The sequence below is a fragment of the Stegostoma tigrinum genome, chromosome 10 (genome assembly GCF_030684315.1).
Source record: "Stegostoma tigrinum isolate sSteTig4 chromosome 10, sSteTig4.hap1, whole genome shotgun sequence".
Classification (NCBI taxonomy): Eukaryota; Metazoa; Chordata; class Chondrichthyes; order Orectolobiformes; family Stegostomatidae; genus Stegostoma; species Stegostoma tigrinum.
Window position 1 is genome coordinate 51,130,978 of NC_081363.1, and position 72,089 is coordinate 51,203,066.

The 72,089-nt window shown below is 40.8% G+C and overlaps 1 protein-coding gene across 1 annotated transcript; it reads right to left on the reverse strand.

Moving 5' to 3' along the window:
- Positions 1–23,478: 23,478 nt before the first annotated feature.
- Positions 23,479–50,350, reverse strand: LOC125455702 (potassium channel subfamily K member 16-like). The gene is made up of 5 exons (XM_048538038.1): positions 50,143–50,350; positions 46,256–46,376; positions 43,557–43,723; positions 40,227–40,395; positions 23,479–24,917 (listed from the first exon to the last, which is right to left on the reverse strand). Exons 1-5 carry the CDS (start codon positions 50,347–50,349, stop codon positions 24,523–24,525), a joined length of 1,059 nt encoding a protein of 352 aa, XP_048393995.1. The 5' UTR covers position 50,350; the 3' UTR covers positions 23,479–24,522.
- Between the last annotated feature and the right edge of the window lie 21,739 nt (positions 50,351–72,089).

The window sequence follows — 72,089 nt, forward strand, 5'->3', positions numbered from 1 at the left end:
AATTATGGAAATAAATGTAGAAAGTAGGGCATAGGGTGCTAATCAAGTGGCTACTTTGTCTTGAATGGTGTCAAGTTTCCTGGGTGATGTTGGAGCTACATTCATCCTGGCAAGTGGGGAGTATTCCATCACACTCCTGACTTGTGTATGCAGATAGTGGGTGGGCTTTGGGAAGCCAGGAGGTGAGTTACTTAGTTGCCTGTCTTGCAACCATACTATTTATATGTCAGGTCCAGTTCAGTTTCTCCAATAACCTGAAGGATGTTGATAAAGGGAAATTCAGTGATAGTAATGTCATTAAATGTCAAGGGGAGAGAGTTCAATTCTGAGATCAGAAGCCTGTAAATCAGAAGAAGATTACACAGATATTAATTGCTGAGAACATGATTACTGGCATATTATTGATTGCCATTAACTATTACAGTATGACCCTTGCCATTTTTGTAACATTTGCTTAATCAAGTTTGTAGAAGGATTTGATTATTTCTTTATAAATGAACAGTACTTTTAATCTCAAATAGTTTATCAGTGGTTTCCTTTAAAGGATTGTTAACATGCTGAGATATAGGCTGTGCACATTGTTAAGAGAATTCCAACAGTGATTCCAACACATGGACTGGGACAGAGCCAAGGGCCACTGTTTCAACATTCCTCTGCACTGTAAAGTTAATCCAAAGATAGCATAGACCACACAGCAGAGAATTCTTATGTAGTTATTTATAAATCACTCTGTCACTCCTAATTGAAACAATCAGACATTCCATCTGTAAGACATGGATTAATTTGTCAAATGGACATATATTTGATGGCAGCAGTTGTGCATGCCTGGTGCTGCTATTTTACTTGGGCTGTTGGTCTTAATAACACAGTAATCGGTTTGTCAGACATAAACAATTTTATAGATTCCTTTTTTTGAATGGTTTCATGTTTCTTCTGCAGTTTTCTTTTTCTTTAGCCATTACAGAACATTACAGTATGACTTCAGATGCAGGTTACTGTGGGCCTTACTATTTCTACTCCCAACCTCTGACGTTTTCTGACTATTTTTATGTGAGGTTGGTTGGCTGTTAGGTTCACGTTTCTAGCAAGTCAGACTCACTACAACTTCTTAAAACCTGACAGCTGCACACCATATTTTATAAAATAGTTAGAAGAACTGCAAGTCATTGTGGTTGAATGGAATCTTACTGCCTTTAAACATAATCAAGGAATATGATCATTTCTAAATGCTGCACCATATTTGCTTTGGCATGAGCCTCTGGCAAGCAACTTTCTAATTGTTCACGTCCAAAGGTATTAACAGTTTAAGTGGACATACTTTGGCAAATGGAGTATAGAAACATTGAACCAGGGAAGGGTAGGCCATTCAACCCTTCGAGCCTGCTCTGCCATTCAATGTGATCATGGCTGGTCATCAAGCTCAATATCTTAATTCTGTCCACCGTCCAGATCCTTTGATCCTTCAGTCACAACAACGATACTTACATCTTTCTTGAAAACACATAATGTTTTGAGCTCAACCACTTTCTATAGGAGTGAATTCCACAGGTTCACCACTTTTTGAGTGAAGGAAATTTTTTAGTCACTCAAGGGATGTGGGCATCATTTACTTTCCATCCCTAGTTGCCCTTGAGAAGGTGAGGGTGAGTTGCTTCTTGAACCAATGCAGTACATATGCTGCAGGTAGGCCAGCAATGGCTTTATGGGGAGAATTAAAGGAGTTTGACCCAGTCACAGTGAAGGAATGACAATATATTTCCGAGTCAGGATGGTGAGTGTCTTGGCGGGGGGGGTAGGGTACTTGAAGATGCTGTTGTTCCCACGTATCTGTTGCGCTTGTCCTTCTAGGTGGAAGTGGTTGTGGGTTTGGAAGGTGCTGTCTGAGGACCTTTGGTGAATGTCTGCTGTGCATCTTGTAGATAGTACACACTGCTGCTACTAAGCGTCAGTGGTGGAAGGAGTGAATACTTGTGGTACCAATCAAATGTGCTTTGTCCTGGATGGCGTCAAGCTTCTTGAGTGTTGTTGGAACTGCACCTATCCTTTCCTGGCTTGTGCCTTTGTCTATTGTTGACAAGCTCTGGGAGTCTAGATGAGTCACTTGCCACAGTATTCCTAGTTCTAACCTGCTCTTGTAGCCACTGTGATTATGTGGCGAGTCCAGTTGAGTTTCTGGCCAATGGTAACCCGTAGGATGTAAATAGTGGGGGATTCAGTGATGTTAACACAATTGAATGACAACAGGTTATGTTAGATGGTGTCTTATTGGTGATGGTCATTGCCTGGCATTTGTGTGGCATGCATTTTACTTGCCACTTCTCAACCCAAGCCTGGATAAGTTCAGATCTTGTTGCATTTGAACATGGGTTGCTTCGGTTGTGAATGTTGCTGAATGTCATGCAATCATTGGTGAATGTCCCCACTTCTGACCTTATGATGGAAGGAATGTAATTGTTGAAGCAGCTGAAGATGTTTTGGCCAAGGGCCCTGCCCTCAGGAGCTCCTGCAGAGATGTGTTGCAGCTGAGATGACTAATTTCCAACAACCATGACTATCTTCCTTTGTGCTGGGTGTGACTCCAACCAGTGGAGAATTTGCTCCTGATACCATTGGTTCCAGTTTTGCCAGAGCTCCTTGAATGCAGCCTCACCTCTGGAATTCAGTTTTTTTGTCCATGTTTGAAGGAAAGCTGCAGTCAGGACCTGGCAGAGCTGAAACTGGGCGTCATTGAACAGGTTATTGCTGAGCAGGTGCTACTCGATAGCACCATTGATGACACCTTCCATCACTTTACTGGTGAACAACAATAGACTGATGGGCAGTAATTGGCTTGGTTGGATTTGTCCTGTTTTTTGTGTATAGGACATACCTGGACAATTTTCCAAATTATGGGTAGAAACCAGTATTGTAACTATACTGGAAGAGCTTGGCTAGGACAACAGCAAGTTCTGAAGCGAAAGTCTTCAGTACTATTGCCAGAACATTGTCAGAGATTGTAGCCTTTGCAGTATCCAGTGCTTCCAACTGTTTCTTGAAATCACATGGAGTGAATTAAATTGGCTGAAGACTGGTATCTGTGATGCTGCAGACCACTGCAGGAGGCCAAGATGCATCATCCACTGGGCACTTCTAGCTGAAGATTACTGCAAAAGCTTTAGCCTGATCTTTTGCAGTGGTGTTTTGGCCTCTTCAGTTATTGATGATGATGATATTTGTGGAGCCTCCTCCTCCAGTGAGTTTTTAATTGCGCAGCACCATTCATGATGGGATGTGGCAGGACTGCAGAGCTTAGATCTGAATCGTTGGTTGTGGGATTGCTTAGCTCTGTCTGTTACTTGCTGCTTATGCTGTTTGACATGTAAATAGTCCTGTTTGGTGGCTTCACCAGGTTGACACCTCATTTTTAGGTATGCATGATGCTGCCCCTGGCATGCCCTCCTGCACTCTCCATTGTACTAGGGTTAATCCCCTGGCTTGATCGTAATGGTTGAGTATGGGATTTGCTGGGCCTACAGGTTCCAGATTGTGCTGGAGTACAAATTCTGGTCCTGTAGATGGCCCAATGCACCTCTTGATTTGTTAGGTCTGTTCGAAGTCTTTCCCAAAGTATGTTGACAGTACCACACAACATAAAGGGGGATATCCTCCATGTGAAAGTGGGACCTCGTCTCCACAGAACTGTGCAGTGGTCACTCTTACCAATAGTCTCTTCGACAGATGCGTCTGCAACTGGCAGATAGCCATCTTCCATCCGCCTCCACCCCTCTCTCTATTTATTTCAGAATCCCCTTTACCTCCTCTTCCATCCGCTCACCCCCCTTTTCTGTTTATTTCAGAATCCCTTTCCCTCCCCCATTTCTGAAGAAGGGTCTATAACCGAAATGTCAGCTTTCCTGCTCCTCTGACGCTGCTTGGCTTGCTGTGTTCATCCAGCTCTTCACCTTGTTATCTCAGATTCTCCAGCATCGCCAGTTCCTGCTATCTCTCTCCCTATCAAGGGTAAGGTCAAGTTTTTTTTCCTCTCTTGACGGTACCCTCACTACTTGCCACAGACCCAGTCTCTCAGTTATTGATGTATTGATTTATTGTTGTCACATGTACCAAGATACAGTGAAAAGTGTTATTTTGCGTACTACACAGGCAAATTGTACCATACAAAATGCAGCAGGAGAGCAGAACAGTGTGCTGAATACAGTATTACAAACGCAGAGAAGTTGCAAAGAGAGAGAGGCCTGTTCAAAAGTCTGATAGCAGAGGGAAGGGCTGTTCTTGAATCTATTCATACATATATTCAAACTTTTATACCTTCTGCCCAATGGAAGAGGGTGGAAGAGGGTATAAGCAGGCTGGGAGGGATCTTTGTTACGTCGATATGCTTTCCCGAGGCAGTGGGAAGTATAGATGGCGTCAATGAATGGAAGGCTGATTTGTGAAATGGACTAGGCTGTGTTCATGACTCTCTGTAGTTTGCTGCTGTCTTGGAAAGAACGGTTGCCATACTACACTGTGATGCATCCAGATAGGATACTTCCTACGGTCTATCTACAAAAATTGGTTAGAGTCCTCATGGACATGTTGAATTTCCTTAGTGTCGTGAGGAAGTTATGTCCATTTGGAACTGACCAGCTTGATCAATCTGCTGCTGAACCAGTCTTGGTGGTGGGCAGTGAAATCCCCCACACAGTATGTATTTTGTGCCCTTGCCACTCTTACGGCTCCCTCCAAATGTTGTTCAACAAGAAGGAGTAGCTCATTCCTCAGCAAAGTACAGACAGTATGTGGTACTCAGCAGAGGTTGATTCATGTGGTCTGGAGTCAATGTTGAGGACTCCCAAGACAACTCCCACCCAACTGTACAACACTGTGTTGCCACCTCTGCTGGGTCTGTGCTGCCAATGGGACAGGATATATCCAGGGCTGGCGATGGTGCTGTCTGGGACATTGTCTGTAAGGTATGATTCCATGAGTATGACTGTGTCAGGCTATTGCTTGACTAATCTGTGAGACAGCTCTCCCAATTTTTCCAATAGCCCCCATATAGTAGTAAGGAGGAATTTTGTAGGAGTGACAGGGTTGTTTTGTCATTGTCTTTTCTGGTGCCGGCTGGTTCATCCAGCTTCATTTCTTCATTGAGACTTCATAGCGATTGATACAACTGAGTGACTTTGTAGGCCATTTTGTAAAGTTCAGAATCAACCACATTGCTGTGGGTCTGGAAACACATGTAGCCCAGACCAGGTGACGATGGAAGATTTCTCTCCCTGAAAAGCATTAGTGAGCCAGATGGGTTTATTTGACAATTGACAATCGTTTCATGGTCATCAGTAGATTCTTAATTCCAGATTTTTAAAATTGAATTCAAATTCCACCATCTACCAACGCAGGTTTCAAACCAAGAACCTCAGAACATTAGCTGTGTCTGGGTTAATAATCTAGTAATAAGGTCACTATTACCCGCCTATTGCTCCTCATCCCAGCCCTAAAAGGTTTACTCCTTATCCTTAAATGATGACCCCAGTTCTGAATTCCCTCACCATCGGAGCATACTTCCTGCATCTAGCCTGCCTAGCCCTGGTAGAATTTTATAGGATTCTACAAGAGCCCCCTTCATTCTTTGAAAGTCCAGTAAATACAATCTTAACTGACTCAATCTCACATCTCATGTCAGTTCTGCCATCCCAGGGGTCAATTTGGTAAACCTTTGCTGCACGTTGTCCCTGGCAAGAACATCCTTCCTCAGGTAAGGAGACCAAAACTGCAATAATATTCCAGCTGTTGCCTCAACAATGTCCTGTATAATTTCAGCAAGATATCCCTAGTTCCTGTATTCAAATTCTCTTGCTACGATGACCAATATACAGTTTGCCTTCTTTACTGCCTGCTGCACCTGTGTGCGTTTACTTTCAGCAAAGACTACGCGAGGACACCCAGGTCTCGTTAAACATTCCGCTCTCAATTTACAGCCATTCAAATAACATTCTACCTTCTTACTTTTGCGATCAAAGTGGATAACCTCACATTTATCCACATGTTACTGCAAGCGCCATGCATTTGCCCAGACTGGGGACTGTGTAAATCATACTGCAACATCTCGGCATCCTCCTCACAGCTCACTCTTCCACCCAACAAATGTCATCAGCAAATTTTGAGATATTACATTTAGTTCCATCATCTCAATTATTCACATATATTTTCAGTAGCTGGGGTCCTAGTACTGATCCTATAGTACCTCACTAGTCACTGCTTGTCATTCAGAATAAGACCTATTTTTGCCTACTCTTTGTTTCCTGTCTGCTCATCAATTGACTATCCAACTCAACATGCTACCCAAATCCCATGTGCTTTGATTGTACGCATTAATCTCTTTTGTGCGACTTTGTTGAAAGCCTTAATGTGGGGAGATGCAAAGTTTTCCACTTTGGAAAAGAGAACGAAATAGCAGAATATAATTTAAATGGATATAAACTGCAGAAAGCTGCAACACAAAGATGGGGTTCTTGTTCATGAAATGCAGATTGTGCAGCAGGTGATCAGGAAGGTTAATGGAATGTTGGCCCTTATTTCAAGAGGGTTGGAGAGTAAGAGGAGGGACATTTTATTGCACCTGTAAAAGATGCTGATGAGTGCACATCTGGTGGACTGTGAGCCGTATCGGGCCCCTTATTTAAGAAAATATATCATTTCATGAAGTCAGTTCAGAAAAGGTTCATTAGGAAGATCCCGGTATGGAAGGATTGTCTTATGAGCTAAGGTTAAACAGGTTGGAACTCTACTCATTGGAACTTTAACAAAAGAGAGGTGATCTCATTGAAACGTATAGAATTTTTACCCTCATGGGAGAGTCTAGGATCAGAAGGCATAGTCTCAGAAATAAAAGGGGTGCCAATTTAAGATTGGGTTGATGAGGAATTTCATCACTTAGATAGTTGTGAGTCTTTGGAACTCCTTGCCACGGACAGCTGTTGGGTCAGAGTCCTTGTGCGTATTTAAAGCTAAGATCGATAGACCCTTGATCAGAAGAGCAATCAAGGGTTACCGGCAAAGGGCAGGAAAGTGCATGTGAGGAATGTCAGATCAGCCAAGAACCTATTAAATGGCAGAGAATGCTTGAGAGGTCAAATGATCAACTCCTGCTCGTGTTTCTCATGGTCTTGATGTCTGTTTTGTCAGTTAAGGATGCTGAAACTACACACACAAGCAGTAGGCCTACAGCCTTCTGAAGTGGGATGGGTGTCCTAATGGCAGAGGTGAACACGACTGCTTCAAGAGATAGGCTGTGATGGATTTAATTTTTAAAATTAAACTGGATTCACAGGCCATTCTTATGGAGGGGTGTAGCTATTACCCACTGATTCCTGTGCGTTCATGTGGGGGAACTAAATCATCTCCAGTTACTGACCATTCTTTGGCCTCAGCAAAATGCCCAAGTGTGTTGTGTCCCCAATCAGCTCACAATTGGGTACTTGATTATTCAAACTGATTCCCCTCAAATCAAAATATTTCTCTCAGTCCTGCTTTAAACTAACTCCACCTTCATAGAGGAGGAATATTTTGTTCTTTGTAAATTATTTATATCTAAGTCTGGCACAATTATTTTTACACAATGAAACCTGAGCTCTGTTACATGCTAGTGGAATCTATAATGTTGTCCCATTCGAGGGAGCTATTAATCTCACAAAAGCTGACACAGCTATGAGGTGCATGCTATTGTTTGTTAGGATCAACAGAAATCTGCACATAGATAAATGAAACAAAGGAACCTTCCACCCACACAGCCCATCTCTATGGTAACATGACACGCTTTGGATGTACCAAATAACAGAAATGCAGTACAATTATCTTTAACCTTAAAATCCCTTTAATTCTGGGACCCACATAAATAATGTATTTCTTTAATGGAGTTAATAGCCCTCACTGAGACTCCCTGGTTCCACCAGGGAACCCAGTTGGCTACAAAGGTGCTTTAGCTTCTTTGATCGAGAAACTACATGAATAAAATAAATTCCTTATTGAATTATATGTTAGATCTCCTGACCTTACCAAAAGATCAAAGGCTGGTAATACATAATTTACGTTTCTGTCTTTCTAAGTCTAAATTTCTGAAATGAACCTGGGTTATCCTTTTAATCAGGGAAATATTTTTCAAATCAGGGTTTGCTGCCTTGCCACTTGAAGTGTCAATGGAGAATGTATCCCCACCACACCTGCTTTCCTGCTACTATTTAACACTGCTAATGGAGAAGAGACTTCTGCTCCTCACTCAGGGAGCTCTGACCTCAGACAGCTGCTGGTTTATTTGGAATGGCTGACAGCTCAGAAGCCCCAGTAACATAGTGATGAGGACACAGGCTGCAAGCTCTCCAGTCCAGTAAATGCAAGAGGTCTTGGGGTGAAGAAGGGTTGTGAGGAGCTTGGCATGACGGTGGAGGGGGGAATGGATATCATGATGCAGATGTGTTTGGGGGAGGGTGGAGGTTACAGAGTACCTGCAGGAGGCAGACTTTGTGGGGGAAGGGTGAAACCCAATTTGTGGAGTAGGTTGCTGACAAAGATGCAAACCCTGCCTTCTCATCTATGGCCTGTGTCTGGTGATGTTCAATTTCTGCCTTGGCTGAAGTTACAATGAAGGTCCCACCTCCTCAATTTTGCCCTTTGTCCATGTCATGGTAATCCTCAGGTTATACTCACCACTCTCTAACTGGAGAGCATGGTTACGGTGACTTTATCTTTTTGCTTATTTTACATTTAAATCTAGAACTTATACCTCTAAAACACATGAATTACAGAGTCAGATATTTTTGACATTGGCTAGAGTATTTTTACAGTTTTTATTTCCTGAATTAATGTAGGTTATATGTGCATCTGTATTCAAAGGACTCCTGCCGTCAGTGTTTGATCCATCAATAGTTAATGCAAGGAGTTTGGAATATGTAGATGCATTTATGGGTAAAGATTAACTTGGTAGACACTGTGAAGCTGTAGATTTAACAATGAATATTTTATGTAATGAAACGTATTAAAATAGCTTTGGTTCGAAAGGTCCCTGAGCTGGTGGGAAAGAAATAACTCAACTTTGTGAATATAGTGACCTCATGTGGAGAGAATTGTAAAATAAAAATAATTACTCCATATATGGTATTGACGTTGGCACTCTGCTCTTTTCAGCAGCTATGCTACTACATTAATCCTATACAACATTGCATAAAAGGACACCCAACAAAACTGGAATCAATAGGAACGGGGGACAAACTCTCTGCTGGTTGGAGTCATACCTGGCACATGGGAAGATGGTCGTGATTGTTGGAAGTCAGTTATCTCAGCTCCAGGACATTTCTGCAGGAGGTCCTCAGGGTAGTGTCCTAGGCCCAACCAGCTTCAGCTGCTTCATCAATGACCTTTCATCCATCTTAAGGTCAGAAGTCTGCTTTCTGGGTATCAGGAGTCATAATTCATGGTAAGTCCATACTTTTTCGGATTATTACATAAAATTGATCTACCTCCCTCAACTGAATGTTTTCAGTGCTTTGCTGTGCTCCTTAATGCCACACTCTATCAAATGAAGCCTTGATGTTTTTGGCTGTCACTCTCAATCACCTCTGGAATTCAGCTCTTTTGTCCATATTTGAACCAAGGCTGCAATGAGGTCAGGAGCCGAGTGGCCCTGGTGGAACCCAAATTCGGCGTCACTGAGCAGGTTATTGCTGAGCAGGTACTGCTTGATAGCGCTGTTGAAGATACCTTCCATCACTTTACAGGATGATTGAGAGTGGACTGATGGGACAGTAATTGGCCTGGTTGGATCTGACCTGCTTTTTATGTACAGGACAACGCTACAGCTTCACTAATATTCTACTTTAACACTTGCAGGACAGGGTGTTTGATTCCATCTCATAAGTCACAAAAGTGAGATGTGGGAAACGTAGTAGAAACATATGGAACTAAATGGAAGTTGGTTGAAGTTGAGCAAGGTGAGAAATGATCTCTGTGAATCATATGATCCCAAGAAGCAATGATCTAAAACATGATCCACTTTAGCACTGTTTAAATTGTATTAGTAGTGAGACAGGAAGTAACTTATTAAAAAGGAGTGAGTGGTACAAATGCCAAGATGGCTGGCAAAGATGGCCACCTGACCAAGTGCAGATGGTGCCAGTACTCTTTGTATTCACAGCCTTTGCCTAAGCTGTAAATCAGTAATAAGTTTGCAGTGATCGCAAGAGAAATATCCCAGGCTGCAATGAAGAAAGCTTTGCCCAGCAGCAGGTTTGATGAAGGGAAGCTCTGAAGTATCAGAATGAGGTGGAGGAATGCTCTCTGGTGCAAATAGATAAGCAATTTCTTGCACCTACGAAAATATTAAGAAGGAAACCTGAGAGTGAGTAGCAAAGTAGGTAGTTAAAAACAGTAATTGTTGAAGGAAATTCTCAGCCTAGAAATAAAAAGTTGAAAATGTAATAACCTAAAGTCAAAGGCTCTTCTCAGAGTCACCACATCCCCCCGAACAGAGCTGAAGCAACAACAAAATACTCATTGATCCACGGCCAGCTAAATATTGCAAATTCTGAAATGCATTTGAATTTAGCATTTGTTAAACCTTGCTGTCACAATACAGTTATTAGGTAAATATTTCACTTGACTTCATTGCACTTACGTGCTCTTTGCAACACCTACAGGCAGCATTATACGATTTTTTGACAGTATTATGAGCATGTATCAGCATACCAATAGGCATACTCAGAACCTTATGGTATTTAGTGTTGATTAGGTGTTTGTGGTAGCTTTAGGAATTTTTCTGATGTGAGCATTTCCCAGCTCTTGTGTATTGGAAGCTGTAATTTCTGGTTGATCAGATGGTTATGAGCATGGGTTTTTCAACAGTGTCCACTTGCGTAGTTTGCAAGGAAGTTGTTAAATGCTTGAACTAACCATCTTTGGACTAACTAACTTGACTAACTTCTCCAAATTGGGTTTCTCTGACCATGCAAGTACCTCTCAATTTGTAACAGCAGGCTAGCAGTGCCAGAATAATGATGGTGTTCTCCTTTTCCTCACTTTCCACCTTACAAGTCTCCATAGGTGAAGGATAGTCTCTGGCTTTTTCTACACCTCAGCAGATGTCACCACAGAAACACATCTTTCCTATCCCCATTTCAACATTCTGCAGGAAATATATGCACTGATACACCATGGTCAACTTCAATGGCACTCCATGGCACCTTACCATTCAATCACAGAAGGTGTGATATAAGCCTCTTTACCTTCTCTATCCTTGATCTCCAGACACACTTATCAGAAGCAATGGCTTACTTGTATTTCTTTCAATTTGTATCCTCCAACCTTCTTTTATACTTATACACAACCTAGTCGCATATTAGTGGAACAAAAGAATCCATTTATTTTCATGAAGTGTGGGGCCCATGTGGCCAAACGTTTTCAGTGTGCACTTTGGATGAATATGCCACATGGAAATGAAGTTTTCATGTTATTTTCATTGGGATAGTGATGAAAACATTTATTCTGGCACATCAGGCATCTACCACATACATTATGTATCAATCCAAAAAGGTAATTTGGCCTATTATCTCCTGAAGTTGCATAAAAACTAATGGTCATAGTCAACTTCATAGTGACTGATAAAGTTGTTAATATCATCGAAAGACTGAATGTCCGGCAGTCAGTGAGGGCATAACTTCATTGTTGCCTTCCAGTGAAGCAATGGCAGCAAAAGTAATAACTGTAAGGGTTGGATAAAGATATCTGCAACAATCTATCCCTAGACCTCTTCTCCAAACAGAAGGAGTAGAATTGTTACCATCTGATCAACCAGAAATTGCAGTTTCCAATACACAAGAGCTGGAAAATGCTCAGGTCAGAAAAAATCCTAAAACTATCACAAACTCCTAATCAACACTAAATACAATAAGGTTCTGAATATGCCTATCGGTGTGCTGACACATTGGCTTCCATTTTCAAAACCACCTGCCAAGTACGGACTTTGGAGATCTATGCACAGATGGCATGATTGCACAGTGGTTAGCATTAGGGACCCAGGTTTGATTCTAGCTATGGTCTGTATGGAATTTGCATGTTCTCCCCACATTTGCATGGGTTTCTTCTCACAGTGCGAAGATATGCAGGTTAGTTAGATTGGCCACGTTTGGGCATGCACTTTGGAGATCCATATAGCAGAGCAAAAGAAATAGAGGGAATGTTTAATACAAGCCTAGCCTGTCCAGAAAAAGTGGATGCATTGGTGATCACTTTCCAGCACTCTGTAGACTCTGGAAGAGTTCTGATGGACTGGAGGGTAACTAATGCAATTCCACTCTTTAAAAACAAGGAGAGAGAGAGAAATTGTTGAATTATAAGCCAATTAGCCTGACATCAGGGGTTGGGGAAAACGTTGGCGTCAATTATTAAGGATGTAATAACTGAGCATTTGGAAAGTGGTGACAGAATCAGACCTAGTCAGCATGGATTCACTAAAGGGAAATCATGATCGACAAACCTCGTAGAATGTTTTGAGGATGTAGCCGTAGAGTAGACAATGGTGAATCAGTAGATGTTATGCATCTGAACTTTCAAAAGGTTTTTGACAATGTTCCACACAACAGATTAATAAGGAAAATTAAAGCTCATGGTAACGGGGGTAAAGTATTGACATGGATAGAGAATGGCTGGCACTTAGGAAGCATGGTGAGGCCATACCTTGACTACTGTGTACAGACTTGGTCTCCTAGTCTAAGCAAGGACATTCTTGCTATTGGGGGAAATCCAGCGAAGGTTCACCAGACTGATTCCTGGGATGGCAGGACTGACAAATAAGGAAAGATTGGATTGACTGGGCTTGTATTTGCTGGAATTTAGAAGAATGAGGGGAGTTTTCATAAAACATATAAAATCCTAAAGGGATTCCACAGGCTAGATGAGGGAAAAATGTTCCCATTGTTGGAGAAGTCCAGAACAAGGGGTCACAGTCTAAGAATAAGGGGGTAAGCCATTCAGGACTGAGATGAAGGAGAATTTCTTCATTTAGAGAGTTGAGAACCTATGGAATTCTCTCCTACAGGATGCTGTTGGGGCCAGTTCATTAGATATATTAAAGAGGGAACTGGGCATTGCTTTTGTAGCTAAAGAGTTCAAGGGATACAGGGAGAAAGGGGGAATGGGATACTGAGATTGCATAATCAGCCATGATCACATTGAGTGGTGGTGTAGGCTCAAAGGGCCAAGTGGCCTGTTCCTGCACCTACTTTCTATATTTTCTGTTTTCTATGTCCAACCTTTCCTCATAAATCAACCCACCATTCTAGATATTAGTCTAGTAAACCTTTTCTGAACTGCTTTTGACACATTTATGTCCTCCTTTTAACAAAGGGACCAATACTGTATACGGTCCTCCAGATGTGGTTCCACCAATGCTCTGTATGACTGAAGCACAACCTCCCTATTTATGTATTCAATTACCTTGTAGTGAACAATTACATATTATTAGCTCTCCTAATAATTTTCTTTACTTGCATCATAACCTTTCATCATTCATGTAAAAAGACACAAAGATGATCTCAATTTTCAAAGCTCTACAATCTCTCTACATTTAGAGAAACTTTTTTTAATCTTTCTGCCAAAAAATTCAAATTTTTCCACAGTGTGTTCCATTTTCCAGATCTTTACCAATTCACTTAATCCATCTATGTCCTTTGTAGACTCCTTATGTTGTCTTCAAACTTAGTATCCTACCTATCTTTGTATCACCAGCAAATTTAGCTACCATACTTTTGGTCTCTTCATCCAAGGTATTTATATAAATTGTAAAAAATTGATGTCACAGCCTTGATATCTGTGGTATACTAGTCATTACTTCTTGCCAACCAGAAAATGACCCATTTATGCCTACTTCTGTGCTTCTTGTCAGTGAGATAATCTTTGCTCCATGCCAACATGCGACTCCTTACGCCATGCTCATTATTTTCTGCAATAATCTGTGATAGACCTTCTCAAATGCCCACAAATACTTTTTTTTAGCAAATTGTAAATTTTGTGGTATTAATAGAGGAAGTACAATGTATAATTTTTTTGAATTCTAAGGCTCTGAAGCTGAAAGATAATTGATTAAATATTAGATGCATTTTAACCCAGTTTTTGAAACAGTATATTGACCACTTGAGGGAGCACTTGGATTTCAAGAACAGAAAGTATTTCTCTCAATCTTTGTTAACCTATTTGTAGAGCTATACAGCACAGAAACAAAGCCTTCAGTCCAACTTATCTGCATTGACCAGATATCCTACACTGATCTAGTCCTATTTGCCAGCATTTGGTCCTTTCCCTCTAAACTCTTCCTATTCACATGCTCATCCAGATACCTTTCAAATGTTGTAATTGTACCTGCCTTCATCCCCTGCTCTGGGAGTTTGTTCCATACGTGCTCTACCCTCTGCCTGAAAATGTTACCCCTCAGGTCCCTTTTAAATCTTTCCCCTCTCACCTTAAACCTATGCCCTCTAGTTTTGGATTCACCTACCACAGGGAAAAAGACTTAGCAATTCACCCTATTCATGCCCCTCATGATTTTATAAAGCTCTATAGGGTTGCTCCCGAGCCTCCAGTGCGCCAGGGAGAAAAAGCCTTCAGCTTATTCAGCCTCTTCCTATAGTTTGAAACCTTCAATACTGGCAAAGTTCTTGTAAATCTTTTCTGAACCCTTTCAAGTTTAACAATATCTTTCCTATAGCAGGGGTTTCCAGGTCAACAAGCATTTCATTTATTATCTTACAATCTGTCTATAACAATAAAATTCAAGGTCAGTAAAGTGAGTAATAATTATGTTCACTTATCAAACTTAAAATAAATATATGACTATCACAGATTCAGATGTGAACAATGGTGACATAGGCAAACCCTAAGTTGGAAACTGTCAGACTTGTAGAACAGCAACTCAACTCCTGATCACCTTCCCATTTTCTCAAGGCCTTATGCCAACCAAGCACCTCATAAAACATGGCCTGTCCTTACACTTTGACCATCTGGGACTTCCAGGTGGCAGCTCAAAGATTTGAGATGAAGAAACAATTGCATCTTTTGAATTCTTGCCCCCTCTCCCATCAGAACATTCTCATCCATTTGGATCCCTCTGGGCACTAATAATCTAATGTGCTTTGGTATTTTTCCATATATAAGTTACTACATTTATTAGTCTGCATAACATATAACTCTGAGAGTGGCCTTAAGGCTTATTATTAACAATTTATAATTTGTAGTTTATTTACATGACCATAATATCACAAACTTACTCATGTGGTCTGGGGTCTGTGCTTCCTGATGTCATTGTACATTCAGTACACATAGCTCACTAACCATACTTATTTCTAGACATAGCAAATGACTGGAGGTGAGACCGATATCTTCATTCCAGAGCATCACATGTTGTAATCTTATGTTGCTGTCTTAAAGGTATAGCTCTATCTGATCTGGTATCCATGTCATAATATGCAATCTCCCTTTCTCTTTAAATAAGAACATCCTCTTCTAATAACATGCATGCATATAAGTATAGAGAGTGGAACATTATAGGGGTCAGGATGACGCGGGCTATGGTAGGAAATGTAGCAGAATCATGCGAGAAATCCAGTGAGCCTTATCTTGACATTCAGAACAATTCACTACGTCTTTTAACTAAGTTCCAAGCACCAGACGAGATTCTTGCTCAGGATCAGTGAGTTACCTACTAAGTGGGATTATTGCTTGTTTTTGCTCTAACTAAATGCACATCTCACCTCAGTCACATGTAGCTACCCATCCAACTGTGTATTGCAAGCAAACTAAACCCAGAGAATCTCTGGCTGCAAATAGCTTCCATGTTCAGGATGCAACTACATCACAGAGCATGATCCATTTGCACCAGCTGCATGGCACATCTTATTCACAGATATTGGCATCCTTTAATGGCCATACCCTCAAAAACCTTGTACCTCCCTGCAGCAGGATGCTTAGGAAACACAGACCTATATTGTAGCTCACGCCAGCAGCTAGCATTAAAAAGCTGCTGGAAAGGACGCACACTGGGACAGGGATTCAGCTCACAGATTGGACCAGGCTGTATCTCAGGATCGCTCGCTTGTCCTTTTAGCACTTGCTCACTTGGTGCCAACCTGCATTTTCACAGCATCCAAGCCATGGCTTGTCATCACACAACCAGACAACTTGGTTTGCTGTCGACTGTCCTCAGTCAAGGGAGTGTATACAGAAACAAAGAAACATAAAACAGGAACAGGAGTAAGCCATTCAGCTCTTCAAGTCTGCTTCGCCATTCAATAGGATCACGGTTGATCATTCTGCTCAGTGCCCTGTTCTAGCTTTTGCCCCCATCCTTTGATTCCTTTAGGCCTAAGAACTATATCTAACTCTCTCCTGAAACCTTTCAATATTAGGTCTTCAACTGCTTTCTGTGGCAGCGAATTCCACAGGATCACCATTCTGGGTGAAGAAATTTCTCATCATCTGAGTCATAAATGGTCTATGCCGTATCATTAGACTGTGATCCCTGGTTCTGGATTCCTCAATCATCGAAAACATCTGTCCTGCGTTTACCTATCTAGTCCCATTAGAGTTTAAAAGGATTCGAATGAACCCTGTCTCATTCTTCTAAACATAAATGAGCATTGTCCGAACATCAGTGTCTCTTCATACATCTGCCATCCCAAGAATAAGTCTGATAAAACTTTGTGGCACTCTTTTCATAGCCAGAACATCCTCCCTCCAATTAGGAGAACAAAACAGTGCATAGTACTCCAGGTATGGTCTCAATAAGGCCCTGTACAATTCCTGAAAGACATCCTTAGTCCTGTACCCAAATCGTCTCGCTATGAAGTGCAACATACCTTTTGCCTTCATGCTACACCTGCTTTTACTTTCAGTATCTAGGTCTCATTTCTGAATCTATCAATCTATTATCTATATTATCTATTCAGATAACAATCTGCCTGCTTGTTTTTGCTCGTCAAAATGGATAACCTCACATTTACCCACATTGTACTGCATCTGCCATACATTTACCTACTTACTCAACTTGTCCAAATCAAACTGAAACATATCTTCATCTTCCTCACTGTTTACCCTCTCACTCAGGTTGTGGTGTCTGTAAACATGGAGATATTACAAATCATTAATATAAATTGTGAACAGCTGGAGTCTGAACACTGATCCCTGTAGTACTCTACTGCTCACCGGCTTTCAGTCAGAAAACGACCTGTTTATTCCTACATTTTCTTTTCTGTTGTCAGCTAGTTCTCTATCTATGTCAGTATATTTCCCCAATCTCATGCACTTTTATTTTGCATGTCAACCTTATATGGAACCTTAATGAATGCCTTCTGAATGTCCAAATAAATCACATCCACTAGTTCCCCCTTATCAATACTAGTAGTTGCATCCTTGAAAAATTCCAATCAATTTGTCTCGCATCATTTCCTTTTAGCATGCTGATTCTGTCCAATCTTGACACTGTTTTCCAAGTGCTTTGTCATTAAGTCTTTTTTAATGGACTCTAGCATTACCGACATCAGGCAGTCTATAATTTCCTGTTTTCTTTCTACCTTTTTTTAAATAGAGGGGTTGCATTAATTACTTCCTAATCCATGGATACTGTTCCAGAGTCTATAGAATCTTGAAAGATGACCAGCAATACATCCACCATTCCTAGGGCCACTTCCTCAAGTACTCTGGGATACAGACTATCAGGATGTGGGATTTGTTGGTCTTTAATCCTATCAATTTCCCCAACACTATTTCCCTACTGGTACAGATTTCCTTCACTTTCTCTATCTTACAAGACAATGTGTTTCCCCACATTGTTGGGACATTATTTGTGTTCACATTTGTCAAGTTGGAATCAAAATCGGTATCTGTCTGCCATTTCCTTGTTCCACATTATAGCTTCCCCTGTTTCTGATTGTAAAGGACCTACATTTGTCTTCATCAATCTTTTCTCTTTTCACATTCCTACAGGAACTTTTACAGTCAGTTTGTATGTTATTCTCATACTGTACATGCCCCCTCTTAATCAATCCCTTTATTGTCTGCTGAAATTTAAACTGCTTCCAATCCTCAAATCTACTACTGTTTTCGATCAATTTGTGTGCCGCCTTCCTTGGATCTAATACTATCCCTAATTTCCCTTGTTAGCTATGGCTGGACCACCTTTCCCTTCTGTTTTTGTGCCAGGCACGAATGAGTAATTGTTGTTATTCCTCAATATGTTCTTTAAATGCTTGCTATTGCCTATGCACTATCATCCCTTTAAGTAATGCACCCCGATCTATCATAGTCAATCTATCATATCTCATACCATTATCGTCTCTACTATTCAAATTCAGAACCTTCTCATACATACTCCAGGTATTCCTTCCCTGTCATATTGTTACAGATTGGATTTGTGCAAGCATATGTAAATTATATGTAAAGTCATCCATAATTACAGCTGTACCTTTATTGCCTCTGATCCTAAGTTCCTGTTTAATGCACTTTCCAACATTACCACGACAGCTTGGGGGTCTGTATACAACCCCCACAATTGGTTTCTTCCCTTTGGTGTTTCTAAGCTCCATTCTAAACATTAACCTAAAATTTGCTTGGATAGCTAAAAGTATCACGATGTCATGTGGGAAGGGTATTCATGTACGGTCAGGAACACCCTGACTTAAAGGGGACAATGTACAATCACACCTGGCATGGTCACCTCATATGTCAGGCTCTGGTCTAGGGTATGTGAGGCCGAAGTTGGGCTAGTGTAGGCTCATATAGATGGGTTAGGTGGGAGTCTGGGGAGGTGCGAAGACTAGACGTTTCATAGGAAAGGCCATCAGGAAGGACATTTGGATGTTGTCTGACATGTAGCAGTCAAGGCTGGAAACCACTGCCCAAAGTACACTCACTGTCACCTTCCAGTGTGCTGGAAACCAAGACAACACAAGTGAAAGAAAATGGCTGTGATGACACCTGGAGTGGGTAGAGAAAATTGGCCAACCTGTGAGAGAGGCAACTGCAAGACCCACTGATGTAAGGCCTTTTGGAGGACTATAATAATAAATACAGACCTCACCATTCTACAGATCATAGACCCTTTGGCTCCAAATGTGCTGAACACCTCCCTGCCACACACATTACTGACCATTTCATTCAATACCCCCTGGAATAATTGGTAATGTAGTTGTGAGAGACCCCTTGGGGATGAGTGACTATAAGATGGAGAGTGAGATAGTTGATTCTGAGAATCTTAATAAGGGAATCTATGATGATATGAGGTGTGAGCTGGCTGTGATGGATCAGGAAATATTACTGAAAGTAATGACAGTAGACAGGCATTGGCAAACATCCAAAGGATTAGCGGGAGATGGAGAAAAAATTGTTTATTCTTGTTGGTGCAAGGGTACAAGAAGAACAGTGGCCAAACCATTGTTTGCAAGAGAAGTTAGAGATCATATTAGTTACAAAAAAGAGGCTTACAAATTGGCAAGAGAAAACTACAGAACTGAGGATTGGGAACATTTTAAATGTCAGCAAAGGAAGACCGAGGGATTGATTAAGAAGGAGTAAGTACAGTATAACAGTAAGTTTGTGAGGAATATAAGAACTAACTGTAAAAGTTTCTGTAGGTTTACAAACAGATAAAAGATTGGTGAAACCTTGTGTAGACCCCTTACAGTCTGAAATGGGGAATTTATAATGTATAATAACAAAACAATAGCTGAGGAACTAACTTCATAGTCTTCAGCAAGGAGGACACAAATAATTCAGTAGAAATATAGGGAATATAGGGTTTAGTAAGAGGAAGGAGCTGAAGCAAACTTGTATCAGTAATGAAATAGTGTGAGAGAAACTGATGAGATTGAAGGCTGACAAATTCCTGGAGCCTAACAATCTACATCCCAGAGTACTTTAGGAAGTGGCCCAAAAAATAGTAGATGCATCAAGATTCTTTATGCTTTGGAACAGTTCCTTATAGATTGGAGAGTAGCTAATGGAACTCCATTACTTAAGAAGGAAGGTAGAGATAAAATAGGGAATTGTAGATGAGTGAGTCCGATGTTGTTAGTAGGGATGATGCTAGCATTACTATCAAGGAATATATAGCAGAACACTTAACAGTGTAGATTTACAAAGGAAATCATGCCTGATAAATCTGCTGGAAATTTTTGCTGATGTAACTAGTAGAGTTGATGAGGGGAGCCAGTGGGCGTGGTTCATTTGGAATTTCAGAAGACTTTCAATGAAGTCCCATGTAAGAGATTAATATATAAAATAAAAGCACATGGGATGGGGGTCGTTCATTGAGAAGAATAGACAGTTGGTTGGCAGACAGGAAACAAAGAGTAGAAATAAATGGGTCATTTTCTGGGCCCCAGCTATTCACAGTGTATGTTAATGATTTAAACAATGAAATTAAATATAATATCTTCAAAATTTGCAGATGACACAAATCTGGGTGGAAAGTTGAACTGTGAGGAAGGTGCAGAGATGTTGCAGTGTGATTTGGACAGCTGAGTGAATGAGCAAATGAGCAAAAATACATGCATGAATGTGAGGTTATCTACTTTAGCAGCAAAATTAGGAAGGCAGATTATTATTTGAAAGCCAACAAACTGAGTTAGGGGAATGTTCAATGAGAACTTATGCACCAGTTGCTTAAAGTAAGCACCCAGGTACTTCACAAGATCAGAAGTGCAGATATTCTTTGATTATTACACAGTTTTCATAATTATTCATGACTCCTAAAATACTGAAATAGCTGTGTCCTGGTGTAGCAAGGCCTCAATAAAATCCATGTTTGGGCTGACAAATGGCAAGTAGCATTCACATTACGCAAGTGCCAGACAAACAGCATCTCCAATCAGAGAGAAACTAATCATACCGCTTGGTATTCAATGGCACTGCCATCACTAAATCCCTTACAATCAAACATCCTGGGGATTACCATTGACCAGAAATGCACTGGACTATCCAGAAAAATACTGTGGCTACAAGAGCAGGTCAGAAGCTCAGAGTGCTGCAGTGAGTAATTCACCTCCTAATTCCCTTGGTCTACAAGACACAAGGTAGCAGTGTGATGGAACATTCTGCATTACCCGGATAACTGCAGCTTCACCAATGCATGATAAGGTTGACACCATCTTGGACAAATCAACCTGCATGATTAGCATTACATTCACAAGCATCACCCTCCACTACTGACGCTCAGTAGTAGCACTGCGTACCAGCTACAAGATGCACTGCATAATTTTACCAAGGCTGCTTAGCTAGCACCTTCCAAACCTAGGACCAGTACAATCTAAAAGGACAAAGGTGGCAGGTACATGGGAACATTGCCATCTGCAAATTCATTCCAAGCCACTCATAATTTTAGCAGCAGTGGCACGGCTCCAGGACATGGCTGGTCCCTGTACCCAATGGTGGAGGTGGTGGTGTTCTGGATGCAGTGGTGTGCAGTGACTCAGATTTAGATTGTACTGGTCCTAGGTTTGGAAGGTGCTAGCTAAGCAGCCTTGGTGAAATTATGCAGTGCATCTTGTAGCTGGTACACAGTGCTGCTATTGAGTGTCAGTAGTGGAGGGTGTTCACAGACTGAGGGATGGACTGTGTGACTTTGCTTTTCTAGTGACAAGGACTCATGGCGGAGGTAGGGAGTGTAATATGGATGTTTTCTATTCTTTTGGCTGTTTCTTTTATTTCTGCTACTGTGTTTAATCCTGTCTTTTGTACACTAAGATGGAAGTAGGGAATGTTGACTTTGTATGCTTTTTATAGTATTTCTGTATTCCTGTACTTGAGTATATTTGACAATAAAATTTAAATCTAAACATATCACTGTTCCTTTACTGCCATTCAATCATATCATGAAACTGTCTAATTGCATTGTGAATCTACCATCTTCAAATGGACTGCAGCAATACAAGAGGGGAGCTCACCATCACCTTCTCAAGGGCAACTCGGGTTGGATAATGAATGTTGACTCATTGGCAATGAATGAATAAAACATTTTCTTCAAAAAACACAGATAGTTGTGAATCTCTGGAATTATCTATCTGAGGAAATAGATGCTTGATTGTTGAATATATTCAAGGCTGAGATTGATACATTTTTGAACTCAGTTAGATTCTGGGCAAGAAAGTGGAGTTCTCGCTGAGTTTCAGCCATGACTCCCTCTCTAGTTTCTTACCTTCTTATGATAATCCTAATGCTGCTGCCTTAATAAAGTGGGAATTGTATCATGGCTGCTGCCAAAATTATGGATATTCACTGAGATAATGGTTTGTACTTTGTCCCAAACCAATTGCACAATAATGGAATGGTGGGTCACCTTTGTGATTCTTGTGTCATTCCCCACTGATAAATACAGCTTGCAGAGCCAGGAGTGAAAAGTCAATGCCTCATTGCAGTGTTGGGATTCCCACAAAGCTGACAAATTCACGCATCTGCTCATCCTGCTCTACTCAGCTTTGTCAGTACATGTTGCACTTATCTTATCACATATTTGTGGCCTGCATTAACTTCCTGATGCATTGATTAATATTGCTTGAATTGAACCAGTCAATAGAATGTCGCTGTAACTTGTATGCTTAGCATTTAATAAAAGCACTGTCCTTGCCTTGATGTGAGGCTGCAGTTTCTGTTGAAAGAGGTGGCATACCTCTGTGATCATCTCAATATTGAATCAGCGTCACATCAATCTTTATTCCAGAATGTGTGCAGAGGAAAGAGTACTCTGAAAATCCATGGATATAGGGTTATCTCTGGAAAGTTCTCCGACTTCTTTTCTGTCCCTCTATTGCCTCAGTTCCACTTATCAGGCATGTTGTAGACCCTGCAAAGAAAACCCTGTACCTTGCAGACTTGGTGAGCACAGATGACCAAATCCTCTGTGCCCACCTCCATGAATTAGTGCAATGACTCACTGAAAAACTTCCAAAAACAAATCATTGAGTTTTCACAAATTTTGTCATAGAAGAAGTCAAAAGCCCTTTATCATGGTACTCTTTATAGCAGTAGTGGTTGGTAGGATCACGTAGATTCCACGGTGCAACCAAGGTTGGATATGGTTCTGTTGTTTTTATTTATCTTACTTAGAAAGTTTCAAGAAAAACAGGATAGAAATGTCTGAAGGCCCTCCTTTAGGCCTGAATTGGGTATGGGTCACAGAGCACTTGTTTTGGTCAGGGAGTGCAAAACCAGCTTTAAATTGCATTCAGACCTCATTAATATTGTTTGGGAGATCAGTTACTGCTGATCTCCACAGGCTGCCTACCCATTTTAAGAAGATAAATTCCATCCTGTAAAAGTTGCTGGAGGGGCAAGTATCATTTGGAACAATGTGGAATCAGGGAACACACTGTCATAAATTTGTTCTGACTTATATAATAGAAAATAAATGAAACTGATAATTTATAATATAAAAAAGTGATCATTTTATTTATCTCTGTAAAAGTTTACATGTACAAAAAGCCAATGTAATATTTCATTGTGAATGAATGTTTTAACAGTATATTGAAATGGTGTATGAATGACGTTATAATAATGCATGAATCATATTGAATCAATGACTCTCTTATTGCAACATGAACTGAAATACTGAATCACATGTAAACAACTGAATAACTACTGTATTATCATCTATTGTATCATAGCTTACAATTAGCATAATTCAAATGGTAAGCTCTGAAGGCAGGGCACAATAGCCTCATAATTGCAATGTGAACTCTGTAAATCTGTACACATGGCGTTATGTTGAATGAATGGAAATTCACCTGCGCTATATTTTAAGCATACTTAAATATGATTTAACATTTCTTTTAATATCTGTTTCCAGCCATTACTGACGGAAACCTCAGCATTTCAAACATGTTGCAAGCCTCCCAATACTTTCTGAAGCAACGAAAAACCCGAAGATAATATTCAATACTATGCTTTTATGTTGATAGATTTGGAGTCACTCAGAATTCTCTGATGGTTAGTAAATTTTAAAAATTTAGAAGAAAGAAATTTCTGCGGAGCCAAAAAGAGCAAGTGATTCCACAATAGCTCTGAATTTTATCTTCCCTATCCCTGGCCCCACAAACTGAAATTTATCTTCTTAAAATAGCGGGCAACCTGTGGAGACCAAAGCATGCCCAAAAATATTAATGAAGCTTGAACTAAGGCTCTGTGAACAGCACCATTTCAGGGCCAAAAAGTGGCAGAAAGAAATTTGCATCCTGCTGAATTTTTAATGAGCCCCTCTAAGCCTAATACATTTAGTCATAACTTTATTCCTGACATGTTGCTGAGGCAGAAGATATGTTGATGTCTGTGGGATTCATAACTGGACAAGGTTCTATAATAGGAAGGTAATTAATTCTACAAGTTTATCACCCCGTCAGTGAATTCAAATTTTTACCCCACTCTTGCTTTAAATGTTGCTTACTAAAGTTGACCAGTGATTTGAGATATCTTCTGGCCTCCTTAGTTTGGAATAATTGGACAAATATTAGTCTATGTTATTTCGTGGTCTGCATTCTGCGCATTCAAAGATTCTGGCTCAGACGTTGCTTCCTGTTGAGAAGGATCTGAAGCCATTGTTTTCGATTCAACTTGTAAAAATGCTTCCTGATCAGAAGATTTTTGGGCCCCTTCCTGCACACCTGTCTCTGAATCCAACAATATGGAATCATCCGCTGAGCTCGAGTTTGCATTTGCATCATATCTAAAGTTCATTTTTGCCTTTGCTTCTTTTTTCTTATTCTTAAGTTGTGCAATTTTCTTTTCAGTGTCTTCCATGAAGGTGGTCAGTAAGTTAAAAAGAAGTGCCAACCATGCCATGCCAAAGAGGATCCAGATTGCCATCACTGCCCGGTAAAATTTTAAGTACTTTATGTGGGGATTGACACCTGTTGGCATAGATATAATGAGTTTACCTCAGAAATTCAAAGTAAACTAAGTCTTTTAAATCTGAGAAATGAAAGAAACAGAAAACACAACAAAACGCTGGAAACATGTTGAGGTACATGCTTGTATCAACCTAGTAGTGCCTTTTTACCAGTTATAATCCCTGATAGAAGTTCAGTTCTGTTCTCTTCAGAAACTAGTGAGATGTATAACAGCTGGCTGATCCAATGCAACCACTCAGCACTGCTGCATAGCACGAATTTCTAAAGAGATATGACAGACCAATGTTTCTGTTTGAAGATCATTAGTCCTAGCTTGAATGAAATATTATCACAGGAAACGTAATTCTGTCTTTTGTCTGTTGGAAATCTGATAGACCTTCTGTATATTTCCAACATTTTCAGCTGATACTTGAATCAGTTTAGGTGGCAAAAACAGTCTACATGTGTACAAAATGATTTGACCTTCAAACACTAAAATTGAGGTCTGAAATACATGCCCAGCAAAAGCAGTTTTTGCAAGATCTATCAAATTTGTTACAAACACAGCAGAAGGTGATATCTTTCAAGACAGGCAGAGAAAAATTACAATTTGTGAGGAGAGGTATCCAGCCTCAGATTTTGTACTTCAGTTTCATCAGCTACATAGTGCACAGTTTCCCGTTAAATGCCAATGATTAGGCTGATGTCAAGAAAGCTCACTCTGCTGCAGACCGCAGGTGATTCAATAATTCTGCTTTAAATGACGGAACAATGATAATGATTTTAGGATATTTATTGGGACAGCTGTAACAACAAGTTTAATTTTAAAGAATAATTGTTGTTAACAGAGGAACTTCACATTCTTCTTATGATCTAATACAATACTTTTAGAACATAGAACAATACAGCACAGGAACAGACCCTTCAGCCACTATGTCAGAGCCAACCACTATGCCATTCAAAACTAATCCCATGTGCCTGCAAAAGATCTTTATTCCTCTATTCCCTGCCTGTTCATATGGCTGTCTAAATGCTTCTTAAACTTTGCTGTTGCATCCGTTTCTATCACCTCGCCTGGCAGCACATTCCATGTACCTTACCACCTTCTGTGTAAGACACTTACCTTGCACATCTCTTTTAAAGTTTACCTCCTCTCATCTTAAAGCTACACCCCCTAGTATTTAATATTTCCACTCTGGGAGAAAGATTCTGACTGTTCACTCTATCCATGCCTCCCAAAATTTTATATTCATCTATAGCTCTACCCTCAGCCTCCGATGCTCTAGTGAAAACAATCAAAGTTTGTCTAAAATAATAAAATGTGAGGCTGGATGAACACAGCAGGCCCAGCAGCATCTCAGGAGCACAAAAGCTGACATTTCGGGCCTAGACCCTTCATCAGAGAGGGGGATGGGGTGAGGGTTCTGGAATAAATAGGGAGAGAGGGGGAGGCAGACCGAAGATGGAGAGAAAAGAAGATAGGTGGAGAGGAGAGTATAGGTGGGGAGGTAGGGAGGGGATAGGTCAGTCCAGGGAAGACGGACAGGTCAAGGAGGTGGGATGAGGTTAGTAGGTAGGAGATGGAGGTGCGGCTTGGGGTGGGAGGAAGGGATGGGTGAGAGGAAGAACAGGTTAGGGAAGCAGAGACAGGTTGGACTGGTTTTGGGATGCAGTTGGTGGAGGGGAAGAGCTGGGCTGGTTGTGTGGTGCAGTGGGGGGAGGGGACGAACTGGGCTGGTTTTGGGATGCGGTGGGGGAAGGGGAGATTTTGAAGCTGGTGAAGTCCACATTGATACCATTGGGCTGCAGGGTTACCAAGCGGAATATGAGTTGCTGTTCCTGCAACCTTCGGGTGGCATCATTGCGGCACTGCAGGAGGCCCATGATGGACATGTCATCTAAAGAATGGGAGGGGGAGTGGAAATGGTTTGCGATTGGGAGGTGCAGTTGTTTATTGCGAACCAAGCGGAGGTGTTCTGCAAAGCAGTCCCCAAGCCTCCGCTTGGTTTCCCCAATGTAGAAGGAGCCACACCAGGTACAATGGATGCAGTATACCACATTGGCCGATGTGCAGGTGAACGTCTGCTTAATATGGAAAGTCATCTTGGGGCCTGGGATAGGGGTGAGGGAGGAGGTGTGGGGGCAAGTGTAGCATTTCCTGCGGTTGCAGGGGAAGGTGCCGGGTGTGGTGGGGTTGGAGGGCAGTGTGGAGCGAACAAGGGAGTCACGGAGAGAGTGGTCTCTCCGGAAAGCAGACAAGGGTGGGGATGGAAAAATGTCTTGGGTGGTGGGGTCGGATTGTAGATGGCGCAAGTGTCGGAGGATGATGCGTTGTATCCGGAGGTTAGTGGGGTGGCGTGTGAGAACGAGGGGGATCCTCTTTGGGCGGTTGTGGCGGGGGCAGGGTGTGAGGGATGTGTTGCGGGAAATGCGGGAGACGCGGTCAAGGGCGTTCTCGACCACTGTGGGGGGAAAGTTGCGGTCCTTGAAGAATGTGGACATCTGGGATGTGCGGGTGTGGAATGCCTCATCATAGGAGCAGATGCGGCGGAGGTGGAGGAATTGGGAATAGGGGATGGAATTTTTGCAGGAGGGTGGGTGGGAGGAGGTGTATTCTAGGTAGCTGTGGGAGTCGGTGGGCTTGAAATGGACATCAGTTACAAGCTGGTTGCCTGAGATGGAGACTGAGAGGTCCAGGAAGGTGAGGGATGTGCTGGAGATGGCCCAGGTGAAATGAAGGTTGGGGTGGAAGGTGTTGGTGAAGTGGATGAACTGTTCGAGCTCCTCTGGGGAGCAAGAGGAGGCACCGATACAGTCATCAATGTAACTGAGGAAGAGGTGGGGTTTGGGGCCTGTGTAGGTGTGGAAGAGGAACTGTTCCACGTAACCTACAAAGAGGCAGGCATAGCTGGGGCCGATGCGGGTGCCCATGGCCACCCCCTTTGTCTGTAGCAAGTGGACAAAGGGGGTGGCCATGGGCAGCCGCATGGGCCCCAGCTATGCCTGCCTCTTTGTAGGTTACGTGGAACAGTACCTCTTCCGCACCTACACAGGCCCCAAACCCCACCTCTTCCTCCGTTACATTGATGACTGTATCAACGCCGCCTCTTGCTCCCCAGAGGAGCTCGAACAGTTCATCCACTTCACCAACACCTTCCACCCCAACCTTCAGTTCACCTGGGCCATCTCCAGCACATCCCTCACCTTCCTGGACCTCTCAATCTCCATCTCAGTCAACCAGCTTGTAACTGATGTCCATTTCAAGCCCACCGACTCCCACAGGTACCTAGAATATACCTCCTCCCACCCACCCTCCTGCAAAAATTCCATCCCCTATTCCCAATTCCTCCGCCTCTGCCGCATCTGCTCCCACGATGAGGCATTCCACTCCCACACATCCCAGATGTCCAAGTTCTTCAAGGACCGCAACTTTCCCCCCACAGTGGTCGAGAACGCCCTTGACCGCGTCTCCCGCATTTCCCGCAACACATCCCTCACACCCTGCCCCCGCCACAACCGCCCAAAAAGGACCCCCCTCGTTCTCACACACCACCCCACCAACCTCCGGATACAACGCATAATCCTCCGACACTTCCACCATCTACAATCCGACCCCACCACCCAAGACATTTTTCCATTCCCACCCTTGTCTGCTTTCCAGAGAGACCACTCTCTCCGTGACTCCCTTGTTCGCTCCACACTGCCCTCCAACCCCACCACACCCGGCACCTTCTCCTGCAACCGCAGGAACTGCTACACTTGCCCCCACACCTCCTCTCTCACCCCTATCCCAGGCCTCAAGATGACTTTCCATATTAAGCAGAGGTTCACCTGCACATCGGCCAATGTGGTATACTGCATCCATTGTACCCGGTGTGGCTCCTTCTACATTGGGGAAACCAAGCAGAGGCTTGGGGACCGCTTTGCAGAACACCTCCGCTTGGTTCGCAATAAACAACTGCACCTCCCGGTCGCAAACCATTTCCATTCCCCCTCCCATTCTTTAGATGACATGTCCATCATGGACCTCCTGCAGTGCCGCAATGATGCCACCCAAAGGTTGCAGGAACAGCAACTCATATTCCGCTTGGTAACCCTGCAGCCCAATGGTATCAATGTGGACTTCACCAGCTTCAAAATCTCCCCTTCCCCCACCGCATCCCAAAACCAGCCCAGTTCGTCCCCTCCCCCCACTGCACCACACAACCAGCCCAGCTCTTCCCCTCCACCCACTGCATCCCAAAACCAGTCCAACCTGTCTCTGCTTCCCTAACCTGTTCTTCCTCTCACCCATCCCTTCCTCCCACCCCAAGCCGCACCTCCATCTCCTATCTACTAACCTCATCCCACCTCCTTGACCTGTCCGTCTTCCCTGGACTGACCTATCCCCTCCCTACCTCCCCACCTATACTCTCCTCTCCACCTATCTTCTTTTCTCTCCATCTTCGGTCTGCCTTCCCCTCTCTCCCTATTTATTCCAGAACCCTCACCCCATCCACCTCTCTGATGAAGGGTCCATGCCCGAAATGTCAGCTTTTGTGCTCCTGTGAAGCTGCTTGGCCTGCTGTGTTCATCCAGCCTCACATTTTATTATGTTGGAATCTCCAGCCTCTGCAGTTCCCATTATCACTGATACAAGTTTGTCTAAACTCTCCTTTTGCCTAATACAGACGAATCCAGGCATCGTCCTGGTAAACCTATTCTGCCTCCTCTCCAAAGCAGCCACATCCTTCCTATAGGGTAGTGACCAGAATTGCACACAATACTTCAATGTGGCTTAACTAAAGTTTTATACAGCTTCAACATGACTTGCCAACTTTTATACTCAATGCCCTGACTGTTGAAAGCAAGCTTGCTGTAACTCTACTTTACCTTATCCACATGTGTTGCCACTTTCAGGGAGCTATGGACTTAGATCCCAGGATTGGTCTGTATATCAATGTTCTTAAGGATCCTACCATTTACTATATGTTTTCCTCTTTTATACATCAGACTACTGTGGAGTAATATTTTAGCACCATGCAGGTAACTGTCATCATATTGTATGTTTACAAATGATACTCAAGCTTTGATTTTAGAAATTGTTATAAGGTGGTTTTCTTTTTGTCAAATAATTTCAATGCTAATTTTGTACTGAGTTCAGATGAACAACTGTTGGGTGAGCAGTGTCCAATTAAAAGCTATCACCAATTGTTCAAATAGCATTGTAGTACTACCCTAGCTGATACGCCAATTTTTCTCAAAACACAAACACAGCAGATCAGCAACAGATTTGTTTTTTCAAACTAGTAAGGACCTTATTGATTTATTCCTAGCAACTGACAAATGACATTGTGCTTTAAAATGTCAACAGAAGTACTTAGTCTCTGTTCTGTCTGGACAAATGTGAAAATAAACAGAAGTGCAATTACTCCTGCATGAAGTGGAACAATTGCTGCCAATGACTTCAAGTAAGACTCTTGTATATGGTCTTTCTGCATTACTGGTGTGATCAATAAAACTATTTCCTCCATGTGCAATAGGATATTTTTCAATCGTTTAATTTATCAAAAAACTAACAGCAGCTGCATGCAACAAAACTGTTTGTTTCATCTGACATCACTGCTCTAAGACAAAACTGCAACAACTTGGGCTCTCAGGTTGATGTGCAAATTTATCTAGAGTGGATATATATTGAAGAATGGGTATCATAAGTCACCATTTATTTCATAATAGCTGATTCTGTTTGCTCTTGATAATCAGCAAAGGCAATAATATTCTAGTATTCTAGTTCGTCGACATACCATACTTCAAATTCTCAAGTGTGGGGAAATCTAATAATGTTGGTATTGGGTATAATAAGAATTTTTGAGCATATTGTACATTAAACTGAGGAAGGGTGCTTTAAAATCATAGTTTTGTGATTTGTGTGTATTTGTTGTGATATTTTATGTTCCATAAAATTATAGAATGACTACAACATAGTACGAGGGAATTCAATCCAATGTTTCTATGCTGACTGTGTGAGAAAAATTCAACCTCTAGGTTTTGTCTAGAGCCCATAAATCATCTCTGTTCAGATAATTATCCAATTTCCCTTTGAAAGCCATGGTAGAACTGCCAGTGCCATTTTCTCAGAGATTGCATTCAAAATTCTAGCCACTTGTTCAGTAAGGAGGTTTTTCCTCATGCTGCTTTGGTTCTTTTGTCAGTTAAACTAATAGAACAGTTCAACGAATAGAACAGTTTCTGTTTATTACTCTGATTTGAATTCTCTTATTAAATCTTTTGTCAACATTTTCTTCTCCCAAGAGAATAACCTTAGCTTCTCCTCTGTCTCTGGTAATACCATCAGTTGCAGCAGCTTGAACTCTGGGTTTCAGAACTTTAGCAGCAGCTGGGGATATCACTGCAGTTTATCCATGAGGCTGAGAGCTACATGGATAGCACATTTATAGACGTGATCACTGCACAGGTTAAGAGTATGTTGAGTATGATCACAAGGCAGTCATAAGAACAGACACACATAGTGCAGGAGTTCTTTGCATCTCGCTCTCCAAGCAATATTCAGTTTCAGATGGAATGGAGCTGATGGTTCACTTAGGAGTATACACAAAGCCAAGTCATGGTACCTTAGGGGGCTCAGGTGTGGAATAGATGAAAGGCTGGAAGAGCCGTGGTGATAGATGATTCAGCAGTTAGGACAATAGCTAGGGTTTCTCTAGCCACAGATGTGAATTCAGGATGGTGTTGATCCCAGGATCAAGGGTTGCACTGAGCAGCTGCAGGTTGGAAAGCACTGTCTGAAAGTGTGTGGAGGCAGGTATATTCAACGCATTTGTAAAGAAACGTAACAGTTATCTGAAAGGGAACAATGTGCAGGGTTAAGGGGAGAAGGCAAGGGAAGTGAGCTGCTCATTAAGAGTCAGCGCAGACATGATAGCCTGAAATGGCCTCATTCTGCACTGTACCAATTCTGAGATTGTATCCTCCCCACAGCTCATGGTGCTTCCTTGTTTTGTATAAGCTACAAATTATAAAATTATGGTGATAATCAAACAAAAGCAGTGGCCCTAACACTAAAGCCTGGGAAACCCCAATATATACCATTCTTCACTTAAATAATCAGTTATTAGCACTACTCTGTTTCTTTTCACTCAGAAAACATGGCATTCCACGGGTATCAATTTTGCCTACAAGTCTAATATGGCACTTTTTGGAAGACATATCAAACACCTAGCCATTTATTAAACTTCCTGTTACATCATCAAAAAAAAGCTCAATCAATTTAGCTAAATACAATTTATGCTTTACAAACCTGTGTTAGCGTTCCTCAATTAAAGCATATTTGTCTAAATTGATTTTCCTTTGTGTCAAGGGTCAGAATTTTCCATTTTTGAGTTAAAGTACAGTTGTGGGCCCTTAAATGGTCTTACTTCCTACATGGCCTGTGGTGTATTATCTGAAGCACTCATCGCTTCTCCAACCTCTGGTTTTCGTTTGCACACCTCCTGACTGAAGATGGCTGCAAGGAACCAGAAGCTGACTTGCCCATTTCTGAGTCTCCTCACGGAATCTACATGCTTGAAGTGCATTGAAGAGCTCACACAGACCTTACACTGACAATTTTTCTGCACCTGTGGAGAGGGAGACATGGCAGAGCCAGTGAGGAACATTCTTATGTCAGTTCTCAGATGTGTAGACACCCTCATACATTCTTCTACAGAATAGTCTTGCATCTGCAGCAATGCATTCTTGCTTTTGCCTTCCACAGGCATGCATGGCAACCAGACGGCAAAACTAAATAAATTACAAAACTGGTTCGGCATTAGTACGGGATGAAGTCTGAACCCTCAGGGACATGCCTTCAAAGCACTCGCCTGCACATTCCAACAGCTCAGAAACTATCACATTGGTGGATACTGTATCTCAAGTAGACTTGGCGAAACAATCTGGTGACCACATCACTGACACTTGTCCACAGCTAGTGGAACATGAAAGACCCAATGTCATTGACTTTAGAGGCCTGGCAGAGGCCTGAGCCCCACGCAGAAAATGTACCTGTGTACTTGGCTATTAGTGAGAAACTCAACCTGCAGAGACAGGGAGAGGAAGATCAGACAGGGATGCTAGAAGCGAGACATGAGCTAAAGGTGGAGGACATATGTGAGTATTTTAAAAGTCTATTGACCAGAGTTAAAGTCCAGTGTGTTCCTGTGAAAATGAGAGATAAGGATGGGAAGATGAGGGAATATTGGATGATGAGAGATGTTGTAAGTTCGGTTAAAAAGAAAATGGAAGCAGATGTAAGGTTTAGGAAACTGAAATCAAACCAGGCCCTTGAAGAACATAAAGGAAGCAAAAAAGGACTTAAAAAAGAAATTAGGAGAGCTACAAGGGGCCAAGAGGTATCCTTGGCAAGCAGGTTTAAGGAGAATCTCCTATGTATATTAGGAGCAAGAGGTTAGTTAGGAATCGGGTAGGTCCATACACACAGAAAGGAGGGAATTTATGTGTAGAGCCAGAGGGCGTGGGTGAGGTCCTTAATGAGTATTTTGCATCAGTATTCACCAAGGACAAGAACATGGATGGCTTTAAAATTAGAGAGGGGTTTGTTGATACTCCGTGTTGATATTAAGAGAGTGGAGGTATTGGGTGTCTTGAGAAACATTAAGTCCTGAGAATCTATCCAGAATGCTGAAGAAGATAAGGAAGGAGATTGCTAGGGCCTCGACAGAGATCTTTGTATCCTCTTTAGCGACAGGCAAGGTGCCAGAAGATTGGAGAATAGCCAATGTTGTTCCTTTGTTCAAGAAGGGCATCATGGATAATCCAGGAAATTATAGACTGGTGAGCCTTACATAAGTGGTAGGGAAATTATTGGAGAAGATTCTTAGGGACAGGACTTATTTGCATTTGGAACAGAATGCACTTATTATGGGCAGTCAGTGTGGCTTTATGTGAGGGAAGTTTTGTCTCAAAAATCTGATTGAGTTATTTCAGGAAATGATGAAGATGATTGATGAGGATAGGGCAGTTTATGTTATCTAAATGGACATTACTGAAGTATTTGACAAAGTCTCTCATGATAGGCTGATTCAGAAGATCAAATTATACGGAATCTAGAATTGGCAAGTGGATGCAAAATTGGCTTGACCATAGTAGATAGAGGGTAGTTGTGGATGGGTATTTTTTTGACTGGAGGTCTCTGATGAGTGGTGTTCCCAAGGTGCAGGGCTGAGACTTCTGAAGTTTGTAATATATGTAAGTGATTTGAATGAAAAGTCAGTGGTCTGGTTCGCAAGTTTGCAGATGACATGAAAATTGGTGGAGTTGTGGATAGTGAGGAGGGATATCAAAAGATGCAGCAGGATACAGATCAGCTAGAAAGTTGGATGGATAAATGGCAGATGGAATGTAATCCAGACAAGTATGAGGTGTAGCATTTTGGGGTGTCAATTGCAAGAGAAAAGAATACAGTAAATGGCTGGACACTTCGGACCATTTAGCACAGACCTGATGAGCTTTTTCAGGAATTTCTGTTCTTGTTTCTGTTTTACTGAATCCACAGTTCTTTTGGTTGTATTCAATGGAAGGGATCATTGCTGCCTTGGGGAGCTAGAGCCAGCAACACGCTCAGTGGCTGCTCAATGTTTGCTCTGAACTGCACTCCATCACCCAAGCCTTGTGGGCCCAGTATCAATGCATTGTAAAGGGGGTAGGTATGAAGCACTGCAGCCTGATGATGCCAGCAGGCACCATCAGGATGAAGAATCGATAGGCAGGCATTATGGAAGTTCATCTGAGGACACTCCAGAGCCCCTGGGCCCAGACAGGGCAGCCGCAAAGGTCTTCACCGCTACCTGGGCCTACGAGCCAGCAGGTTCCTTCCAGCCTACCTGCAGATATTGGGCTTGCCCCCAGATGTAGTGCGAGGCAAAGAAAATGGTAATCCTTAATAGGGCACCTCTGTGGCCTGGTGCTTCATTAAAGTATAGAAATCTTGTACGTGTAAATATATTGACACTTTCACTCTTTTAACATGTGATGCCATCTCATTTCCCTGCTGGGTGCATGAAGTGAAAGCCCTGCAGCACCCTCCCTTATTACAATGAGATGCCACCCTTCCCTTGGGATATGTTTGCTTGTCTCACTGCATCGGTAATGTGTGTGTCTGAACTCCCTCTCATTCCCCCAGCACATATGGGTCCAGCATTTGGCCAGTGCAGTCAAAGCTTCAGCGGTAATGTTGAGGAAAAAAGACTTGTCCCATCGATTCAACAGCAAGATATTGGGCCTGGGGCAGGCACACAGTGGACCTTGTACAGATAATTCACGAAAGTCGTGCTAAGTGTGTAGCACCTAAAAGGGTGTGGAAATCAAGGGTCTCTTAACTGTTTGGGATTTCCATAGACAAGCTAGGCATTCTCAGTATATGAGACAGGTAAAGCACATCTCATCAGTCCCTTGAGCAATTGGTGGATGGGGGACTAATGTTGGCATTTGTACACCTCATGAGGCTCACTTACTGAGAATGCACAGCCATAGTAATGATCCAGTACAGAATCCTAACATTCTGCAGGACTGTTGGGAGAGACAGAGAGGGCAATGTGAGACTAAATATTAAGTAGGATGTGTCAAGCCTAGAGAACCTTCCTCGGTCTGAGCGGTCCTTAATCAGCCTTCTTTTTAATGGAGGGCAGCCCAAAATATAGCAGCCCTCCAAGAGTCCCTGCAGTGCCCGCTGTGTTCCAGCTACATATTCACATAGTTAGCTCAGAGTTTACAGATCTCTCAGGTAGGCCCTCTGCCTGAAAGTTATCACATCAGTAGGTGACAGAAGAAACAATTTATTTTCAAACAATGTTGCAAATTGAGACACTTCTAAGTTAAAGAGATGTTTTGGATAGATATTGTACAGCTTCCCAAATAGTAGGTCATTTACAAGCAGAACAACAAAAAGACACAGGTCCATGGAACTCAGGCCTTAAGAAATGTGTGGTCAGGATGTTCACCTGACAGGCTAAAATCGTGTTGATCTGATATTGAAGGGGGAGTGGGGGTGCTTGGCTATTTCAGGATCAGCTTCATCCTCAAAGGAGAAGTCCTGTTCCTCTATTTCCTATTGACTGGAAACCTGTCCCCTTTGTACAGTCAAGTTGGAGAGGGAGCAATAAACAATTATGGGGCACTCTGGGGTATACTACCTTCTATTACCTAACCAGTCCAGGTATGTGAATCCCATCTTCAGGAGCCCAAGGGTCTGCTTTATTTTAGCCCTGTTGAAGTCGGCTAAGTGTTATAAATCTCCTCAGTATCAGTCTGTGTATTCCTGACAGGACATTTATTGTTCTTCATGGATACAATCAATTGCATTCGGCACCTGTTCAAATCCTACATGAGCAGCAAATCTCACTGCCCTGGCCGCCTGACTGGCAGAATCTATTGGGAAAATAATAACTAGGGAAGCCTTGGCAAACAAAGCATCGGTCACCACCTGGATAGATTTATGAGTGATCAACTCAGATTGTCTAGGGCCATTGTCACCTTCAAGGCAACTGGGATGGGCTGGCCTCCTGGTTCACGAGGACACAGGAGCACATCCAGAAGTTGGCAGATGTAGGACACGATTCCCGGGACATCTGAGTCACTTGTTGACACTGCCAGTCTGTCATTTGCAGATGGCTGTATGGTGCCCCAGAGACTCAGTTTCAAGCCAACGTGCACCATGCATGTTGACCGGCTTGTGTGGGCTGTTGTACCTCAGCAAGCTAGTCTGCAGCTAGTGCTGGATCAGATTGCTGCAGCTGTCCTGGCTGTTTGGGCAGTTGACATTTTGTGGCTGCTTCTAAGAAGCAAGACAACCAGTCGAATGGCAAGATTAATCTGTGGCACCTTGATGTTGTTTTCATCTATGTTGTAGACAGCGAGGGAAGGCAGTAAGTGGAGCAGATAGTGAGCAATCCCTGAGCCAAAGACTAGGGCATTGCTAAAGCTGTGAAGGAGGGATAGAGATGTTAATTGTGTCCTTTTCAAATCTTCATTTTTATGCATTTTGGGTTCAAAACATCAATTCTGGTTTCTCTCTCCACTGATGCTTTCAGGCATGCTGGGTTTCTCTGGTACTTGCTGCTTTTATTTCAGATTTCCAGCATCTGCACTATTTTGCTTTTACTTGAGCCTGAACGATCCTTTCCTTGAATGAAGTTAGTTTTACACTGATGTTCCTTGATCTCCCTACAAGACAGTACAGTGCCTCAGCTTCAACTCCCTGGCTACTGCATCCAACTGCCCCCACCCATGACCATACTTTCTGCTTCAGCACAGCCCCAAAATACAGGACATGAGTTAGCTTCACAATTGACACTGCACTACACAGACCTCTTAAATCTGGACTGACATGTACCCCAGACCCAGACGGACTGCCACTTAGTCCCTAGGCTGACTGAATTACAACTGCCCACCCACACTGAACATACCCTTACTGACCTTTCCTTCCTCGCTTTCATCACTTCTGTGGTTCAGTGCTGTTTAGTCAATGCCACTCTCTGTTTCATAGTTCCATGCAGATCAGCCATAAGCAGGCCTTTGCAATTTTTGCTGAGATGTGCTGTTCAGCCATAAACAGCCTCCAGTTTGCCATGTGCCTGTTGGGCACAGAGATTGTCCAGGGATACAGCATGTCTGGTCCACTTGGACATGTCAACTCTACTCTGAAAAATCATATGCCAATAACTGAGAGTGGAGTTTGAAGCCATGCCACTGTAAGGACATAGCAGTAAGTACTTGTCCTGAGGTGGATGAAGAAATGCAACTCACCAGGTACATTCCTAATTTTTAGTATTGGTTTTCTGAAGTATGAGTTTCTAGGTTGTGTGGAACTTCATTGAGAAAGTCAAGTTTAATCCAATGAGTCGTGGCATGAATGAAATGTAAATACGTGTAGATAAGGTGCTCACCACCTGCTAGTGGCATACTTGCCTCAGCATTTGAAGGAGAGCACTTAATCACTGAAGTTTTTCTCAACAGCAACCATCTTATTTTTGACCTTTTGCTTGATATGTTCACGCACTAACCATTCTCCTCAGCATGGCATGGACTGGAGTATCCTGTCCCATGATTTCTAAAAGCTGTTCCAACATGAGGTTAAATTGGCCACTACTTGCAGGGATTATCCTTATTACAATCTGTTTTGAAAATAATGTGCAGTGTTTGTAATTCTGCCATTATCGAGGCGTTACGTTATCTCTGTATCTAAGGAGAATTATGGTTAATGCTTTACCAATTTTCATCCTTATTTTCCCCAGATACATCCCATGCAGTCTTAGCAACCTTAATTACAGCCAGCATTTCAAACATCTTCACTTCATCAATTTTTTAGGCATCCATTGCATTAACAATTGTTTTTCATGTGACACCATGTTCTTTGGTAAAGACAAATGCAAGGTAAAATTTTGGACATCAGCAATATCCTTAATGTGTATGCATACAGAGATATACTTTTACTAGTTATATGCCTAAACAATGAGCAAAGAAAAAAAGAACAGTATAGCATAGGAACATGCCCTTTGGTCCACCTGCCTGTGGCGTCAATAAATGTCGTTGCTTCTATGTGATCCATATACCTCTGCTCCTTGCCTATTCATTTATCTGTCAAGATGCCTCTTAAATGTTGTTATGTATCTGCTTCCACCTGCATCTCTGGCAGTGCATTCCAAGCACTTAACCCTCACATCTCCTTCAAACTTTCCTCCTTTCACTATAAACCGATGTCTTCTAATTGACATATCTTGCATGGGAAAAAAGACTCCAACTAACCATTCTATTCACCTCTCTTCATAGTTAATACCCTGCAAACCAAGAAATATACTGATAAAGGGGTAGTAGGAACTGCAGATGCTTGAGAAGCTCAGGAGAGGTCCTTTGCAGGTCTGGGAGAGGGAAGCTCTGAGCTGGGGTCGGCTTGATTGTAGTGCCGGAGATGCCGATGCACTGCTGCGAGTGTTTGTTTCAGGAGTTGCAGGGAGAAACACTTCTGAAGGATCTCAATGTTCTGAATGTAGACATTGTCACAGTTGGGTCCAAATTGGGAAGGCCTGAATGTGGACTGTAGTCCATTGGGGATGATCTGTTTGGTGCTCTGATGCTGCTTGGCCTGCTGTGTTCATCCAGCTCTACACCTTGTTAACATACTGGTAAATCTTTTCCGTGCCCTCTCCAATATGCAATATTCTACATGTAGCCCTATTAACGTTCTATACAGCTGCATCATGATTTGCCAATTTTATACTCTATGCCCCGACGGATGAAGGCAAACATGTCTTATGGCTTCTTGGCTACTTGATCCACTTAGGCGGCCACTTTCAGGGAACCGTGGACCAGTATGCCTAGATCTCTGTATAAAGGTAGCTTTTGTATTTCCTCACTTGTTATTTCAACTTTTAATACCAATCCCAACACAAGCAAGCATTTAGTTTGAACTGCCTGAAGCACAAGACTTCATTTTCAAGGATTTGAGAATGTTTTCAAGTATAAGCCTGTACAGGCAATCAGAAGTAGTTCATATCTCCACTTCGAAAACGCACACATTTGTGCTGGAAAGAAGACTTAAGCAATAATTAATGCAAATGCATTTCTATTGGGTGCTTGTGGAATACAATGCATTCTCATTTACAGTTTTGACTGAATTATCGAAAACTGTAATCTTTATTCAAATATTGACACTGTCTATTGCAGAATTCTGCAACTGGCTGCAGCTCCATCATGCCATATTCAGTCATGCAAAGAGCAAGTGAAGACTGATTCAGTTGAAGATTAAAAACTACAGGGTTACAGCTTGCCATTATTGTGTCAGACATTCAGAGTGTTCGTTATATCAGTAATTGCTGTATTTATAGTCCACATTGCAGTAATGAAGTGTTATGAAACAGCAATTTATTGCTGGCAGTTTAATTAGTATATGTAATTAACATTAGATAAGATTATTAAGTTAGAGATGCATTTAATTAAGATGTGTTATATAAAGATTGCTTCAGTCTTTGCATTTTGCTACTTTTATTACTGTAAATAATACTAAAACACAACAAATAATTATAGCCTTACAATGGCTTACATGAACAAAACTGTCTGTAATATCAGTTTTGCAGTTTTATTGTCATTAGTTTTCTTATTAGGGAAATGTGCTATTTTTAAATGGGGCTTGGCATTATCTAGATGAGAGGAGGAGAAACGCAGCATTCGTATTCCAGTAGGCCTGTTTGCAGCAGTTTCAATGCATTTGTCTTTCATTTATTAAAAAGTGATTATCCTTACATTCTTAACAATTAATTAATAAAGTGTATCATAACTCACCCACAATATAATCGCCAAAACCAATGGTGCTGAGAGTGATGAATGCATAATAAACTCCTTCCCTGTAGGACCATTTCTCAATAGAGCAAAAAACTAAAGGTGGTAAGGCCAGGAAGATTCCAGCACCAATCACAAGGAAAAACAGGAATGTTAAAAGCTCCACTCTTTTCTGAAATAAATAAAGATTCATTTTAAATTTGAATAGCAGATAGAAGTATCAATTTAAAGAAACATTCACTTTACACAGATCTACACAATTCTAAATGGAAATGTCAAATACATTCTTAAATACCAGACTTGAAAATTGCAGGAAACTGTTACAAATTTAAAAAGTCTGTCTGCTGTTGTTTGTACTTCTGTCTAAACAAATTCTTATATTATTAATTATCGTGTTACCCAAAAGCCTGAGCTGTCTGTGCCAAAGAAATTGTTTTAACTGTCAAGGAAGCAATTTGATTTGTACTTACCTATATGCATAAATGCAATCCACAATCATCCAAGTGGATTGAACTACACACACCTTGTTCCATTCTTAGCTGACTCATCACAGCCAGAGAAGTACCTGCATGACTTCTCTTCCCATCCCCCAACATAACTATAGTATCTCACAAGAATATATTTAGAAACACAGAAACGGAGTAGGCTATTCGGTCCTTTGACCCTGCTCTGCCATTCAATATGGTCATTGCCGAGCATCCTGTCATCTGTACCTGTATCTACTTTTGCCCTTTACACTTTAGCTCTAAGAACTATGTATATATCTCCTTAAACACCTTCAATATTTTGGCCTCAACTGTTTTCTGTGGCAGAGAATTCCCTCAAAAACATCATCCAAAAATGTGTCAGTCTTCACATGTACTGTGATGGCACCAGTCCTATCTCACCATGAATTCTCTTGATCACTTCACTACCCCTCAATTGTCAGACTTCTTGCTGAATGTCAGTACTGGATGAGCAGACATTTCATAGAGTCATAATATTAGGAAAATTAAACCATGTTTGCTGTTCCAGTTTTCCCTACCCAATAATGTCGTCTCCCTCCCTGGCAATGTCTGAAGCTGAACCTGACTGCTTATGACCTTAGACTTCTGAATCATCCACATTATTACTAAAACTACATGTTACAATCGAAATGACATCACTGGTTTTGGTCTGTCCAATGGGTCAACTACTAAAACCTACATCCATGCCATTGCTTCATTATTCTAATGTATTCAGATAGGTCACCCATTTTCTATTTCCATAAACTTGAGGCCATACGAAACTCTTATTTGTGCCGTAACTTGAACCAAATTCCATTGGTCCACTGGTTAAGCACTTGCAAAATTTTCATCCTTATCAAAAATTCTTCCATCACCATACCACTTCTCATCCCTGTAATCCTCCCAACCCTAACAATTCTCTACTATACCTGCATGCTACTAATTGTGGCTTCTTGACCATTTACCATTTTAATTGCTGTATCATTGAGAATTATACTTTCAATTGTGTCAGCTTCTGGGTCTTTTATTCCATCTCTAAACCTCTCTGCCTCTCTATCTCACATTCCTCCTTTAAGACGCTACTTAAACTCCATCTCTTTGACCAAATTTTGATCATCTGCCCAAACATTTCTTGATATTACACTCCATTAGAACCTAGAACATAGAACAATACAGCGCAGAACAGGCCCTTCGGTCCTCAATGTTGCGCCGACCTGTGAACTAATCTAAGCCCATCTCTCTACACTATCCCATCATCATCCATATGCTTATCCAAGGACTGGTTAAATGCCCCTAATGTGGCTGAGCTAACTACATTGGCAGGCAGGGCGTTCCATGCCCTTACCACTCTCTGAGTAAAGAACCTGCCTCTGACATCCGTCTTAAATCTATCATCCCTCAATTTGTAGCTATGCCCCCTTGTACAAGCTGACGTCTTCATCCTCGGAAAAAGACTCTCACTGTCCATCCTATCTAATCCTCTGATCATCTTGAATGTCTCTATTAAATCCCCTCTTAGCCTTCTTCTCTCCAATGAGAACAGATCCAAGTCCCTCAGCCTTTCTTCATAAGGCCTTCGCTCCAGACCAGGCAACATCCTGGTAAATCTCCTCTGTACCTTTTCCAATGTTTCCACATCCTTCCTGTAATGGGGCAACCCATTGTAATACTTCTATGAAGCATTGATATATGACATCAGACGTCTTGTAAAAATGTAACTTGTTGTTGACATATGTATCTATTATTTAATAGTAAGGGTACGTAACAATTGTAATGTAATGTGGCCTTGATGATGCAACATACACATTTAAGTTGCATGACAGCGTGGCTTCTATTTAAGAATGTGCTTTAGTATTTTATACGCAAGATTTTTCAAATTTTTGAACCAAATGAGATTCTGGTTTGAAACAACCACAGTTGAAAATTTGACAGAACATATCTTTTCTGGTGGTAGTATACTGTCAGATGCTAATCTTTCATTTTAGAGTTCAAAGGTAAGCAGGAAGTACACATTATTGTGCATTGGCAGAAATGAAAAATGAAGGAGTGCTAACATGAGCAATTGTGGGATTTAGGTTCAATTGTAGTATTCCCTGAAAATCGTCCTGATGCCTTTCTTCTCAAAGGGACTGCACTTTGTACACATCCTGCAATGCATTCAATATTCAGGAGGTTTCAGTCTCTCCCCTTCCCTTTAAACAACAGATAGTCTGTGGCTAACATGAATTAAAAAAGGAAGATATTGAAAGGCAGGCAACCTTTGGATAGTGGTTTTAGTTCCCATTTGATATATATTTAAGCTACCTAACTTCAGCATATATTTGTGTCAATGTAGAATCATGTTTATGAATTACTGCAACAAACACCATAACAAATCCAAAGTTATACGAATATGGAATAGGCTTCTGGTGTGCACGTGATAAAGTAACGTAAGTGCAATATTTATGCATTGGTTAATCTTGGCCAAAATGATGCCTTTTAAAGACAATATTGGTCATTATTTCAGACATAGTAGGAACTGCAGATGCTGGAGAATCTGAGATAATAAGGTGTACAGCTGGATGAACACAGCAGGCCAAGCAGCATCAGAGGAACAGGAAGGCTGACGTTTCGGGTCTGAAGAAGGGTCTAGGCCTGAAACATCAGCCTTTCTGCTCCTCTGATGCTGCTTGGCCTGCTGTGTTCATCCAACTCTACACCTCGTTATCATTGGTCATTATTTCACTAGTTAAAATTAGACCTGTTCAAGAGGACCCAAATTAACTTTACATAATTTGTGTTTATAGTTTTAAATAATTATACAAATGGCAAGCTCTTAAAAATTTAGTGTATATTTTTGCACCTGTACCTTTTTCATTCCTTTCCTGAACAGACAAGCGCGTACTTTTTCTGAATGGGAAGATAGATTTTTGCCAACAACACCGAGAATAATCACATGCAGGGGAATTCCAAACAAGGCATAGAAAACACAGAAGATCTGACCTCCAGCAGTTGTGGGTGAGAGATTTCCATACCCTTTGGGTAAGAAAAAATAAAACCATTCAAAACAAAAACCATAAATGGTAATCCTTGTCTCATTATGAAGATATATTGTCTGAAATATTAACTTATATCATTAGATGGACATATATATGTTGAATTTTTCAGAAACAACAATTTGCAAAGCAGATGATCTTGGCTACAGCAGAAAGAAATGTAGCAATTACAAAAAATACATGCTCATTGACTGGAGTTACCTGTCTATAATACTTACAGGAAAAGGCCATATGATCAAGCTTGTGGGTGTAATAAAGCTATGAATTTTGAACACACAGAGAAACTGAAATAGCTTACTTGAGGATCAATAGTCCTTTGGCTTCTCTCTCTCTCCTTCTCTCCAAATCCTCTCAGCATAGAATGTGAGATGAAGATTCCCAAAAAGTCCTTGTCACCAATATTAAAGAACGTTTTGGAATGTATCTCACTGTCTCCAGAAAAGACATTTTAGCCAGCCACAACTGATCCAATAAGGCACCATAGTACTAACTGTCTATAAGTAACTTCAGCCGTAGAAAAATATTTGGGACGCTCTATGAATAATCCTTTTTTCCCTGAATTTAACTGTCACTTAGCCAAACTACTTCTGAGATAACAATCTGCATTGTGTCTTTGTGGATGTGTGTGTCAATTTTCAGGAAGCCATGATGTGGAGGACAGGGTGGGCAAAGTCAGAAATCACACAAAGTGACTTCACCTGATGAAGGGACGCTTTGTAAACTTGTGATTTCAAATAAACCTGTTGGACTATAAGCTGATGTTGTGTGACTTCTGAATTTTCAAGAAGAATAATGATATATAAATTGTCTAAGCCTGTGTTTAACAATCTTTGCTTGAATAAGTTGAGTTTGTTTTTATTTTAAATTTTAATTTTTCAAAGAAATCTGGTTTATTTATTTCTGATCTAAACAAAGTCTGATATCTATGTAACTGGCAATATCACCATTCTTTGCTAGAGCTAGAAGAAGAGTGGGTCTGAGAAAGGAATCAGTTCACCCCTCCAAATTCAATTGTAACATCAACAAACTAACCTTTCTTGAAATTTACCTAATTTCTGCTAAACTTGAGCAACTGCAATTTTTTAAAAAAACTTACTCATAAATATTGAAAGACCTTTGTACATTCCAATGTATGTCAGCTAAACAGTGAAACCTTTTCAGTTGAGTGACTGTAAATCCATTTTACTGTTTTTAAGTGAATTCTTTGTTGACTTTAAATTAACAGAGACTTCATCTTTTAGGATAGGCCAGAAACTAGGAGTGTCACAATGAAACAATTTAATACTTGGCAAGGAACAGGTATTTTGTATATGCAAAGCATAAAAATAAAAATGTCAGGCGACAAAAGGAGTGGAAAAAGTTATGAAGGTGTTAAATTAATTTGGATTAACTCTGAAGGTCTGAAGAAAGATCACTGGAGTCAAAATGCTAACTCTGCTTTCTCTTTACAGATATTACAAGACCTGTTGAGTTTCTCCAGCAATTTCTGCTGTTGTCTCAGATTTCCAGCATCCGTAGTTCTTTGTTTTATTCCAGAAATTAAACGTAATAAGTGGGAATCTCCAATGAGCAGAAAGCCAATTCTGCAGCATAGATGGGCTTGCATGTCAGGACCTGGGGCATCCCCAATGTAGCAGACTCCAGGGGAGTTGCCCAGGATATTGAAAACTCTGATGCGCACGTTCTCTGTGCTTGGAAACCTCCATACGGATCCAATTAAATCTGAAAATTTGGAGGGTTCCACTGCCTTTGTTAGTAACTACTTAAATTAATAGTAGAAAACTGAACAGCCTCACAGTACTCCCCAACCTCCACCCAATCACATGTATGCTTGGCTCCTTATACTCCCTGGACTCTGACATGACACCCCCACCCTCAGTGCTACCAACTCCTCTATCCTAGGGTTCTGATATCACCTCCAGCCCCAAAGACCTGACAAACCCCCTCCCCGGGACCTAACTTTACTTTAGCAGTAGAGTTGAAGATAGTGCAGATGAACTTTGATAGTTCCTGAAACTGGGCTCAGAGATTGTGATGCTCATTGAATCCAAGCCACTTGGAATCATTGCAGTTAATGTACAGTGGCCATGTGGGACAAAAAAAGGGAGCAGACAACATTATGTTCTGGCTTACTGCCCAATGAGTCTTCCTGAAAATAATTCCAAGTATATATTAGGTGAAGAATGCATCTGGCTTAGTTGTTATGCTGCTTGCCTCGTATTCAAGTTTCCCATCAAAGCACACTGTCTGGGTTTGGACATAAAGAATGATTTATTAGGTAAGGCACTGAAAGGGCTTTTCGTACTTGTGAAGCCATATTGCAACTTAAGTCAGTACTTGCAGAAAAACAGAGAGAAAATGGGAACTGAACTAAAGAATAATAATAATAATAATAATAATAAAAAATAAGAGTCAGAATTGGAAAATGATTTAAATCGTACCAGTTTACTTAACCCGCCCTGAGTTAGAGGATCCTCAGCTTCAGAATTAATTCAATAAATGTGAACTTTACCTATTGTTGACACCACTGTAGCTGCAAAAAAGAAAGAGCTGCTCATATCCCAATTACTGTGGGAAGATTTGGAATCATTTCCAATAGGATTCACTCCATGCTTTACAGCTTCAGTTACTGCCTGTAGAAATATGAAATATAACTGATATTACTTCATGCTAATGCAGACATACTTGGTTCTCATATTACAATTAAATTTAGAAACAAATTTAGCACAACTATTTCACTCAATGAGATTTATTTCTGAAAATGGCACTTTGGCTCAATACTCATGCTTGATTATTTTCCAACATAACATATCAATTGCTTTTTAGGCTTTTTTCTTTGAAGAAGTGATCGATTGGGTGGATGTAATGAATCTTGTAAATGTCATGGACAAGGATATTCAATAACTTATTTCACAATTCAGCTTGTTAGGAAATTGCAGGCAAATGGTTCAAGAGCAACACGAATAGAAAGTTGGTTGTTATACAGTAAATTAATGGGTAAACTTTTGCATTTAGTTAAAGGTTATTTCAAAATGGTGATGGTAAATGCCTAGGTTTTGGGTTAAAAAAGGATAGCAACTGACACTCAATGAAACAATCATGAAGATTATTGTTAACAGAGGGATCTAGGAGTTCAAATAGATAATCTCATGAAAGTACAAGCTAAAGTAGAAAACTGTGTAAAAAAAGACTGAGAACATTTTACGGTTACAAATAAAAACCAGAAAAAAGTACAAGAGTAAATGTGTTCAAGTGAATTTGGTTGAAATATAAATTAAGCCACTGTTACAATACTTTGTGTAGTTTTCATTCCTCCTTCCCCCTGTACCCTATGCCCCATTGATAATGCCGAAGATCCTGTGTGTTTCTTTTGAATGAGGAACTTGCCCCACCCCACACTTCACCATCAGCAGCCCACAAAGTAAACACACCAGAGTTTAATCATTGTGCTCACTGCATGGCTACTCCTCTATTTACCAGTGAATTACTAGAAGTAATGATGCACTGAGGCCTTTAAGCGAGCAATTGTTACTTAAGGGCTTCACATAATTTGGGCAGGATGGTCATCCACTGGCCTTTCCACCACAGAATTAATCAGGATGGAGGTAGGATGGTGGCACAGACACATCCACCTCTCTCTTGGTGAATTAAATAGTTCTATCACCAAGCATGCCATGGGGGAGAGCATAGCATTGTACCCATAATTTCACAATATTGTCATAATTCAATGCTGACTCAACAGGTCAAGTAGTATCTGTGAGATGTTCAGGCATTAAGTCCTTAGTCCTGAGTTTTTTAAGTTTTGATTTTTTTTCCATACATGCTGGTTGATTGAATAAGTGCACCCAGCTTTCTTGGTATTGTTTTCATCCTGCTCCTATCTATTTCTGAATATAGCCATTTTGTTTTTTTTCTTTATTCATTCATGTATCTAGGTCAGAAGTTATTGCCCAGAGGGCAGTTAAAAGTCAACCACATTGCTGTGGGTCTAGAGTCACAGGTAGGCCAGACCAGGTAGGACGGCAATTTCCTTTCCTAGAGGACATTAGTGAACCAGATGGGTTTTTCCGACAATGTCCTATGGGAAAGGAAACTGCCATCTTTACCTGGTCAGTGAGTATAGCAGCAATCTGTAAACTATTTCAGTTATTATAAATCATCAAAATAAAAACTAAACTGCTGCAGACGAGCCACTGTTTCATTATTGTTTCTTGTATTATATACTGCAGCTTAAATGCTGAGACACTGTGGCACAGTGTTTAAATGGGCTGATGTATGGGTCAATTTAGAGATGTTTTAATGTAATTTTCATTTAGATATTATAGAATCGCTACAATGTGGAAGTAGACCATTCCACTCATCAAGTCCACACTGACCCTCTGAATAGTATCCCACCTATTCTCACCCCCTACCCTAACACTCTGCATTTCCAACGGCTACTCAAACTAGCCTGCACATTTCTGGACACTATGGACAATCCACCTAACCAGCTCACCTTTGAACTGTGTGAGGAAACCGCCACAGACATGGCGGGAATGTGTAAACTCCACACAGACAGTTGGCTGAAGCTGGAATTGAACCTGGGTCCCTAGTACCATGAGGCAGCAGTACTGATGCATGATTGTACAATCAGCAAGAGTGCATTGGCACAAGTGAACATTAAGAAAAGGATAGAGAGTCCATCTGACTCACAATGCTCAGATCCAGACAGCATCCACACAGATAAATCTTCCTCCCAGTCTTTCTGGGAGCATCTGTGAAGAAAAATTCAGAGTTAACATTTCGAGTCTAGTGACTCTTCCTGAGAACCCGAAAGGTTAACTCTGTTTTTTCCTTCACAGAAAGCACCAGACCTGCTGAGCTTTTCTAGAAACTTTGTTTTTGTTCCTGATTTACAGCGTCTGCAGTTCTCTTGATTTTCTCCAGTCTTTAACAGCTCCTTTGTACCTTTGGCAGCTTGAATTGTTAGTATTTACTGAGGTAACAGGCTATCTATTTTTCAATTACGTTCAAAAGAAAATATATTTAACTATTGTATTTAATGGTGGTTCAAATAGGGTATTGAACCAATGCTACAGAACAGTCATAATTTGGCCAATGAATATTCAGAAACAGAAGTGCACTGAATTGCAAGTTTATACAGTGCTTTGAAATTGTGCAATATCATTTCATACTGTTAACCAAGCTACTGCTCTGGGGGATGCATATGGTCACTCCTCTTTCCAATTATTTTCTCTGTCTCAGCGGAACCATCAACTTTGGCAAAGTGCCAGGACTGAAACAGTAGATCAAAGTAGCTGACTACTCATTACTGGTGCACTGGAGACCAAGGTGAGGATTAATTGTGATCGAAACTAAACATGGGGAGAAGACTTGGGGCAGGGATGAGGGTAGGGGCGAGGGTGAGGTTGTGGGTGGGGAGAGGTGTTTTGAACGGCGCAGATCCTTTGGACCTTCTGAACCTAGTTCAACCCTGCCTGGTGGCGATATAGATATTGAGGTAACGTGGATGCTGCTGCTGCACTCTGCAAATGTTCCAGTTGCAGGACCTTAGCTGAGCACAAGGCTTTTCTGTTAAGGTCATTTGAATAGAGCAGTTTTGGGCCTATATCTAAGGAAAGATGAGCTTGTATTGAAGGGTATCCAGTGGAGTTTCACAAGAATGATGCCAGCGATGAAGAGGACTGGTTGAAAACTTTGGCTCTGTACTTCATGGAGTTTGGAAACATGAGGAAAGGTCTGACTGAAACTTACAGAATACTGAAAGGCCTGGATAGAGTGGAGTGGAGAGGATGTTTCCACCAGTAGCAGAGACTAAGACCTGAGGGTGCAGCCTCAGAGTGAAGGGATGACACTTTAGAACTGAGGAGAAGAGGAATTTCTTCAGCCAGAGGGTGGTTAATCTGTGGAACTCAGAAGGCTTTGCAGGCAAAGTCATTGAAAGCATTTAAGACAGAGATTGCTAGGTTCTTGATTTAAGAGGTGAAGGGTTACTGAATGAAGGTAGGAGAATCGGATTGAGAAACACGGCAGCCCATGACGGGCGAATGGTCTAATTCTACACCTATATCTAATGGTCTTACGCTGACGGTAAAACTCCTGCAGAGGATGATAGCGATCACACACTCCTTAAACAGGGTGACCTCAGTTTAGAATAAAATGAATAAAGACGCACTGCAATGTTGAATTGAAACAAGCTGAGTCAAATAGCTCGATTTACACGGCGCCCACCCAGGTTCCCATTAGGGAGCTCTACCCTTTCACTGAAGCGAAACAGAAATGTGCCTTCTATACTTCCACCGTTTAAATCTAACAGCTACACTATTCGCCCTTAGATCTGAAATGAAACTAAACGTTGTAAAACCAGATCTTGCTTTAGAAACTGCAGACAGTACTCACCTCCATAAAAGTCTCCAGAACTTCGCGAGTAAGGCAGCTGCAGTTCTCCAGGAATTGCAGTTTCTCGTTCCAGATTTTGGTTTTAAGTTTATGCTCTTCCTTCAACTCCAACGCCTGGAAGACTACAGCTCCGATCAGGAGGTACATGAAATAGCCCAGAAAAAGCAGCGCACACCTCCTGGAGGACAGTCTGTTCCTCTCATCCATCCCTCCGGCTGTCTGAGAGAGCTGGGCACTCCCCATGCACTACATGCATAGACCGTGGGGGGGGGGGGGGGGGGGTGGTGTGGATGATATACACATACGGAGAGGAACGAAAAGCACATTTCCTCTTTGAATTTCAACTGATAGAGGAAGTGATTTCCACAACATGGTATCTTCGTGAACGCACTGCATATAATTTTTTTTTCAAGTAAATGGCGAAAGTCATTTTGGAAAGTTACTGCTGAATCGGTGAAATGTGTGAAAGCTGCTGCAGAGCTTCACACTGTAAAAGCAACCCCTCAAGATTCTGCAAACGATTGTAGTATCTTGTTAAATTGCACCGTTCTGTCAATATTTTTCATAGCAGGCTGAGGGGTGCCCTGAAAGAAGGATATAAAATTATGACAGGCATGGATAGGTTGGATAGTCAGTCTTTTTCCCAGGATGGGAATATCAGATACAAGGGGACTTAGATTTAAGGTAAGAGGTGGAGAAGTTTGAGGGAGATGCATGAGACAAGTTCTTTACACAGAGGGTGATAGGTGCCTGAACATGCTGCCAGGAGAGATAGTAAAAGCTGATAAAATAGCAATGGTTAAAAAGTATTTTAGACAGCTATATAAACAGGCAGGAAGTAGAGGGATACAGACCATATTCAGGCAGATGGAATTAGTTTAACTTCATGGTCAGCATGGACATGCTGGGCAAATGGGCCTGTCCCTGTGCCGCACTGTTCTATGTGTATCAGAATATAGATAGAATACTCATCTAAAACTAGGTTGAAATAGTGAAACCAAACAAGCGGAAAGAAAAAGTGATTATGTAGCCTTATATAACTTGGGTTAGGCCACAGCTAGATATTGTCTTCAGTCCTAACTGTCTGCAGTTTCTAAAGCAACATCTGGTTTTACAGTGTTTAGTTTCATTTCAGGCCTAAAGATGAACAGTGTAGCTGTTAGATTTAAACAGTGGAAACAAAAAATACACATCTGTATCGCTTCAATGCCACACTATCGGAAGAATGATTGTGCTAGAAGAGGTGCAGAGGGGACTCACCTGTTGCCGGGGCTGGAGTGATTCAGCTATGAAGAGAGACTAGACTGGTTGTTTCAGAGATATTAGGAACTGCAGATGCTGGAGAATCTGAGATAACAAAGTGTAGAGCTGGATGAACACAGCAGGCCAAGCAGCATCAGAGAAGCAGGAAGGCTGACATTTCAGGCCTAGACCCTTCTTCAGAAAATGAAGACTTTCTAACTCTGTGACTTACTAGAGCTGAAACATCTGTGTTCATCCAGCTCTACACTTTGTTATCTCTAGACTTGATCTAAATGTTTTCCTTAGAGCAAAGAAGCTTGACGGGGGGAACTGGACTGAGGTACACAAAGTTCTGGGAGCTTAGATAGGCAGAAATGTTTCTTCTTAGTAGAGAGGTCAAGAACAAGGGAACACAGTTTTAACCTAAGGAACAGAGGTTTAGAGGGGATTTGAGGAATCTCTTTTCACTTAGAAGGTGACAGGTGTCTGGGACTTACTATTTAAAAGGATGATAATGGCAGGAACCCTTAAGGTTTTTAAGAAGTATTTAAATGAGCACTTGAAATGTAGTAGCACACAGGATTACAGGCCAAAATGGGATGAGAATGGATAGATGCTTCATGACCAACGCAGAAATGATAGGCCGTAGGGCCGCTTTCCACGCTGTAAAACCTCTGTGACTGTGAGAAGCCAGTCAGCACCTGTGGACTGAATACCAGTCACTGTGCATAGTGGGTGGCCAATCCCAAAATGCCTGTTTTGCATCACCCCTGAAATAAATTTCTAGCTGGAAGGAGCCTTCTTCCTATTATTAGTGCAGACAAGTTTACTGTGATCTGTCTTGAGCAATGGCATGCAGACATTAGACTTCCCACTAATGGCTTTGTAAACAAGGCTTTACACTGGCTCGTGTTCTCCCTGGTTCCAGAATTCCGTCAGGCCAGAGGAAGAATATTTGAATCAGGTGAGGCCTACTCAAAATACAGATTCTGTGGAGAAAGCATTTACCAACTGAAAACTGAAACATAAACAGGATTGAAAGGAACTGCTACAAAAGAAAGAAATGGATTGAGTAAGCTATTTAAAAGAAAAGCAGTTATCCTGATTTAGACTTCATTACTTTGTCCCTTGCTCAGATTGGTAGACATTTATAGAACATAAGAAGCCAAAAAACAGGAGCAGGAGTATAGCATCTGGCCCTTAAGCCTGTTCTGTCATTCAATAAGATTATGGTTGATCGTTTCATGGCCTCAGTTCCACTTACTTACCCTCTCACCATAACCCTTAATTTCTTTTACTATTCAAAAAATTGTCTGTCTTAGCTTTAAAAGCATTCAATGAGGAAACTACTGCTTCATTTTATTCACAGATTCCACAAATTCACAACCCTTTGGATGAAGAAGTCCCTCAATTCAGTCCTAAATTTGGCCTCCCTAATTTTGAGGCTATGCCCTCTTGTTCTAGTTTTACCTACCAGTGGAAACAACCTCCCTGCTTCTATCTAATCTATTCCCTTCATAAGTTTATATGTTTCTATAAGAACACCCCTCATTCTTCTAAATTCCAATGAATATAATCCCAGTCAATTCAGTCTCTCCTCTTAAGCCAACCCTCTTAACTATGGAATTAACTTGGTGAATCTTCTCTGCACCCCCACCAGTGCCAGTACATCCTTTCTCAAGTAAAGAGACCAAAACTGCACACAGTACTCCAGGCGTGGCCTCACCAGCACCTTATACAGCTGCATCATAACCTTTGTGCTTTTAAACTCAATCCCTATAGTGATGAAGGACAAAATTCCATTTGCCTTCTTAATTAACTGTTGCACCTGCAAACCAACTTTCTGCGATTCATGCACACGGACACCCAGATCCCTCTGCACAGCAGCATGCTACAATTCTTTTACCATTCAAACTTTACTGTTATTCTGACCAAAATGGATGACATCACATTTATCAACAGTGAATTCCATCTGCTAGACCTTTGCCCACTCACTCAAACTACCTGCATCCCTTTGCAAACTTTCAGAGTCCTCCACACACTTTACTCCACCACTCATCTTAGTATATAATAAAGAAATAGAATAAATAAAAATAAGTAGTCAATAAATAGAAAGCGGGACATAACACCAGCGCTTCGTCGGAGGCTCACTGATGATGTTACCTAGAATGGTGACGAAACATCTGAAAACTAACCTTCCAGCTCAGCGAGCAAACTCACATCCAGAACCTCAATCTGAGCTACAAATCTTCTCAAACCTCGCTACTCATCTTACTGTCATCCACAAACTTTGATACACTACATGTGGTCCCTAACTCCAAATCATCCACGTAAATTATAAACAATTGCAGTCCCAGCACTGATCCCTAAGGCACACCACTAGTCACAGTTTGCCAATCAGACAAGCACTCATTTATCTCCATTCTTTGCTTCCTGTTAGTTAACCAATCCTCGATCCGTGCTAATACATTGCCTGTAATGCCATGCACCTTTATCTTATGCAGCAGCCTTTTCCGTGACACCTTGTCGAATGCAGTTGGAAATCCAGATACACCACTTTCTTTGGGACCCCATTGTCCCACACTCATAATGTCTTCATGGAATTCCAGCAAATTAGTCAAGCCTGACCTGCCTTTCATGAATCCGTGCTGCATCTGCCCAATCGGGAAATTTCTATCTAGATATCTTGCTATTTCTTCCTTGATGATAGATTCAAGTATTTTCCCCACTAAAGAAGTTAAACTAAACAGCCTATAATTCCCCAAATTTTGTCTACCTCTTTTTTTTGAACAGCGGCATCACATTGGGTGTTTTCCGATCTGCTGGAACTGTCCGAGAGTCCTGTGTAATTTTTGGAAAATTACAAGTACATTTGCTCTCACTCTCTTTTAGCCATCTCTTTTAGTGCACTGGAATGCATTCCTTCAGGGCCTGGAGACTTGTTTACCGTTAGCCCCATTAACTTGCCCAACACTACTTCTTTCGTGATAATGATTATATCTAGATCCTCACCTACTTCTGTCTCTTCATCACCAATTACTGGCAAGATACTCGTGAGCTCCACTGTGAAGACCGACACAAAATACCTGTTCAATGCCTCAGCTATTTCCTCATTTCCTGCTATTAATTCCCCTTCTCATCCTCTAAAGGACCAATGTTTACTTTAGCCACTCTTTTTTGTTTTTTTATATTTATAAAGACTTTTGCTATCTGTCTTTGTTGGTTTTTGGACTCATAATCTATCTTCCTTTTCTTTATAGTCTTTTTTGTGGCTTTCTGTTGACCTTTAAAGTTTTCCCAATCCCTGTGATCTTTGCCATTTTGTATGCCTTACCTCTCAATTTGATAGCCTCCCTTATTTCCTTAGACATCCATAGCTGATTACCCCTTTTCCTACAGGCCGTCCTTTTCACTGTATTTACTTCTGCTGAGCACGTTGAAAAATTATTTTGAAAGTCCTCCACTGTTCCTCAACTGCCCCACCACAGAGTCTTTGTTTCCAGTTTACTTTAGCCAGCTCCTTCCTCACCCTGTTGTAGTCTCCTTTGTTTAAGTACAGGACCCTGGTATTCGATTTTATCTTTTCGCTTTCCATCTGTATTCTAAATTCAACCAAACTGTGATCGCTGCTTCCAAGAGGATCCTTAACTTAATTATCCCTCTCTCATTACACAGGATGAGATCTAAGACTGCTTTCTCCCTCGTCGGTTCCATTACATACTGTTGAAGAAAGCTATCGTAGATAAATTCAGTGAACTACTCCTCAAGCCTGCCTTGACTGACCTGGTTCAACTAATTGACATGTAGATTAAAATCTCCCATGATAATTGCCATACCATTTTTACAGGCATTAGTTATTTCTTTGTTTATTGCCAATTCCAATGTGATTTTATTACTTGGTGGCCTATAGACTATACCTATCAATGACTTTTTCTTCTTAGAATTTCTAATTTCCACCCAAATGGATTCAACCTTATTCTCCATAGAACCCACATCATCTCTCACTATCGCTCTGATGTCATCCTTAAATATCAGAGCAACATCACCTCCCTTATCTTCCTGTCTGTCCTTCCAAATAGTCTGATACCCCTGGATATTTAATTCGGAGTCATGACCATGTCTCTGTAATAGCTACTAAATCATGCTCATTCGCGATAATTTGTGCCGTTAACTCATCTACCTTGTTCTGAATCTATGAGCACTCAGGTAAAATGCTTTCATGCTAGATTTTATACCTTCTTTTTGAATTTTAACATCTCCATTAATAATATCTCCTGAATTTTCCTTCCCCTTAACTTCTTTCATAGTCTTCAATGTAGTTAAACCCTCCTGCATAAATGTTAACCTACTGTTTCCTTTTCTGTTTACCATTATATTCCCTGTTGTTTCCCTCTTCCCTTTCCCCACTTCACTAGTTTAAAGACCTAATGACCACCATATTTATCCTCTTTGCGAGAACACTGGTTCTAGATCAGTTCCAGTGATACAGATTCCCCCCTGTTCAAAACCGGTATCAATGCCCCATGAAACGGAACCACCTTTTCCCACACCACTTCTTTAGCTACGTGTTTGCTTCCCTAATTTTCTTACCTTTATGCTAATTTGCATGTGGCTCAGGTAGTAATCCAGAGATTATAATCTTTGAGGACAAGTTCCTTAATTTCGTTCCTAGCACTTGATAATCCCTAAACAGGTCTTGCTTCCTGACCTTGCCTATGTTGTTTGTCCCAATATGGATCACAACAACTGGATCCTCACCCTCCTGCTTCAATAAGCTTTCAAGCTGGTCAGAGCCTCACCCAGGCACCAGGCAGGTAACACACCATGCGGGACTCCTGATCCTGCTTGCAAAGGATGCGATCAGTCCCCTCAATTGTAGAGTCCCCTACAACTACCACATGTCTTTTTGTTCAATGAATGGTATCCTGTACCATGGTGCAATAGTCAGTTGGCTCATTCTTCCTACAGCCCTTTTCCTCATTCACACAGGGAGCAAGTACTTCACACCTGTTGGACAAAGTCTAGAGCTGAGGCTCCTCTGTTCTTGAATTCGGGATCCCCCTACCGGCCTCATTTGCAATCACACCCTGCTGTATCTGACCACTGAATGAATTTGAAGTTCATAATCTACCAGGTTTGACCGCCTCCTGAAACAAAGCATCCAGGTATTTCTCCCCCTCCTGGATGTGCTGCAGTGTCTGAAGCTCAGCTTACAATTCGTCAATTCTGAACTAAAATTCCTACAGCAACCAACACTTGCTGCAGATGTGCTCAATGTAGCTCACATTGGGATCATCCGGCTCCCACAACAAACAGCTATAGCAGTCACCTGCCCAGCCATTTCTATTTGGATAATTAAATTGTTAGCTAGTTAATTAATGTATTTATTAGTTTTGGAGTGTCCTTTATAAATTTAGGGCAGATTTCCTACCAGCCAATCAAAGCCACAGCTCTCCTGTGATGACACCTTTCCAGTTGGAAAGCTGGAAGATGTGTTAGTACAAGTGCCTGTTTAAATTAAATGACACAAAAGTTTCTGACTCAAACTTTCTTTCAGGAAGTGACTTCTAGATTTCAATCACCCTCTGTGTGAGAGAAAAAAAATTCTCCTCAACTCTCTTCTTCACCTTCTCATCTTAAAACTGTGCCCTCTGCTCGTGGCTCCTCTACTATTGGAGCTGATGCATTCCTATTACATTATCTATGCCTGTCTTATTCTTGTACGCCTCTATTAGACCTCCAGAATCAATCTGGCTCAACTAAGCAACAAAAGTGGTGCATTTACTTTGCTCAGTGTAGTCCATAGACTATGAGCTTATGGGAAGGATGTGGAGGAACAGATCTGCAGGAAAATTATAGAGAGATACTAACATCATAAAGTAGTTAGAATTGACCATTTAAACTATTTGAATTTAGATTAGGAAGGTGATAGCATTTGGACACAGAGAACAAACATTCCTAGACTATGTTCAGGAAAATTTCCAATGGCAATATGTATCCACTCCAATTAAAAAGTATGCTCTGTTGGACCTAATTCTTGGAAGTGAAATGGACCAAGTAGATCAAACATTAGTAGAGAACCATTTAGAGACAGCAATCTTTAAGCATATCATAATGCTTAAAGTGATGATAGAAAAGGATGTTAGGCAATTTAGAGTAAGAACAATTAACTTGGCAATTTCAGTGGGGTAATAATGGAGCTGAGCCAGATTGAAACAAGAGATTGATGGGGAAACTGCAACTGTGCAATAGGCTAAGTTTAATGATGAGATAGTTTGGAGGCAATCAAGGTATATTTCCTCAAAAGGGAAAGTGGAAGTAAACAAATCCAGAGTTCCTTGGATGAAAAAGAGATGGAAAATAAAATAAAGAAGAAAAATGAGCATATGATGGATTTCAGGAAGAAAATACAATTGAGAACCACAAGGTATTCAGAAGATTCAATGGAGAGGTGAAAGACCATCTTAGAGAAGATAAGTAATGACTGGTGGCCAGCATAAAGGGAAATCCTGATGTCTCTTATAGGCACATCGATAGTAAAAGGATAGTAAAAGGAGGAATGGGCTGATTAGGGACCAAAAAGGGGATTTATATATGGAGACAAGAAACGAGCCTGAGATGTTATATGGATATCTTGTGCCCAAGCCATAGTGATAGACGAGGAACCTCTGTCATCAGAATTGATAAGGAGGAAGTATGGGACGTGTTTACAGTAATTAAAGTTCAAAAGATGAAATGCGTCCAAGGATATTGAAAGACATGAGAAATTACAGGACTATTACCCATAATCTTTCAACTTTCCCCAGAATTAGGCAAGGTGTCAGAGGACTGGAGAATTGCAGAACTCAGTCAAAATTATGGCCTTGTTCAAAAATGATTGTAAGGACAAACCTAACAATTATAGACCTGTCCACTGCTGTTGAAGTTTCTGGAAACAACTATTTGAGATAAAATTAGGTGACACATGGGAAAAAGAATAGACTGATTAAGAAGAGCCAGCTTGGCTTTTGAAAAGGGATGTTTGACTAACTTGCTGCAGTGTTTTGAAGAGATAACAAAAAGGGTCAAAGAGGGTAATGCAATTGGTGTACATGGACTTGGATTGGTGGATGGTTTGGTGTCCATGGACTTGCAAAAACCATTTGTTACAATTCTATACAACATACATATGAGAAAGTTGTGGCTCATGAAAAAAGGGACAGTAACAACATGATTACAACATTTTCTGATTAAAGGCAAACAGAGAGTAATGACCAATATTTATTTTTGGGTTGGAGGAAGGATTGTAATGGAGTTCCCTAAGGGATCATATTGGGGCTCTCACCTTTCCTGATATATAAATGATCGGTATCTTGGTGCGGAGAGTACCACTTCAAGGCTAGTGGTTAATACAAAACTTGGAAGCATTGTAAATTGTGATGAGGACAGTGTAGAACTTGAAAAGGGCTTAGACAGGTTGGGGGAGTGGATAGATAGATGGCAGATAAAATTCAATGCATGAGGTGACACACTTTGGTAGGAAGAACATGGGTACAATATAAAATCGGGAATGCAACGTTTAAAAGGATACATAATCAGAGGGACGATGATGTTCATATGCATGGATCATTGGCTTGACATGTGGGAGCTAAGGTAATAAAGCATACATTATCATAGGCTTTATTAACAGAGAATAGAGTACAAGATCATGGAGGTTATGTTGAACTTATATAAGACACTTGTTCAAACTCAACTGGAGTGTTGTAAACAGTTCCGCGCACCACATTAAATGAAGGAATGCATTGGAGTATGCAGACTAGACTTAGTGGAATGGTTCTAAGGTTAAGAAACTTTGATCATGAGAGTAGTTTGGAGACTTTGGCACTGTTGTCCTTGGAGAGAAAGCTAAGGGGAGAAACTGCCCCACTCATCAAATGATTGAGAATGAGAGGGTACAGATTTGAAACGATGTGTAAACATAGCAACTAAGTTCTGAGAAAAAAAAACATATTCATGCAACAGGGTACATGGGTCTGGAATGCACTGCCTGGAAGTGTGGTGGGGGCAGAGAAGATTGAGGGTTTCAAGAGGGCATTGACTGATTATTTGAATAGAAAAAATGTGCAAAGGGGAAAAGGCAGGAGAATCCCATTTGAGACCTGGTGCTGAATCAATGGGCCGAACAGCCTTCTTCAGTGCCCTAACAATTTTTTGATTCCATGTGGATTCTGATAGATTTCAGAAATGTTATCTCAGTGAAGTAATGAAAATTAAGAAAAAACCTTCCAAAATCTCCAACTTCCCCCTCCCCACCCCAAACTTGTGACACTAACATTTAACATCGTGAATTCTGATGTCAAAGCAATTGATTTTATCATGACAAAAGGACATGTACCGATCCAAGACTAAACATTAATTTCTGTCACATTCTCCTGCCTCCCTTTGAACTCCAATATAATATGCCAAATAACCATCCACAACAACAACAGTTCTGAGGAAAGGACCCAAAACATTAACTCTTATTTTTTTCTTCACAGATGCTGCCAGACCTGCGGAGCTTTTGCAGAAATTTCCGTTTTTGCTCCTGGTTTACAGCATTGACAGTTCTTTCAGTTTTTAACAGTTGTTGATTGCACTTCTTCTGATGACCTTCCTTTCTTTGCTTAAAAGTTTGCAGTTCCTGAATGCACACAGTCTGCTTCCATCTCCTGCCTAAAATATACAAACAGGAATCATTGTGACGCTGAGCTTCCTCTTACTAATCACATTCATTCATCCCTCCAATACCAAACTAACTTCAAGGCCACATACATACAGAGTTCAGACATAGTTCAAACTACCATTTCAAACTTCAGCAAAAATTAGCTTAGTTTTCATTCCCATGTTTCTTCTGAGTCCATGATAGTGCTTCGTACATTGGTCCAGATATTTCAAGGAGTGAAAATCACAGTCAGATTGCCACATGACAGTTCCAGCCAAACAATGTGACTGCTGCTGTAAAAGTTGAAGTGTGATGGTGGTACGGGGTTGGTAAAGGGGTTAAGGCACCAGGTAAGTAAGTTCCCAGTTGGATAGGGTACCAGGTTGGTAAAATGCCAAGTGGGTGGGGTGTCAGGTAAAGGATAAAGTGCTAAGGATATCATGGTTGAGACTGGGTGTGTTGGAGCCAGTGGCAGCCAAGATGGGTGTCACGGCCAGAAGCAAGGGGAGTTACAGAGCTAGCAAGGGTGAGATATCAGGTCTTGAGGTTGAAGCCAGTGGCTGGTGGGATTGGGAGGTTGTCAGGTCCTGGGGATTATTTCCGGCAGCTGAAGTGGTGTATTGGGTCTAGGATAAAATCATATTGGCTTAGGGGTGTGTCAGGGGTCAGGGAAGGTGCATGTGTCAGGGGTTTCCAGGAAAATGATATATCGGTAGTTCAGCTTGCTAATTACCAAGAAATGACCTAGGTTTGTAGTGATCTAACTTTTCCTGGCAAGTATTATTGGAATTCTTCATTTTAAATAGATTCTTTTAGATACAAGGAAATTGCTCATTTGAATCTTTCATTTCCTGGGCAACTCCCATGTAGACTGTTGTGTTCTACATGGTCCCGACACACAACTCCAACAACTATCTGGCAATTGAAATAACCACGAAAATTAATATTATTGCAATGTGAAATAATATTTGAAAAGTACAATATGTAGCCTATTTCCCACCTGGGTTGTTGACACACAATATTTAGAACAGGAAGTTGTCAAGTTATTTCTGATCTAGAAAGATTGAGAAATTGACTGCTCATACATATAATAATTGTATATATTGCAGTCATTTGTAGGCTTGATGCTGTAGTTTGTGTACATCTGTACTTCATACTTTATTCTATGATAAATATGAAAATAAACTGTAATTGAAATTATTCTGGTTAAAGAGTATTGAAAGACTGAAATGGAATCTAAACAGGAATTAAAGTTGCTGTATCCATTCAAAAATGTTCCAAAAATGAAATGCCAGAAATCTTAAAATTTTATAATATTGTTTGCACAGGATTTAAAATGCTTACATTAAATTATAATTTAAGTAAAAAGCCAGAAAAAATCTTAACTTTATTCATAACTTTTTCTTAAAACTATTGAACATGGGTAACTGAACAATAGTTAGCATGGATTTGTTTAAGGCAGGAGATGTTTGACCAGTTGAATTGATGCCTGCGATTTCCTTTGCTGTACTATGTTTTGTAGCCAGTTAAGCAATATTTAAGGGACATGCTCATGGTACACAGTTCTGGTCACTATACTACCAGCAGGATGTGGAGACTTTGGAAAGGATACAGAAAAAAATTATCAGGATGTTACCTGGTTTGGAGGGCATAAGCTTTAAGGAGACATTGGACAAACTTGATTTGTTTTACTTGAATGTTGGTGGCTGAGGGGCAACCTTACGTAAGTGTTCAAAATTATGAGAGACTTCAATAGAATGGATAGCTGGAGTCTTTTCCCTGGAGAGAAATGTCAATTACTAGGGGACATGGATCGAAGGTGAAAGCAAATACATTAGCAATGTTTAAGTGACATCTTGACAGATACATAAGTAGTCAGAGGATATGAACCACATAGAGACAAAAGGTTTTAGTTTAGAAAGGCATTGTGTGTTGGCACAGGCTTGGTGGGTTGAAGGGCCTGTTCTTGTTCAGTACTTTTCTTTGTTCTTTGATATCATCAATGTGACCTGACATTATAAACGTCTAAGTCTCCACCTTGCTGAGACCATTTATAGCCTGAAAAGCTGAGAGAAACCTGCTACATTTGGCATCCTAATTGCTTTGCCTTAACCCAGACACACAAGTGCTTGTGATTGTAATATATTATTTACATGCTATATATATAGAAGATCAGTTCAAGGTACAAGTCAATTTCTAGACTAACAGCCTCCAGTTTATGTCATACTGACAGAAACCCAAACAGTCCAGATCACCCTATCAGACCACCTGCTCCAAGTAGAGGTGCAATCACAATGCAGTGCCAATACTCAAGTTCACTAAGATTCTCTGTCTGGTACATTCCAATAGTCCAGCAGCAACAAGACTTCCAATATACACCATTCTCAATACAGTCACCATTCATCAGAGTCACTCACTGTGACAATACTGTTAAAGCTACGGTACTTTTCCTTCAAAAAAAAGTCATATGACCAGCGAACAGGTGGAGAACTATCACAGCCATTCACCGGACAGAGTATAAGTTGGATATCCAGTCATGAATAAGCAGTAAAGGTATCAACCAGGCCAGACCATACAAAGTAATTACTGATTACGGTGCTACATTTTGAAGAAGCAGTAAGCTGTTCAGACCAATATACGACAATTAAGTTGTCAACCAAGAGTGGACAAAAATAATATGTGCCACTCCAGACAAGTGGACAATCACCAGATCAGATGAGTTGTTAAATCCCCAAAACACTTTAATGAAATTTGAACTCCTAATCTTGTCAATGCTCTTTTAGCTGTTTGTGTAAATACTGAAATGGTATCATGTTGCTATGTACCATAGTATGTGACCTGATAGTTTAGATATGCTATGCTTCTATCTGAACTGTTTAGCTTTAGCACAGACACAGAAGTGTCTGTGATTATAGCATGTGTGTAAATATGTACATGTAGATACCGGGAGCTTTAATAAAAAAAATCTATTGATTCCTGCAGTACTACATCACCTACATCTTGTGGTTATCTTATGGGTGATAATGTAAGTCTCACCTCGTCAGGTACAGATATGTATCTGCAAGTAAAATATCCATCACAATATCTTCAACAGATCGTGAAGGCAGAGCAGATCTAGGTTAACTGCTGAAAAGAAAAGTACTAGAAAATCTCAAAGTCTGGTAGCATCTGTGGAGAGAGAAACAGACTTAATGTTTAAAGTCAATGCGACTTTTATTCAGAACTGATGGCATAAAGGTCTAAGTCTCCATCTTGCTGAGTCACACTTACAGAATAGCAAGCTGAGAGAAGCGAGCTACAGATGTCAGCCCAATTGCTTAACCCTAGTTTCGGCTGTAGATCTTTAGACCAATAGTTCTGAAGAACAGTCATATTCTACTCAAAATATTAACTGTTTCTCTCTCCACAGATGCTGCCTGACTTACTGAGTTTTTGCAGTATATTCAGTTTTTTTAAATCTCAGATTTCCAGCATCTGCAGTATTTCACATTTATTGCATTAATATTAGTCACTGTTTATAAAGAAACAAATATCAAATATGTCATATCACTTTATCCTGTTCACAGTTGTAACATCAGCAGAAACCTTAGTTGTGTGTGCAAACTGGATTTCTATCAATGTTTTGGCAATGGAACAGGATAAACTATCAAAAAAAATCTAAAGGGTCTAGGCCTGAAACGTCACCTTTTGTGCTCCTGAGATGCTGCTTGGCCTGCTGTGTTCATCCAGCTCCACACTTTGTTATCTGGCCATAAAAGGTCTTTTTAGAATTGAAAGGTGAATGGTGAAAGAGGAAATGTAGCAGCATGGATACAAAGGACTGCATTTTAATCTGGAGAGTCCATAACATTTGTGCAGGGGAAGGGTTAAAACATTGACAGCACTTTGGAAAGCTAACTCCAGCTGTCACCTCCCAATCCCCATAGGAGATGTGGATTGTCAATTATTCATTTATTTTTTGCTCAACTTTGGGTTCATGAGTTTCTCAAAACTCAACAGAGTAGGCAAAACACCTTCTTAGAAGCAATTGATGCAGGGGCAATCTATCTCAAGTAAACATGTCAGTAGGTGTTCAGTACTCGCTTCTTATCTGCTGGTTTGAAAGTGTTTATGCACAATGCTTTTGCTGAGGATTTATTTTCTACACTTTTGGGTTTGCTTTATCTTACAAGGATCCCCTATGGATTCTCAGGCTTTCTGCCCCCGCTCCTAGTTCCCTGTCAAAAAAATGATCATTTGCAGACCACTCACTTGAATCTTTTTGAGGCTTTCTGACGAGACCAGCATGGCAAGAGGCAGAGACCAGCTGACCATCCAAAGAGACACAGACAGACGAAGAAAGGAAGCAGTTTTGCAGGGCCAGAGATGGAACCAGAGACAGAGAGCAATGATATAAAGAGACTTGGGAGCTTAAGGGACCAAAAAAGATTAGAGATAGAGTTTAGCTTTAAAGATTATTGTAACTTGTTTCCTAATGCAGCTGGACTGTTTTGCATTGGTACCGACTTGTGTTCATAGTGGTTTGACCGCTTCAGTATTATGGGACACCTGGGCAAATTCATTCATAACATTTTGGTTGGAGATATAAGGAGGAACTGGACAGCAACAATGAACATGATGGATTTTTGCTCATTGATTGTAATCTTCTGAGAATTACTACCTAAAGTTACAAATGAAGGTGCCAGTAAGTTGAATTGATAATAGTTGTTGCATCCAATGTCCTGTTTCATGTATGAGGCAATTCTCAATCGCTAAGTTCCGAGTAGCTAAGGAAGTGTAACAAAATCATAGCACTAGCCAGTATTTCTCATTGGCAAGAATGTTAACTTTTTTATGGAATTTCTTTTAACTCTGCAAATCTATCATTTTCTCCTCTAACATGCTAAATTGTTCAAATTGGATCTCACACAAAATCATGCAGTTTATGGGCCTTTATGTTCTTAAACAAAAGAAAACTCTGTGTATTCTATTAATTACATTGATCAATATCAAAGAGCATTTTGAAAATTATTTTTCTCATGGTATAGGAATGACTATGTGACTTAGCAACATTCAACAACTTAAAGTATTAAGTTTTCTCTCAGTTGCCACATTATAGAATAATACACTGAAGAGTGCATAAAGTTCATTGAACGCACTTTGGAATGTTCATGGCACACCCAGGATAAGTATGCCTTGTAAAACAGTAATTGCAACTGCATCACTCTGAAAGGGTTACTGTGTTCATTCCAGTGTAATTACTAGTGATTAGCAAACTTCTGTTTAGTATTGAAACTTATTAAGTTAATTGGGAATAGTTGTAGAAAACCAAAACATGTGCTAATCAATAGTACTTGCTTTTCTGTATTACCTATCTATATTCAAAATAATTGTGTCATTTTTGAATCATTCATTGGTTGTAGGTATCACTGGCAAATCCATATTTACTGTTCATCCCAAATTGGCCTGGACACAGTGATAAGCAGGTGATGAAAGCAATATATTGCTTATAGAGGATGTTATGTGACATGGTCAGTAGGACACGGTGGAGTCCCTGATGCACCTGCTGCTCTTTTCCCTCCCTGTGGGTAGAGGTCCCAAGTTTAGAAGAAGCTCTGGCAGTTGCAGTGAAAGCACTTGTGAATGGCATACACAGCAGTCACTGTGCATCAGTGATGGAAGGTGTGAATAATTGAAGGGGTGGATTGAATGTCACTCAAGAAAGTTGCTTTGTCCTGAACAGTTTTCATGAGTTTGGTGCAGCTGCACTTATTGAGGCAAGTGGAGAGTACTCCAGCTCAACCCAAACTTGTGCCTTATTAATGATAGTGAGTTACTTGTTGCAGGAAACCCAGGCTCTGATCTTGCTGCAGCCGTAATATGTGTGTGACTGGTCAAGTTAAGTTTCAAGTCAATGGAAAGCCTTTGAAAATATCTTTACTAGAATAATTTTAGAACATGTGATTTAAAAACATGATGTATCCCCAAAACAGAGGGTTTAAGAGGCAAAGGCCACTGAAAAGTTTCTAAGACCTAATAGACATTTATTCTACAATCTTAAAATAAATGGCTAGTGAGAAAGCTCATGAGTTGAATTTAATTCTCTGATTTGAAATTTACCTAGATTTAGGGAAGATTCCATTCAATTGAAAATTTACAAATGTAACTATTCAAAGGGGAGAAGGCACAAAACAGGAAATATAGGCAACAAGGCTGAATCAACATGTTTTTTTTTGAAAGAGAAATCATATTAAGCCAATTTATTGGTGTTCTTTCATTGGCCTAGCAATTTTAAAATGGTACTAACTAAAATGGCACTAATCAATTGACATTTCCCCACTGAAGAAAATAGCTTATGTATCCTAGTCTAACCTATCAAATCCTTTTGTCACTTTAAATGCCTTGATCATTCTGAAACTTTCTTAACTTGAGAAAATGCAAGGTTATGAAGTGCCTTTCCTAACATTCTGTTTCCTGATAGGTTCCATTGTTGCCAGGAAGGGAATGGGGCAGGGCATGCTTTGTGCACAAGGGAAATCTGAAGTCAACAATGCTAATTGGACTCAGCGTTGAGTTCAAACAGACTGTGTTGGCTGCTGCATGGGATTTAACCAATGTACAAGTCATGAATTTATGGAGTAAATATGGGCTTGAAAGACAGATAAAGTCTATTTGACTGTAATGAAAAAAATCTTTTTTAATGTCCTGCTGTTTAAACTTTGTCTGCAGCTGTCAGTGAGATTTATAAGAAGAAACTCTGTCTTGGGAGTTTCAATAACGGTTTGTTGGCATTTCCCTCAGGGTGGTTATAAATGGTTGACTGATTTCCAAAAGTAACAATTATCTCAGTAGGTGAACTGTCTTCACAGATTGATAGGCAACTCAAAGAGCCTGTTTAGAGTTTAATTGCCTTTGATATGTTTTGAACAAAAATATGTTTTTGTAGAAGATTAATTATATAATTTAGGAGTTTGTTTTTTTTATATACGGTAAAAGCTATATTAAATTTTTAGAACTTAATTTTATTTCATCTCAGCTTGGCTTCTGAAGTCTGCCTGTGGTATATACTAATGTGTTGACATGGAGATGTAAGAACCATGGGAATGGGGGTGCAGTCAGGAGTTGAAATGACTTGGAATGGGCCCTGGAAGTAGACTGTGGTCATCTTTTGGCTTAGGTCTATAAGTAATCATGGGAGGGTTGTGGTGGTGATGGATGAATGGACTAGCATGTGTTGACATGATTTGGCATAGGAATATATTTGGGCAGTGAGGGAATGTGTGGGCTGAGGGCCTAAGATCACGCATTACAACTGGGAAGAAGTCTCGGAGGATCAAGTTGGAACTATTAGCCAGCTCACCTTGCAAATCAGCCAAACCTGTGACCAACTATGCTATCCTTCTCTAGTAACAGGCCCAACTGTAACCTGTAATCACCGTAACTGTCTTTGGTGAGGAGATTACCCTTCTCAGGGTCTCTTCCACTGAGGCAAGGCAGGGAAAATTTCCTGACTTGAGCTACTAGCTTCAGGACCAAAAGTCTGGTGTCAAATCTATGCTCCTCCATAATTCCATTTACTGAAATTGCTGAACATGTGTTGCACGCAGCCTGTCTGTTAATTTGTTTGATTTTGCTTTCTGGTATTTGCAGCCAGTTGCCTGAGCACTGAAGCTTGCAGCTGCTTTGCAATTTACTATTTGTTAATTTCTTGCCACAGAGAATCATTTTGGTTAGGAGTAGATAAAGTTCTTCTCAGCTATGAAGGTGTCGTAAAGTCATAGAGATCCACAGCACAGAAAAAGGCCCTTCGGGCCATCACATTTGCGCCAGTCAAAAACAACCATTGATTATTGGAATATTGATCAGTCCAAGCTAATTGTGCAATGTGGCTTGAGATTCATTTCTGTTGCTCCTAATATTTTTGTCAGTTAACTTACCTAATATTTCAACATATTTATACAGTACATGAAGCGAAGGCAGTTATTTACATGGCCTTGGTTCAGACTAAGTTTGGAATATTTCAATGATTTCTGTTCTAATCATGACTAATACTGATAATTGTCACACCCTACAGAAGTACTGGTCTGGAAATCAACCCCCTCTATTCCCAGTTATGACAAATTTTAAAAACTTAGTGTAAGTAGCAAAATTTTCCAATTTATCTGTTTTTAGAGTCAGGTTAGCAGAAAGAATGGGGCAGGTTTCAGTATTTAAATACATAGATTTTAAATACAGGTGAACAATTATGGACTGTTGACATATAATTCCACTGGTTAAAACTCCAACCTTTCATAAAACACCCACTATAAACACGCACGCGCGCACAGACACACTGAGTTACAAAAAATGGTGTTATGGCTGGGGGGAATACTAGAAACTCAATTCAATGGTCCCTGTCCCAAGTTAGTTGAAATGATCCTTTTGGCTTGCCAGGACTTTATGCTCCTCAATTTCTCTTCTCCAGATACTTGCACTTGCTTGTAGGAGGTACAGAGTGACTGGTTCACAAGTCATCAAGTCTCTGGCCTATTGGTTAAAAGCAACAGTTTATAGCAACTGGTGAGGGAGAATAAACTGGCTTTCTTCAGGTTGTAGGTTTTTTTTAAACTGCAGAAACAACTCACTTTCTGGAGACCTGAAGTCATCTTCCCCATTTCATTCACTTTATCAAACTGATAGCGAAGAAAATCACTGTTGTTGGCAGGCCGAAGGCCTTTGGTATTGACAATGGATTCCCATTCCATGGACCAGTCAGCTATTTATTGCAAGTCAAATTTCATTTTGTGCACACTCCATAGTGCCAGTTCACCTGTGACTAAATGTCCCCCATTAGTTTCTCCAGCAACACTGTAGATGCTGGTAGCTTGCTTTTGAAATCCCTGCCACACTCACTGATTTATAAAACAGTCCTTTCCCATTTATAAACAGTCCATAATCAAAAATAAAGGAAAATAAAAAAAATACATTATTTAAATAATCCACTCCTATTTCTGCTTCACTATATTGCGGCTTACATTCTCTTTGTATTTGCTCCATTGCAATATGAATATTTGAGATTGCCCACTATGTGCAGAATTAAGACAATTTTGTTTGCATGGCCATTCCCATCAGATTGAAACTGCTGCATCTCATTTTATGTCGAATTCATATATCCACCAGACAAAGATCCACTTTATCAGTCTGGCTTTATCTGATCTTGGAACATAGCAGTGAGATATCAACATTTAAAAGGCTGAAGTTTACTGTCTGTCAGACAACGTGACACCTACCACAATCATCTATAGTGAGAGATGGGAAATTATTATCTAATTTGATAATAATTTATGATCCAATTTTATAATAATTTGTTCATTGTCTTCTGATTGTTTGAGGGCAGGTATGTCAATAACAAAATGTGGGGGGTCTAACTAATTGTGAAATATAAACGGTGATCCGTACTCATTTGACCTTTTTCGATGTAGGGATGGACTCTAGTCTGAAGAACAATATTCTATGACATGGAAATTTCCTTTAAGTTTGTGAAATCATTTGCCTGATTTTTGCTGTATATTTTAATTATGTTGTGATTCCTAAGATTTGGACATTATTTATTGAAGATGCCTGGTTTCATTACTTTATAATGTTGTGGCATTGCGTTTTGTTCAGTGGCATATATAAATTGATCCTTTCCTTAAATTATTTATAACATTTCAATTCTTTGTCTGTTGAATCAGTTATGATTTATATATTTTTGTATGACAATTGAATTGTTTCTATGTTAACTACTTAAGTGATTTTTTAAGTTGTTTATTTTGGTGGTTAAAATGGATCTTTATTATTTGTTTTGTTTCTTGAAACTGCTCCACCCCCTCCCCCACCTCCATTTGATGTTATTTGCGTAAATATTTGTTTTCCTCCTGCAACTTTGCAGATGTTATGTGCTGTAATGATGCAGCTGATGTTTGCTCAGTGGGTTTTCTTTTGTATTTTGTATATTCTGTCTTGTGAGGGCATTTGTTTCACCACCTGTGTAATAATCTTGAGACTAACATCCTTTAAATGTCAATTACTTCATTAAAGACCTACTTGGCATTTTCTTCTGAATGCCATGGTGAATTGGTTCCACTGTTTTCACTCTTTCAGCACTTTTATGTTTCTTCAGTAACACGTTTAATTGTTACAGTGACATTTTTCATAAATATATTATCCTGTTTATACTTATATTTCCAGTTCATTTAATGGTCAAAAGTCTGTACAAAATTTGTATTAGAATCCAATCAGTCCACTTCAGTACTTCTTCAATGATCAGTGTGAATTTTGTAGGAAATTTAAGCCAAAAGTGCGAAGCTGTAGTAACACCACTCAGACACAAGGTGGTGGTGGTGTGCTATACTTTTATTCTTAACAATGGAAGAGGTGGCCTTTCTTTTCCAATTTGCTGGAGAGTGGTTTGTGAAACGCAAGCCGTGACTATGTAACACCAGCACATTGGTTGTTAAAGAAATGGCATGGCAAAGTCACTGAGACCAATGTACATAAATTAATTCTCAAAGCGCAATTAAACAAAGCTCTACAGAGTTAGGGATGGCACAATGGCTCAGAGGTCAGTGGCTACCACTGCTGTCTCACAGTGCCAGAGGCCCGGCTTCAACTCCACCCTCGGGCAACTCTCTGTGTGGTGTTTGCACGTTCTCCCTGTGTCTGCATGGGTTTCTTCCGGGTGCCTCAGTTTCCTCCCATCCAAAGATGTGCCGGTTAGGTGGACTAGCCATGCTAAATTGCCTGTAGTGTTCAGGGATATGTAGCTGAGGTGGGTTATAGGGGGATGGGTCTGGGTGGGATGCTGCAAGGGTCAGTGTGGACTAGTTAGACCAAAGGGCCTGTTTCCACATGGTAGGGATACTCTGATCTTAATGACTACATGTATGACTTAATTCAGTTTTCACCCATTCGTTCACTCAAACATGCTTTCAAACTATTTCCCTAAACAATAATATCACTACCTATAATCATAGTTTTCCACATGAATAGTAATAATAAAATAAATGTATATTACAGTTAATTATTTTTCGGTTTGACTTATTTAGCCCAGAACATGGTTTCAGTGTTGTGAAATTTCCACATTGTTGTGGGGAACAGACTTTTAAGAAGTTAAGGTTAAAAAAAACTTTAAAAAATTGAATAACTGCCTCATTCCATTGCCACACAAGCTCAGACTGTTGTGAAGAATAGCAGTGTTCAAGAGTTTTCAGAGTGTGATAACAGTCCTGATCACCACTAGGAGGAGTAGCAGTGAAAATGATGATGATACATCAGCATAACGCTATCGTCCCATCACTGCCTGCCAGCAAGCCCGCCAAATAGGTCCTGTCCATGCTGATATGGTGCAATCTGTCCTGGCTCTCCTAGGTCAAGAGCTGCTTGGGGTCCCAGTTCAAGGCTATCTGCAATCACCTCCACCGAAAATCACCAACTTTCCATCGGCTACCGTGGAGCATGCTGTGTGGGGTCACGTGGACAGGCAAACCCACATAGAGACATCACTAAAGAAATACAGAAGGGTAAAAATGGAAAGAGCTGCAGATGGTGTAAATCAGGAGCAAAAACAGAAGTTGCTGGAAAAGCTCAGCAGATCCGGCAGCAACTGTGTAGGAAAAAAATCAGAGTTAACGTTTTGGGTCTGGTGACCCATACTCAGAACACAAGTACAGAGGGTGATTAGTTGATTGTTACATTGAATATTATGTGGTATGATTTGTAAATTTGATGGAAAATGTTAGTATTGATACAGCTTTTACTTTTACATTTTGTCGAAGACCACATTATGAAGTTTCATCAGGAGGACTGCAGTGGAGCTGCTGGTGAGTAAAATATTGGGGCTGAATTCATTGGGACCATTACCCTATGAACTGATCACAACTAGCCTAACCTTAATGGTGATGTGTGGGTTGTCTCCACCATTCCCCCTCCTCAACTGTTCACCTGATCTCCAGTGGCCCGGAGCTGTCTCTTGATGGGTGAAGCATTCATGATTCCCCCAGAGCTGTTCGGAGAACAAAAGTGGGGT

Bases quoted from the DNA above. Each gene is read 5' to 3' on its own strand.
- LOC125455702 (XM_048538038.1), bottom strand. From the start codon at position 50,349: ATGGATGAGAGGAACAGACTGTCCTCCAGGAGGTGTGCGCTGCTTTTT. The intron at 40,396-43,556 runs GTACAGGTGCAA...TATTTATTTCAG, and splicing joins TCAGGAAAGGAATGAAAAAG to AAAAGAGTGGAGCTTTTAAC. The intron at 24,918-40,226 runs GTGAGTTATGAT...CTATGCCAACAG, and splicing joins TTTTGGCGATTATATTGTGG to GTGTCAATCCCCACATAAAG.